At 47.3% G+C, this 71,129-nt stretch overlaps 2 protein-coding genes across 2 annotated transcripts; one reads left to right on the forward strand and one right to left on the reverse strand.

Moving 5' to 3' along the window:
• Window positions 1–3,604: 3,604 nt before the first annotated feature.
• Oxtr (oxytocin receptor) lies at window positions 3,605–17,969 on the forward strand. The gene is made up of 2 exons (XM_021165731.3): window positions 3,605–4,641; window positions 16,245–17,969. The coding sequence occupies exons 1-2, from the start codon at window positions 3,723–3,725 to the stop codon at window positions 16,490–16,492; spliced, it is 1,167 nt and encodes a 388-aa protein (XP_021021390.1). The 5' UTR covers window positions 3,605–3,722; the 3' UTR covers window positions 16,493–17,969.
• A 2,957-nt stretch (window positions 17,970–20,926) lies between these two features.
• On the reverse strand, window positions 20,927–34,147 carry Cav3 (caveolin 3). Its single transcript, XM_021165712.2, has 2 exons — window positions 33,767–34,147; window positions 20,927–21,661 (listed from the first exon to the last, which is right to left on the reverse strand). Exons 1-2 carry the CDS (start codon window positions 33,878–33,880, stop codon window positions 21,320–21,322), a joined length of 456 nt encoding a protein of 151 aa, XP_021021371.1. The 5' UTR covers window positions 33,881–34,147; the 3' UTR covers window positions 20,927–21,319.
• Between the last annotated feature and the right edge of the window lie 36,982 nt (window positions 34,148–71,129).

The following is a 71,129-nucleotide window of genomic DNA, read 5'->3' on the forward strand; positions in this document are numbered from 1 at the left end:
AAGCAGAGCCTCTCTTCTTTGCCTGCTTTCCACACATACTGAGAGATTAAACCAAGAGGCTGTGAGTGTCTGACTGACTCTTGTTCAGATGCAGGCCAAGTTAGAGAACTTGGGTTTTGCCTGGGCTGAGTGGTCCTTATGAAATCCACAAGGAGACAGAATCACTTGCTGCACAAGACTACACAGGTCAGGGCCTGTAGGGAAGGGGAGCCAGTGCTGGCGAGGTGGCTGAATAACGTGGCCCAGAAAGCCGCTCTCCTCAAGGGCTCTCCTCAAGGGGAAGAGCAGGCTGCCTTCCGAAAGCCCAACAGTCTTTTTCCCAGATGTCCTACTCAGGAGCTCACGAGGCTGATCCTTCCTCATCCAGCCACAGGGTGGAACAGGGATATTGGACCCACTGGAATAACGCCACACTCGTTGCACTTTAGAAAGAAAGGAGGGCCAAGAAGGCGGCCTAGTGGGCAAAGTGTGTTAGTAAGGTGAGGACCCAAGTTTAAATCCCCAGAGACTAGATAAAAGCCAGGCCTGTTAGCATCTTCCTGTCATTCCAGTGCGCCTGTGACTAGATGGGAGGCAGAGACAGGAGACTCTCCGGAGGATTCCAGGTCAGCTAGCCTGGCATACGCAGCAGCAGACGACAGTCGGTCTCAAACAAGGCAGAAATTTAAGACTCACCCTTGAGGCTGTGGCGTGGCCTCCCCATGTGGGACACAGCATATGCCTCCCCGCCCCGACACATACACAGAAAGAAAACCAGAATGATAGGAGGACCAGCCCCCTCATTTTACAGATGGGAAGCCTGGGGCCTCAGGTTAGGTCAGTCCTGACCTGAGTGTTCTGTAACCTTAGGCTGTCATGTGTGTGATGGTGATACTGTGACACAACCCCAGAGCGACACGATGATAGCCTTTGCCTCCCACTATTAACTAATCCCAAAGCCACCTTGGCTTGCTCTCATGTAGAACCTCAGAGCAGGGCCCTGGAGGACTCTGCCCCTAGAAGATCTTGGCACAGCACTATAATCGCAGATTCAGGAACCACTGCTCTTGGATCACTTAAGTCTCTCCACATAATTAGAAGAGGGAGAAATAAAATGTCAGGATAAAACATGCATCTAATCATGTTAGAGAGCCCTGTTCATTCCTCAGCCGTGGCCCTTTCTGTTCCTTTTGGTCCTTGGTCATTGTAAATCAGTTCAAAAAGTGATTTCAAAATAGGAAAGGACCACGAGGTGGAGAGGCAGTCCTTCACATTTAATCTTGATCTGGCGCCAGCTAGGATTTTAATTTTGAAGCATGGTAAGAAGGCAGAGGTGGCCTTTGGCCCACTGAGAAGCAGAATAACCTTAAACGCAGACAGAAGGACTGGGGGGTGGGGCGGGGATACAGGGTGTGTGTGTGTGTGTGTGTGTGAGAGAGAGAGAGAGAGAGAGAGAGAGAGAGAGAGAGAGAGAGAGAGAGAGAGAGAGATATTTCCATCATAAAGTACCTAAAATAAAGATTTCTCTCAAGGCTGGTGGGAGGGGCAGACATCATCTCCCATTTCTTCTTAAAGCGAATGTGAGCAAAGCCATTCCAAAGAATGAACTTAACCTGAGCTCTCTCTTTTTTTTTTAAAGGGTTGAATTCTTTTTTTTTAATTTTTAATATTTTTATTACATATTTTCCTCAATTACATTTCCAATGTTATCCCAAAAGTCCCCCATAGCGCCCCCCCACTTCCCTACCCACCCATTCCCATTCTTTTGGCCCTGGCATTCCCCTATATTGGGGCATATAAAGTTTGCAAGTCCAATGGGCCTCTCTTTCCATTGATAGCCGACTAGACCATCTTTTGATACATATGCAGCTAGAGACAAGAGCTCTGGGGTTCTGGTTAGTACATCATGTTGTTCCAACAATAGGGTTGCAGATCCCTTTAGCTCCTTGGGTACTTTCTCTAGCTTCTCCATTGGGAGCCCTGTGATACATCCAATAGCTGACTGTGAACATCCACTCCTGTGTTTGCTAGGCCCCGGCATCGTCTCACAAGAGACAGCTATATTTGGGTCCTTTCAGCAAAATCTTGCTAGTGTATGCAATGGTGTCAGCGTTTAGAAGCTGCTTATGGGATGGATCCCTGGATACGGCAGTCTCTAAATGGTCCATCCTTTCATCACAGCTACGAACTTTGTCTCTGCTGAGCTCTCTTTAAAAAAGATGTAAAGAAAAAAAAAAAAAAACCGAAAAGGTAAAGAAATGCGTCTTTATTACAATTTACTCAGGGAAAAACAAATGTCACTTTCCAAGGTTCCTATATCTCTGAGAAAGTCAAGAGCTAAACCGAGAAAGGAAGGAGTTAGGTGGGTTGTTTGAGAATTTTAAGCTACTATGAAATAAATCAGAGCGACTACCGGGTTAGCTGACCCGGCTCACTGGGATCGCCGCGGCCGGCTTGCTCTGCCCCCTAGCGGACATATGTGGTGCCGCAGCTCAGGGCTCCCGTTGTGGAAAAGCTTCAGACAGCGCCGCGCGCTGACGCGGTCCGCTCACAGCCTGGCTGGCGCTCTCCCCCTGCCTTCCTAAGGCATCCAGCCACCAGCAAAGCCGCAGGCTAGGAGTTTGCAAAGACGAAGAGATCTCTACCTCTGGTGGCACGGAGGGTGGCGCCAGCAGCTTTCCCAATCTGGGCGGAGAGTCCATGCATCTCTGAGGCCATCCACTGTGGTGCAACTTCCCCGGTGGCAAGGCAACTTTGGGCTAACCTGCAGTCTCGCTTCAAGTGGCTGGGTCCTGCGCACTGTGGCGACAGGATGCCTAGGACCTACCTGTAGGATCATCAGGTTCGGAGGGAAGGATCTGGCGCATTTCACGTCTCTGGTTCCCGGAGGTGCTCAGGGTGTACCGAGAGACTGAAAAGTGACAACTTGGATGAAGATGCAAAGCCCCTGACTGTCGGGGCTCCTGGGCTGGGGATTTCTGTGAAAGGCGTCCTCTGGGGTCGTTGGCATAGCAGCCTTGCGTTGCGCGGGGTGGGGGTGGGTGGGAGGTAAGGAGTGTGGCACTATGCTCGCAGGCGGGAGTCCCTCCGGAAGCAAGCGGTGTTGGGAAGTTGTGGGAGCCGGGGCTGAGTCTTGGAAGCAGGAGGTGAAGAAGGATGAGCTTTTGGGGGGACCCCAGGAAGATGTACCCGTAGTAAAGCTTTTTACTATGGGTACTGGCTTCGGGGATCCCTTAGGGGGTGGCTGTGCTGTGTCCTGATAGGAGAGATGTAGGTTTGGGGGTTCTCTGTGGGGAGAGGCTGCTGGGGGTGTGTGTCTTTGTTCTTGGGCAGAGTGGTTAATCGCAAGCTTCCTCTCTGCAGGCAGAGCGGCTGACTCTTTCCTGGGACCTAAGCGCAGGGGCATCTGCAGAAGCTCAAAGGAGGTACCTCAAACTAGGATTTCTAAGGTCACCACCGAGAAGTCACCACCACTGCGCAGCTCCATGGCTGGGCTGGTACACTGAGACTCAGGTAACTTCAGATTCCCAGGGAGGGGACACACACGCCCCACTCGCGTGTCCTAAGTGAAGCGCAACGGTCTTGTCACGGTTCTCCTGGTTTGTTTCAGGGAGAGGACAGGCAGGTCAGTGCCAGAGTGCTCCCATAGACACCTGGACCGACCGCCGGGCCCCGCCCCACGTGCCACGCTTTAAAGAGCCTCAAGGCCCAGTGCTCCCTCAGGGTCGCGGTCGCGGTTGGTCATGGAGGGCACGCCCGCAGCCAACTGGAGTATCGAGTTGGACCTCGGGAGTGGAGTGCCACCAGGGGCGGAGGGTAACCTCACGGCCGGGCCGCCACGACGCAACGAGGCCCTGGCGCGCGTGGAGGTGGCGGTCCTGTGTCTCATACTGTTCCTGGCTCTGAGTGGCAACGCGTGCGTGCTGCTGGCGCTGCGTACGACGCGCCACAAGCACTCGCGCCTCTTCTTTTTCATGAAGCACCTGAGCATCGCCGACCTGGTGGTGGCTGTGTTCCAGGTTCTCCCGCAGCTGCTGTGGGACATCACCTTCCGCTTCTACGGGCCCGACCTGCTGTGTCGTCTGGTCAAATACTTGCAGGTGGTGGGCATGTTCGCCTCCACCTACCTGCTGTTGCTGATGTCGCTCGACCGCTGCCTGGCCATCTGCCAGCCGCTGCGCTCACTGCGCCGCCGAACCGACCGCCTGGCGGTGCTGGCGACGTGGCTCGGCTGCCTGGTGGCCAGCGTGCCGCAGGTGCACATTTTCTCCCTGCGCGAAGTGGCGGACGGCGTCTTCGATTGCTGGGCGGTCTTCATCCAGCCCTGGGGACCCAAGGCCTACGTCACGTGGATCACACTCGCCGTCTACATTGTACCGGTCATCGTGCTGGCCGCCTGCTATGGTCTCATCAGCTTCAAGATCTGGCAGAATCTGCGACTCAAGACAGCAGCCGCGGCGGCAGCTGCCGAGGGGAGTGACGCAGCCGGTGGAGCTGGACGTGCGGCGTTGGCACGGGTCAGTAGTGTCAAGCTTATCTCTAAGGCCAAAATCCGCACAGTGAAGATGACCTTCATCATTGTTCTGGCCTTCATCGTGTGCTGGACGCCTTTCTTCTTCGTGCAGATGTGGAGCGTCTGGGACGTCAATGCGCCCAAAGAAGGTAGTGAGGGTGGAGAGGAAGAGGGTGGCAGGGCCAGGCCCTAGTTCCACTATCTCTGGACTCCCAGGGTTCTAGGGTCTTCCTGGTTCCACATCATCATCAGCCTCTGGTCCATAGACTTTGAGGAGGTCACTTCTCTGTGTCTCCTGGACTACAGCATAGAAATATCCACGAAAGTGCAAACTCTTGCCAGAAGGCAGGCAAGACCTCCAGCACAGGCCTGGGGCAACTTTCAGTGTGAAAATTCTTATTGAGGAGGGGGAAACTGAGGCAGGCGACTGTCTTTCCTACAGAGAGACAGAATGGAGGTGGGTTTTCATCCTGACCACAGGCTCAGGCTTCCTCTACTTTGAGTTTACTTTATGAGTTTAAGTCAGCCTGAGCACAGAAAGTCCGGATTGGATAGGGTCAACCTAAGAAAAGAACAGTTGGTCCCGTGAAAGCTGAATGGGTGTCCAGTGAAAGCTGAATAGGTCTTCTAAGGGACCTCTGGGGAGGTCAAGACAACTCCAGTGTGTCTCATGTGGCAGAAGTAAAGGAGAGGCAAGTAGGTTAGAGGACAGAGATAGGTCTGGGGTGACAAGGGAGGGAGCTAAGGGGACAGTGGTCAGCTTTGACTGGAGGCTGTGTGATTGTGATGCAGGAAGGAAGAGCCATCCTCCCTGGAGGACCAGTGAGGTTGTTGGATAGGATGGTGGCCTGCATGCATTAGAAGCCAGTGGGGGCTGAGGAAGGAGGAGGGGGCTGGGGACCAGAGAGCTGGGGAAAAGTGTAGGAGGAAGTGGTCTCCCCTCACAGACCAGCCAGAAAGGACTTGTCTGTTCTAACCCTAGATGGTGCAAAATTGTATTATGGATATAATCATCGCTGCTCCCAAAGCAAAAACCTCTGCTTGGGTAGCTAGGTTCTCAGTGCAGGGAACCTGAGTTTCGCCGCTCTTCTCTGTTCCCTTCTGGAAACCACAGATACCTGAATTCACTGAGCCATCTTGCCTTGCTCCACAATGGCCAGGACACCTGTCACTCGGTATTTACTGATAGCCTGTAAGTTGCTATGAGGCAAAGATTGCTATGAGGACTCTGTCCATTGTGTGATCTCTGGTCACACATTACAAAGGCCTTAAAAAGATCATTTCTCCTGGGTCACACAGCAAATTTGGCCAGAGTGACAGCTCAATCTGGGGCTTCCTGAACCAGGAAATGACGAGCCACGAGAGCTGTGTGAGGTACAAGGCTAAAATGGGAATTTTTAAATAAAGTTCCAGGCCTAGCTGCTTCCTCAGCAGGATTTAAGGGTCCTAGCCCCTGTGGTGTAGAGGGACTCTAATACCAATGGCGGCAGACCCCAGATGGGTGCCTCTTAGGGCAGGTCTGAGGGATACCCGCTGTATTGGTGACTTTTCCTGTCTCTGTGACAAAGGTCACTTAAGAAAGAAGGGTTTCTCTTGGCTTGCAGTTTGAGGGTACAGTCCGTCATGGTGGGAAGGGGTGATAGTAGGCGGCTGGTCACACTGAGGCCATTGGCAGAACGCAGACAGAGGTGAGTGTTGTTGCCCAGCTGGAGTTCTCCTTGTTCAGTCTAGGCTGCAGCCTACAGACAGTGGCACCCATATTCAGGTCGGGTCTTTCTCCCCTGTGTAAACCTCTCTGGAAATGTCACCATCACAGACATGTTCAGAGATGTATCTCCTAAGTGACTGGAAATCCTGCCAATCACTAGACCTGACCTCCAGCCCTGTCTCCTGTACTAACTGGGTCAGGGCCCCTTTGTTCCTCCCTGATTCTCTGTATCTAGCTCTTAGGATGAGGAAAGTTCCCTGTAGTGCCTGCAGTGCCTATGGTGGGGACACCATGGAGGGCCTTGTTCCTCAGTGACCTAGCCCAGTGGAAAGCTATGGAGAGGGTGGGCACAGGGACACTGGGCAGGTTTTTCCTTCTTGGCCCTGGAATACCCTCCAGCTTGATTCTGCAGGCTAAACATTGCGATCAGATGAGCAGTTTTCAACTACTTTGGCTCCTGGAGGAGGAAGGATGTGAGCATTTATGGAGCCGTCTATCTGGGTTCTGCCACAAGTGACTTTAGCTCTCCAACTCACAAAGGTTTGATGAATGTTGAGGACTAGTGAGTGAGGCTTGCTGCATGGCTTTCCCCATAGGACCGGCGTCCCAGAGCGCTGGGAGAAAGGAGGCCAAAGGTAGCAGGAAGCCTTGGATTTGGGGGCTTAGCCTGAAGCTGGAGAGGTTTTAGATTTGGGGAGCCAAGCCTACAGCCTGGGCCACAACAAACTTTTTGCAAAGCCTGGGCTGGGGCTGGGGCTGGGGCTGGGGCTGGGGCTGGGGCTGGGGCTGGGGCTGGGGCTGGGGCTGGGGCTGGGGCTGGGGCTGGGGCTGGGGCTGGGGCTGGGGCTGGGTGCTGCTTGATTTCACCCCACCACTTTGTTCTGGCAAGTTAGAAGGCGAGAGCACCCAAAGGCACCTCCCAGTGGCTGGGCTGTAAGGCTCCTAGACTTCTTTAGGCTCTGCTGACAGAGGTCCTCATGCACAGGAAGGAGCAAGTTCGCATCAGAGACTTGTTACCATCTGTAGGACTGGGGCCTCTCAGTAGCATCAGGGCTATTCCTGTCCGAGAAAGAGGGGTAGCAGCCGTGCTGGAGGGAGACCCCCTCTCTGGGTATCAGTTTGAGAAGGCAGACAAATGCTCACCTGTGTGTTCCTGGACTATCTCCAATTCTCATCAAACTCAGTAAGTAGATACGCTCAACCTGAACGGGAGGAGCCCGAAGGAGACAGACTCCATACTTCCTATCTCGGACATAGTTCTTAGACCCCATGTAACCTCCCACAGGAGAGGGACAGGCTGAATTGTCCCTCGCTGTGCTCCTCCCTCTGAGGGGAACCTCGGCATCAGGAATTCGGGCTCTTTTCTAAATGCTGCTTTGTGTGCCCTGTTGAAGATCTGCAGGAACAGAGGAGACACTTCCTCTCTGGCCTGATCATCCTGACATCAGGGTTTTTCTGAGCCTCTTTGTGTGTGCCCCACCCTATCATGCCCCTGCCTATGAGATGCTGCTCAGAACTCCAGGTTCCAAACCCCTAAAGCCTTGCATGTCTCTGCTGCCTTAACCATGCCCCCACCATCTCTCTCCTTTCTCTTCTCCATTGCTGCCTTGGCTAGAAGCATGACTTTCGGTCTCACTACTCTTGGTAGTTTGGAATAAATCACCTGTGATTTATGTGATTGTGTGTTCATTTTATACATGTGAGTGTCTGCATGTATGTGTGTGTGTTGGCACACGTCAGTGTATGCCCATGTATTCATGTGTGGGTATGGGTGCATGACTAAAGGTGTGTGTGTGTGTGTGTGTGTGTGTTTGTATTTATGTGGGTGTAGGCTTGTGGGTGAACCTCTGCACATGTATATTCATTTTGGTGTGTGTTTGTATGTATGTGTTGTATGTTCATGTGTGTTCATATGGGTGTTGTATAATTGTGTTTTCCTTTGCGCATGCATTTGCTTTCATGTTGGTCAGGTTCATGAGTGTGTATACATTGTGTGTTTGCTTGTATAGGTGTTCATTTGCATTTGGGCATACATGTGTGTACATGTGAATGTTGTGACTGCACTGTATTGTGTGGGTGTTGGTTCATTTGCATGTCATGTGTGTTTGTGTGTATGTTGGTGCATGTGGGATGCAGGGAACATTAGTGTGTCTGCATGTATTTTGTGTGTGTGTATGTGTGTGTGAGCTCTGCTCACGTGAGAGTGGATGCATGTATATGAATGGTTATGCATGTGTGTTTAGGTTCTCATGCACTTGTACACGTGTGCATGTGGAAACCCAAGGTCAATGTTACCAGTGACTCAGGTGTCTTCCACTTTGCTTTTGAGACATTGCCTCTCATTGGCCTGGAACTCACTGACTCAGGCCACTTGGCTCATGAGAGCCTCAGTTTCGATCTCTGTCTCCTCAACAGAGGGAGGGCGAGCCTGGACCACTGTGCTGGCTTCTCAACATGGGCGCTGTCGATCTAACTAGGTTCTCATGCTTGCAAGGCAAGCGCTTTCCCAGCTGAGTGGTCTCTTCGGCCTAATAACGGTGTCTGCTTTTGAAAAATATGAAGAAACTCTTATCAAATGCCAAGGCCATGGGGAGCCAGGTTGTGTGGGAGGACTGGTTTAGAGAGCAGTAATATGGTGGGCTAGGGCAGGGGTAGCAGCTAGCTGGCCTGAGGTGCTGAAAGCTACGAGTGCCTAGCTCTGGATTTGGAAGTGTCACAGCTAGACCATTAATGAGGGAGAGAAGAGGCCAGGTGTCCTCAGTGCCCTTTTCCTGGGCTGCTTGCTCTGGGGTTCTAGTCCCTGGGGAATAGCTTCGCTTGTCCTCTCAAGCAGTTCTTGGCCAGGAGATGGCGCTTCTGTGTCAGGCCTCTGCCCCCTTGGCCACACCTCACACCTGAACAATCAACCAAGCTGGTTTGTTCTCTCTCTACCCACTCCGCTCTCTGAGTGTGAACCTAATTTTCCCAGAGGGAACTGCATTTGATTCCAGTCACCAAGTTAGCAGGCCATGTCCTGCCATCTACCAGGGAGATTGTCTTTTTGCCTTTCCGATGTGGTGGAGGAGGAGGTGGCCGATTTATCAAGACTTCCTGTCTGCTAATTTCATGCTTCAATTCAGGTCAGTCCCTTATCGACCTCTTCTTATTTTCCAGTCTCTGCTTGCAGCCGGGGACACAGCATCAAATGGGACATAGTCTCCAGCCCAGGAGTATTAAAAAATAATGAGAACATGATGGGCTGACTCCACACTAGAAGTATTCATTTCCCATGTAATGTGAATGTTCGTCCGAGGCAGGCAGTGGCTGATTCTGTATCCCTGGGGGATGTGGAGGGACCAGGAGGGTTTCAGAGAGGAATCAATGTTTGAAAGGGTTTCTGAGGGCTGAGTAGGAGCTTGCTGTACAAAGAAGCAGGTACGCATTAAGAGTTGAAAGCAGCAGACAGTTACTTTAGTCTTTTTCTCCATTCTCTAGCCATATGAGCTGGGAGAGCTGGAAAGAATTTTAGTTGCACACAAATCACTGAGTTCCTGGTTAAAAGGATGATCTGACTGGCCACGTCCAGGGTGGAGCCCGAGAGCCTGCATCTTTGGCAAATGTGCACGTGATGCTCAGTGGTACCCATGAAGCTGGCCCACAGAAACACTCTGAGTAGAAGAGCTTGAGGATGTAGTCTGTGACCCGAGTCTGTCCCTTTCCTCTCACATGCTTCCATATGAACTCATGATATGGAGTATGGAGGAAGATCTGGCTTTTCTCCTGCAGCCCGACCCAATGGTGTCGCATGTTAGCCAGATGTGACCAGAGCCTGAGCAAAGGCTGTTTTAACTTCAGTAACCGAGATGCTTTCCACCCCAGCCTCAAAATGCATGGGGCTAGCACACCACAGAGAGTTTTAGAGCAATCGTAGTTGTAAAAGTTCAGTCTTTGCAAAGATGCATCCCTGTGGCATATCTTGAAACCCCATCTTTCTGTAAACATGCATTTAGAAGGAATAGTTTGAAAGGCTTGTCAGAGCCTCCTTGCTACCCCAGCACAAGTCCCCGTAGTAACAGGAGCTTCACCTTAGTTTTACATATTTTGGGGGAAGTCTTGCCCAGGCTTCTTGGCTAAGACTCTTATGCGGTGGCTAGTGGCTATGACTCAGAGAAGAGGAGCCATACGCCTTTGTTTGCACTGTGTGTGAATGCCTGGGTTGCCTCAGGAACAACACAGCCTTCGGGGCTGTGGCCAGCTGTCTGCCAGCTGTTCTGGGATATTTGGGCCCTCAATGCAGGGTACAGTGAGTGCCCGGAAGTACAAAAGGGGGAATTCTAGGGACTTGGGTAAAGCTGGTCTGGTGGGGATGGAATGCTTGGTGCTATCCCCCACAGCCTTCTACTTCTTCCCCGCTCCTCACCCCCCATGACTCATGCGCACAGGAGGCACTTTATCAGGCGCACAGCACCCCAGCACCTGGCTCTGGCTAGCACTGTGTCGTTTCTTTTGCCCATGCTCCTGCCTGGCAGTGGGAGCTCCCATTTGCAGGTGTCCCCATATCCCAGCCTCTCCTGCCTCTCCCGCAGATGCTGCCACTCTCAGTTCAGAGCAGAGCATTTCACTCAATGTGTGAATCCCTGTGCCCAGGAACTTGATGAGTCTACATGAGTCCTCAAGTGCCAGCTTAGACCTGCTGAGGATGAATTCATTGGATTCAGAGTGTGGATAGGTGTTTGATGTCCCCACCCCCAGGCAGCTTCTGGGCAAATGGCAAGTGGATGGCTCAGCATACCAACCCACTCATCTTCCCTTTCTGGCAGGGACCAGCCATGCCAGGTGGATATCCTTGGGCATCTGCCCAAGACCTCTACCCATAGGGAGGATGTGATTTTTATTTCAGGACAGTGGGAGACAGGATTCTATAGCTGACTTCTCTGGTGAGTCCCCTGAAGGATGGAGGTCTCACTGCTATAGAAACCCACCCTGCTGGGCTAATTACAGGGATGGCAGTGTAAGTTTTCCCAAGTGGATTCTTTTGAGTTTCTCTAGTGTATCCATCTGATCTCAGGACTCTGTTTTTCTTCTCTTCTCTTCTCTTCTCTTCTCTTCTCTTCTCTTCTCTTCTCTTCTCTTCTCTTCTCTTCTCTTCTCTTCTCTTCTCTTCTCTCTTTCTTCCTCCTTCACTCCCTCTTCTTTGATTCCCTTCCTTCCTTCCTTCCTTTCTTTCTTTCTTTCTTTCTTTCTTTCTTTCTTTCTTTCTTTCTTTCTTTCTTTCTTTCTTTCTTTCTTTTTTTCTTAGTGCTAAAGGAATTAAGGGCAGTTTATTTAACTCCTAATCAGGACTCTGTCCTTGGACTTAAATGAATGACAACAGTTGATCCTGTCTTTTATCCACAGTGACGGGAAGTCCTTACACTCTGTTTTTAAGATCCTCTCCATTTTCCCACTTTCCTATGTGGCCTTCAATGTCCAGAAGAGGAAAGCCACACTCAGAGGATAGATGTGTCTTGGAGAGGAATGGGGGGTGAGGGGGGGGGAACTCAGACCTGTGTGTTTAGGAAGAATCCTGTATTCCAGGCATCCCTCCTTGGAGTAGTTTCTCCTGGGCTCAGGTCTCCTTCGGTGTCTTGGCTCCCTTCCCAGGAAACTTTTGTGCATGCCTCCACTCTGGCTTCTCTATCTCTCCATTTCTGTCCTGAAGCCATGGTGGCCTTGTCTTCTGGGAAATGTGACACAAGGCTTACAAGGATCTTGCAATCTGGGATGTCCCTGCAAGGAAGACAGATGAAGGCTGGGTTCCTGGCCTTTGAGTATCCTCATTGAGCATTCATAAGAGGTGGCTACTCTTCTGTCCAGTGGGACAGCAAGACCCCCCCCCCACTGTGAGTGTTGAGCAGCCTGTGCTGGCAGTTGGAGAGTGAGCTCTGAGTCTGAAGGGCTGAGACTGTAGCCTCTCCTACTTGAAGAGATGGGACCACATCATCCTCTTCTTGAATGGCTGGGACTGCAGCATCCTCTTCCTGAAGGGGTGGGACTAAAGCATCTCATAGCCTGTTGCACTTGCCTAAAGGCATAGACTAGGCCAATTAATGCCCTTAGAAAGCAGATATGCCCAACCATTTAGTTTCTCTGGGCAACACTGGACAAAGACAAAAGATTGTCTCGGGCAACATGTTTAGGTTTCAAGAATGTCCAATCCATAACCCGCAGGTTTGGGGAACATACATATGTTTATTCTGTGTGACACTGAGACATGGTGTTGTCTTTGACAGAGTTCTTACTTGAGGACTGCACAGTCAAGCTTCAAAGATATAGTGTGATGTTTTAAGTAAGTTTACAACTTTATGTTGGCTTGCATTATGTCTTTCCTGGGCTGCATATAACCTGTGGGCTGTAGGCTGGATGTTCCTGCAAGCATTAGCCAACCAGTCTAAAAGTTGGGAAAGAAGATAAATACAGGCAGAATCTCAGTGTGGGAGAGCACCAAGGGATGATATAGCCTTGGACCTCCAGCCTGCAAGGCTGGTTAAACAGAAGGCAGATGGGGTAACTGTATGTGCTCAGAGCTGGTAAGTTGGCTTATGCCCTCCCTGAAGCAAATCAATGTAGGTCCGCCCAAATCTGCAGTGCAAGGTTAGACATTGCCAGGACACAGAGAAAGACAACACAAGCCAAAGGTCTCTGTATTCTTTTTCGGTTATTTGTTCTGTGGTGGAGCTAAGCCTCCATCTCAAAGTGCTTAAACCTACCAGACACTGACAAACTGGAGGAGATCGGCAGTTTCACTGTGCAAGCCTCAGGGTGTGGACCTTTTAAAGCTAGCACAAGTGTCTCCATGTCTGTTGGCCTTCTTGGCCACACTCTGGAAGCAGTCAGTGACAGACATAGCCACATGGCTGTGAAGCTTCCAGAAGCTCAGCCTGCCTGTTTCCCCGTGTAGGGAGGTAATGCTATTGGGGATTACAAAAGCAGCCTGCCAAGCAAGTGCATCTCTGCCAATGCAGCAGTGTTGGTGGCAATGAGGAGGCCATGCTTGCTGTCAAGGAATTTGAATTCTGAACCACCCTTGCCTGTCAGCCATGTCAGTCTCATAACAGTCCGGTGAGGAGCGCTTAGGAATCATGGATACAGAGACGTTGAGTAACTTCCCTGAGAACACACAGCTCCAAAATATATAGAGCCGCAGATCCTTGCCTAGATCTATGTGTCTTAGAAGCAAAGGTGCAAGTTGATTCTGCTGACTGAGGTGTGGGCGTGGCTTCGGCCTGGGCTGCCCTTAAGTGCACTTGCTCCTCCCCCAGCGCCCTAGAACCTACCCTTTAACACCGCCCCTCCTACAGACACTCCATCAAAGACTGCCTGACTTTCCCTAAGGATGACAAATACTTAGGCTTGTGGGGTTCGAGGTCTTGCTCACAGCTGTTCGACTCTGCCCCGGAAGTGCAAAAGCAGCCATCCACAGCCTGTGAATGAACATTCTAATAAAACTTTATTGACAAAAATAGAGTGCAGGCAGATTTTAGCCTATGAGCTGCAGTTTGCTGACTCTGGGTCTGTGCTTGGGGACTCTCCTGTCCTTGAGAAGGATAATGATCCACTGGAAATCCTGAAGTCCTTTCCTAAGCACTCAGAGCCTCTAGGGACTCTATATTTGTCATAGGAACAGGGATATTCTCTCTGTGGCCCCCTCTGCACTTGTTCAGCCAGCATGGGCCTTGGCTTTGGGGCTGAGATTTGCTAATGGGAACCTACTCAGACCAGGAGAATGAAAACCTATTTTCAAAAGGAACCAGCCTTATTGCTTTTAGATGGGAAGGGGCAGCGTGCGCCCTCCAGGAGGTCACTTTCCTTCTCTGTGAACTGGGGTGCAGACCACTCTGGGAACTGTGTCATCTGGGAGGGGACGATGTTGACATCAGCCTGCCCGCATCATCCCATGCCCCTCTGGGAACAGCACCATGACATGGGCTGACAATTTCCCCATGTTTCACTCATTCTAAATGCAAACCCCTGATGTCGGTCACCTAGGTAAACCACCAAGGTTATGCAGGGAGAGGATCCATACCCCAAATGCCCAGAACTAGAGATGTTTCTCTGGATTTTGGAATATTTGCATGAATGTAATAATCTGTCTTGGGGGTGGACCCGAGTCTAACCACAGAATTCCCACACGCTTCAGGGACACCTTGCCCATGTACACGCAGCCCAGAGGGAATTTTACTTGGGTTTTTTGGTGCGGGTGGGTTTTGACTGACATAGCACATGAGGTCTGGTGTGCCACTTTCTAGTTGGATAACCATGTCAGCATACAGAAACTTTCTAACTCGGGAGCACTTGGAATGCTGAGTTTTTTCACTGGGCGTGCTCAGCCTGTACTTTGTAATTGTACACAGCGGGACAGCCGGGTATAGTCTGGTGCCTGTGGGTCTGGCTCTGAGATTTCCTCTCTTATTTTATGTCCATCTTCTCTGGGGCTGACAGTTTGTTTCACTGGGTCTGGTCTTTATTGATTTTTGCCTCTTTTATGACCTTGAACATATTCTATTTTTAGCCTTGTGGGCAACTTTAACCTTCAGGCACCCCATCAGCATTTGTCTTCTCTTTACTCAGCCAAACCAAAAACAAATAGAAAATTCTCTCTAATAAGAATAAGGAATCCGATCATAGTGGCTTTTCCTCCTTGTTGTTCTCTATTTGTTACTGTGTTCATTTTGGGGATGAGATGTCCCTATTTGGACTTCTGACAACCTCATCTATCGAGGTTCATTTGTTTGTTTGTTTGTTTGTTTGTTTAGTCTACTGTAGCTTGCTTCTGTGCCAGTTGGCACACCAATAAATTATATCAATAGCTCTTAGACTTGGATGCCTTTCAGAACCCCAAGGGCCCTTTCCACCACGGCTAAGCATCTTCAGGGCCTTACAGCTTGCATTTCACCTGGGTTCTCAGGAGCTACCCTGCCTAGGGTTGGCACTTTGAGAACCACCCAGGCATCCCAGCTTCTGCTCTTCCATGGCTGCCAGGGACTTCACTGGCATGGCTGCCAGGGACTTCACTGTCACACCTCTGTTCTCTGCACCCAGACCCTGTCACCTCAGCCTCCGAGGGAAGATCTCCTCCCTGGGTTGAGATCTGACTTCTGGAGTGAGTTTCAAAAGTTTTTTTTTTTGTTGTTGTTGAAAGATAGAAAACCGGCAGGTTTGCTTGGCCCTGAGGCGAATCTCCCTTCACGAGGGACGGCCAGGCACAGATTCTTAGTCTCACTGTCATCTTCCTCCTGGGTAGATGAAGCTACCAACTTTCTTGGTAGAGAAGCCATCAAGAATCACCTCCTGTCAGAAGCAGTCTTCAGTCTTCAGTCTTAAGGCCAGTGAATGAAGCCTAGATTTTGCTTTTATTCCTCCTGCTTAACAGTACCTAGAAGTAAGTTTGTCTCTTCCTTCTGGTGCCCACAGAGCCTGGTTGGTGCCTGGCATGTATTGACAGTCATTACCTCTCACTGGGCACTCCTGTGTACCCAACACTCTTTGGTCCTTGCTGGCTTTCAGGCAGGTTGGAAATTCTTATTGTTCCGTGTAAAGATGAAGGGACTGAAGCGTCGGAGGCAGGCATGGCCATTGGATGTAGTGATTGGTACTGACTGGGCTATACAAATGAAGACTGACATCTCCTGCGCTCCCCCCAGACCCCCAGTCTTGTGTTCTTTGTTGTCCAAGCAGCAGGCACTCAAGCATTTGCTGAGTGAAGGATGAAGGAGCAAGTGGCCGTGATGCATACAGTACCTGAGAAGGACAGAGGCCTTCTGTGCCTGGGGAAGCTGGAGTTAAGAGCAAGGGCAAGGTAGCTTTTAGGGCTGTGCTGTGCCCTGATAAGATCAGGGATGGAACCCTGAACAAGGATGTGAGACAAAGACATACCATGCGTGGCTGGCAACCTTGTCTTGTGATCCAGCCAGTGGTATCTGGGATGACTGTTGCTAGGGCAACCATGGGCCGAGTCGGGAAGGTCTGGGATGACCCCAGAGTGACACCTGTTCTCTTTTCCTCCCGCCCCGTCCCGCCCCACAGCTTCTGCCTTCATCATTGCCATGCTCTTGGCCAGCCTCAACAGCTGCTGCAACCCGTGGATCTACATGCTCTTCACGGGCCATCTCTTCCATGAACTCGTGCAGCGCTTCCTCTGCTGCTCTGCTCGGTACCTGAAGGGCAGCCGGCCTGGAGAGACGAGCATCAGCAAGAAAAGCAACTCCTCCACCTTCGTCCTGAGTCGTCGCAGCTCGAGTCAGAGGAGCTATTCTCAACCATCCTCGGCATGAGCCATAGGCCTGGCCCACCAGGCCAGCTGCTGGGTGGTGTAGCCTCCAATCTTCCCCTCTGGTGGCTGTGCATGGAGCTGTATATGGTGCCTATTGATTGGTTTGCATCCCTCTTCTCCTTGGGTTGGTTAGATTGTGTGTCATATTCTGACTTGGGGTAGGGAAATGTCTCCATGGGAGATGACAGGGTCACTCAGCCATCAGAGGATCACCTAGACTCCCACCTATTTCTACTACCCTGACCCAAGTGTTCCTGGGCAGTGGGTAGATTCTCCTGCACTTCACTTCTGTCCCCTCCACCCCTTGTTTATCCTGGTATCTTGTGAAAGATGGCACGCCTAGGATTGGTGACCAGTTACCTGAGGAAGTCCAGTGGGATGAGACAAGGAGTGGGAAATGAGGCTGCAGACGCAGAGTGGTGCTAATTTCCTCCTGACCTGAGTTGTGTGGACAGATCTTAGCATCCTTAGGACATCCCAGAAAGCACTGGGAGCTGGAAACTGAGCCGTGAAGCCACCTGGCTCTGGAAGGAATGAGAACGAGGGCTGAAAGGTTGAAGATGTTGTTGCTTGACAAACATTTGGGAAGGAAAAGGAAATGAGAGCCACCCAGGACAGACGAAGGAGGAGAGCTGTCTGCACACACACTGATCCATGCATATATGATCCTAGGAGCGCTCACACACATGCAAGTAGTCTCTCTCTCTCTCTCTCTCTCTCTCTCTCTCTCTCTCTCTCTCTCTCTCTCTCTCTGCCCCCATCTCTTCCCAGAGCTGACAGATGAGTAGCAAGGTTAGTGCCAGATCAATGTACAGAGAATGTTTATATTTCCTTATACTGCTGGTGACCAATGGGAAGGTGAAGTAAGGAGCACCCACCCATAAAAGTCCCAGAATGAGTAAAGGAGGGCTAGGGCTAACAGAGAAAACAGAGCAAGCCCATGTCCTGAAGGCTGCAAATAGGCACTTGAGGAAAGTTAAGGAGACTAGATAAACGGGGCCACCTTGTGCTTGTGAATCAGAGACGTAATATTATTGGACAGATTTGATGTAATCCTCATCAAATTCCTAGCTGGCTTCTGCAGAAATTGATAAAGTGATCCTAAAATTCCCAAGGAGATGGGGATTGGGGTGCTTAAGATGCTTTTGGATTTGTGATGGGTGCACAATTCTGAGAACGTATTTAAAATTAATAGAGCAAACTCCAGCAGCTGAGGAGATGGCTCACTCAGAGAAGTAAGTGTGTGCTGAGTGAGTGCGAGGACCCAACTTCAGCACCCAGCATCCCATCCGTGTAGACGCCAGGCTCAGCACCCAGCATCCCATCCATGTAGACGCCAGGCTCAGTGAGCCTTAACCTCAGCCCTGGGATGAGGTGAGGGTGACAGATGATCCTGTCAGAGACTTGCAAGGCAGCCAGCCTAGCAGACTGATCAACTTCAAGTACAGCAAGAGACTCTATCTCAAGACAAACAACTCAGTAAATAAAAATAAGGTGGAAGCTGGGCGTGGTGGCACACGTCTTTAATCCCAGCACTCGGGAGGCAGAGGCAGGCAGATTTCTGAGTTCGAGGCCAGCCTGGTCTACAGAGTGAGTTCCAGGACAGCCAGGGCTATACAGAGAATCCCTGTCTCGAAAAACCAAAAAAAAAAAAAAAAAAAAAAAGGTGGAGAGTGACAGAAGAAAACACCGGAAGTCGACCTTTGGTCTCTACACGTACATATGGCTATACAGCATACACACACTTACATGCAAGCACACACACATACATATGCATACATGCATGCACACACACACTCTCACACACACACACACACACACACACGCACGTATGCACAAAACCACTAAACTATATACACTTGAAATGTGAAAAAAAGTTCAAGAGCCGAGTTCTGGGAAAACCACAATGACGGATGGACTTCTTGGCCTATCTTCCTCGAGTGCAGTTTCCCCTGTGACTCACCACCTCCGAGTGTCTGCAGGAGAGGCGGGCTCTGTTCTGGCCTGTGGAAGCAGTGAGCACCCCCATCTGGCTTTGCCGAAGGCCTGAGGGATGCTCCGCCACGGTGGCCTGTCTTCTTTAGAACAGCACTTCCCCAGGAGTCTTAAAGGTTTTGTTTATCAGATAAGCATGCTCTCAAATGTCCTCTCAGTCTTGAGGACAGGATATGAGTCTGTCTCAGAAATACCTTTGGCCATTAAATATAGGTCACAACTGAATAGTGGCTTTCTGCCTGTGTCTGGTCACTGTGCACTCTGGAGTCCCTTTGAAATACCCAGACTTAATTCTGGACTTACTGAAATATATCAAGGGCGCTTCCAAAAAGCCTAGAATCTGTAGATCCACTTTGTTAACCCCCCACCTCCCACACTTCTGAACACATTTTCTTCTGCTATGCTGCAGTATTTGCCCAAACCCATACATGTACCTGTATGCGCACACATGCACAAATTAATATGAAACAGTGCAGTTCAGTGTTCAGGAAGGAGGAAGCCATGTGCTACAGTGCCCATGTTCAACATCCACAACTTAGGGTGAGCTGGTTGACACCAGCTGGAGATAGGAGGCATTGTCATTTTTGGACCTAGGGACATTAACCATCATACATACAGTGTCACACCAGCTTGTCCCAGCTCTTTGAGAAGCTAGCACGATTCTGCTTTAGGCTTTCTGCCTATGTCCTAGACCATCCTGCTCGCCTGGGTGATGGCAGGCATGGCAGTAGCCTGTTAGCATCTGTGTCTTGCAGATGCTCTGATTCCCTGCTATCCACAGAGAAGTTCCTATCCTTAGGGCCAAAAGGTGTCACTAGGGGTCAAGGGAAGGAGTGACTCAGATATTCTGACCATGCACACAGTGTTCCGGAGAGCCCCAGAGGGCATAGAAACCTGCTCTTGTCAGTCTCCATGAAAGCTCTAGCTGGTACCTTGGGTCTTGTCCTGACACCCGTATCTGTGACATAAGTGACAGTTGACTTCACCAGCAACATTGTATTGGCACCATACTGTCCTAATCGCACAGGAAAAAATTTTTTTAATCATTTCTTTCAATTGTTATCTCCCCAACGAAAGCTGAGGATCTCTAGGGGTTCAAAACACCCCCTCCCAGTCCTGTGGCCTGTGTTCTCCTTCCTCAGATTCCGCACCTGACATCCCCAATGCCCCTTCCATTTTCCGGCCTGTTTACAATCCATGTGCAGGGTTGAAAGTTGTATTAAACTGGAGTGTGCTGAATGTTCTGGAATGTTTCGTTGTTCTGACCATGAAGAGTCAGTGTGCAAACTGTGAGAGTCACCTAGGCCCTGCCAGAAAAGAGTCTGCATTTAAAACTCTGTGGTCTCCTTTTGGGACAAATCTGAGCCATCACTTCAGAGAGCACAGGAGGATGTCAATGTAGGCTGCCAGCTGATGGTCCCGGCTTTCAGCATGTACCTTTGGTATTCAATTGCAATGAGATGCCCCTCAGCACACAGTGTGAACTCCTTGATAATGTGATTTCATGGACACTCATGTGGTGCCCAGTGTCCCCTGCGTCTGATGATTGACACAGCCAATTCTGAAATGCCTGCTTTACCAGCTGCTGCTCCATAAATGGTGCACTTAATAAACATTTTTTTTCTGTAGATTTCATTGCCTTTTTCCTCCGCCCTCCCAGAATGGTGGCATCTTATATTAGTTTCCTGGTAGGCTCTGGGATCACCTGCTGCTGATGACAGCTTCATGGGCTGTGGCGGGGGCAAGAGGGGGACCTGGTATTATTCTCTGGAGTCCTAGGTGTGCTCATTTGTTTGAGGAAAGACACAATGATCTTGAACCGAAACCCCTGATGGATTTGCCAACTGCACCACGTGCTGTGGTCTAGCTGGAAATTTGGAAACGTTTAGTATCACCTTGAAGGGACCAGGTTCCCAAGACAGAATGTAAGGAAAGCAATCTGAGCGCTGGGTTGCTGAGGTGTGCTGTGTATATTTCTGGAGTGGAAGTGGGTGTGGCAAGTTCACATTGTTACTGTTATTTTCGCAGCTAACTCAGATGTACATACCCTGAGCCTCCTGCACTCGTGACATTTTTTAGGGCTGATGGTGCGCGCATAAGCCAAGTGGCAAGGCCCAGTGTGTTCCCGTCTCAGTGTCTGAACCAGAGTGGGGATTCCTAGTGGCCTGAAGTTGGGGTCTATTTTCAGCAGTGCCCAGAGATGCTCACCTGCCCTCGGTACTCCTCGTCTGCCTCAGGGACAGCAGAAGTCATTTGAAAATAATCTCCTTGTATGGGAGATCCTGTTTATGCCCAGCAAGGGAGCAGACTCCTGAAGGAAACAAAACTTCGTTCTGGTTTTCAATTTGCCCAGAGGACCAACTGAATCTTCTGGGTTTCAGAACTAGAGGGGGACACACAACCACTGTACAGACGCAAACAAAGCATAGTGTTCCCTGGTGCAGCCAAAACCCTTTATTGCAGCACCTTCCTCAATGCCAGCAGTCACCACTTGCTCTCCCTAGCATGAGGAGACGAGTCACACCTCTAGAAGACTGGCTATTACAGTACATGTGAACGCAAAGCCTTGCGCTAGCTGCCTCTTAAGGAACCCTCCGCTCAGGCAGGGCCGCTGGGGTTCATGGGAGGCTGAGCGGAGCAGGGGTGCCCGTGTTTCCACACTGGGCTGTCTTTTCCTTCTGGCTCCTCAGGCACCAAGTATTCCCATCTTGAGGTGGAATTGAGAGGAACCTCAAAAGGATGAGCTCTCCAGCAGCCCATGTGGAGCAGAGCCAGGTATGCTCACCTGACCTTTGTTCCCCCTGCCCAGCCTTCCCCACAGCCCAGCCTCACTTTAGCCTTCCCTTCGCAGCACCACCTTAATGTTGCTGCAGACCTGGCCCAACGCAGCGAAGAGCGGGTTGCAGAAGGTGCGGATACACAGTGAGTAGATGTGGCTGATGCACTGGATCTCGATCAGGTAGCTCTTAATGCAGGGCACCACGGCCCAGATGTGGCAGAAGGAGATACAGGCGAACAGGAATCCCCAGAGCAGGGCCAGTGGAACACCCAGCAGTGTAGACAGCAGGCGGTAGCACCAGTACTTGGAGACGGTGAACGTGGTGAAGCTCACCTTCCATACACCGTCGAAGCTGTAGGTGCCCTCAGGCTCCGCAATCACGTCTTCAAAATCTACCTGCAGGAGCCAGAAGGGGACAGCTCAACTCACAGGATATGTGGGCTCAGAGGTAGGAGCTCTAGCCTGGACCAGGACCAGGCTCAATCCAGGCATCGTGACTACTCCACGGTCTTCCTGCTACCCTAACTGCGGTGGGATCCCAAGGCTATGCTGCATCCCTCAGCGAAGGTGATGACTCCCAGTGAGATCTACCCCTTGGTAGGCAGAAAAACCTATTTCAAGACAGAGTCCTAGTTCTTTATCTTTACACCCACCCAGAGCCGTGGGTCATGAATCACTGTAGCCCAGATTGCCTCCTTTATTTCAGCAACTTCCTGTATTTGACATAGTTTTCCTGTTTGTGCTTGGCTTTAAAGTCACTGCTGTGCTTTGGACTCTGAGTGGCTACTTACTGGCTGGATAACCCAAGCAGGTTATTGAGGTTTTTCTGGGTTGCATTTTTCTTGCCCTGTTTTGTAGGTGTTGTCAGAGGATTGAGTGAATTGAGACATGGAAATACTCAGAACCCTTAATGGCAGGGTTAGGAGTGGATAGATGCTGCTAGAGTTTGGATCTGAAATGTCCTCTAATAGAACAGTGCCTTGGTCCCCAGGGAGGCACTACTGGGAGACCAAAGGACCCTTTTTTAGGCATCTAGTGGAAGGTTGTTAGACCACATAGGTGCCTTCCTCTTTCTCTTTCACTTCCCTGCCATGAGGTGAATGCCTTCCTCCAACATGTGTTTTCAGCCACAATGAACTGTCTCATCATAGATTCAAAGCAATGGGGCCCTCTGTCATGGACTGAGACTTCCAAAACTGTGAGCCCAAAGCAACCTGCACTCTTCTTAAGTTGGATGTCTTGTGTACTTGATATACAGAAACTGACTGAACAGCTGTTGCTGGAGGGGGAGTCTGTAGTAGAGTACGTTCCTCAATAGAGAGCGAGCCACGCCTATAATGCCATCCCAGGGAGGCCTATACAGGAAGGTTGCTCTTAGTTTGATGAAAGCCTGCACCACATAGTGAGAGGCAGGTCAGTCTGTCTATAGTGTGAGATCCTGTCTCAAACAAACAAATGAACAAACAAGCAAGCCACCCACCAGGAACAAAAACCTAGAAAGCTAGAGTCCAAAGGAGAGCTTGCATGTCAGCACAGCTGCTGACCAGATGGGTGGGTTTGGCATGTCTTTTAACCTCGGTGCGATTTGTTCCCTCCTCTTTAAAATGGAATTGGTCAACCAAAGAGGTTAGGTATAGAGTAAGGGACTCGGGAGCGGGGGAAGGAAGGAACTCCTGAGGAAGAGGAAATAGAATATAGTTGTGGACTGGTGATGGGAGGGGACTGGAATGGGAAGATTAATGAGGGAATCATTAATCTTATTAGAGATAATGAGGGAAGAAGGGTAGGGTAAGGAAGGAAGTACGGGGAGGGGTAGCTAAAACTAAAGGGCTATTTGAAGGGTCATATAGAAACCTACTACAGTAGAAACTTATTAACATATGTACATATACGAAAGACATTCAAATGGAACCATCAAACAATGGGGGAAACAAATTCCAAATTAGACATCTCTTGTCACCAAATGAAACATCCAATGACTGGAATGGGTTACATCTAACTCAGTTGTTGGTCAAAGGGGGCTTAAGGGAACACCCATACAACTTAGGCTATTGCCAAGGCTATTGGTTGTGCTACACAAACTGATGGCAAGGCTGCCGCCTACCTAGAGCCCTCACCACTGCTGGGTATTGTTCACGACACTGGAAGCTACTCTGCATGCTACCAGAGGAGAAGGGTAAACTCCAATCCAATGACAAACTCTGTGATCTACTATGGTGACCTGTCGGCATACTATGCTGATGTCGTAGTGGCACAAAAGTTGTGGGAGTAACCAATTACTATCTGATTGGATTGAAGGTTCACTCCATGAAGTGGAGTTCATCTCTCCCACTACTCTGGGGGCCAAAACCTGAGACCAGAGGGAAAGCAATACTACTGTTCTGCTAGAGGAATTTAGTAATAAATTGACTCCTAACAGCATTCTGCTATACTATCGACCAGCAGTTCTACTCAGCCATCCTCAGAGACGCTTCTCCCTGCAGCAGATGGGAAGAAACACAGAGACACATAACTCAAAAATGTCCACAGTGAGGGACTTTGGAACACTCAGTCTTAAATGGGATGTCATTGTCAAATCCCTCCTCTAAGGGCTCAGAGAACTTTGCAGAAGAGGCGGGAAAAATTGTAAGAGCCCTAGGGGATGGAAGACACCAAGGAAACAAGGCCTTCTACACACAGCAGGACTGAGGCTCGTAAGAACTCATAGAGACTGTGGCACCATACATAGGGCCTATAGGGTCTAAGCCAGATGGGGTCCCAGTTCTGAGAGGAGAAGTAGACACAAGCCCCATCTCTAACCCATGAGCTATCTCCAAATGACAGCCACTGGCAAAGGAAATGTTAGTTCTCTCCAAGACAGCTTCAGGAGGTGTGTAAGTCACAGAAGGTCAGGTTCCATGGCCGGCAGTGGAGCACCACAGAAAATGAACTCATAGTTCTCCTGAAGGATTTATTTGTCTATTTTTTTAAACATTACAGGTCTTTTACTTATAGTGGTGAATTGTTGTATCAACTTTACATAAGCTAAGGTTATCTGAGAGGAAGGAGCCTCAATTAAGGAAATGCTTATATAAGATTGGGTTGTAGGCACACCTGTAAGGTACTTTCTTAATTAGTGATTGATGGGTGGAGAGGGCCCAACACATTTTGGGCGGTGCCATCCCTGGGCTCATGGTCCTGGGTTCTATAACAAAGCTGGCTGAGAAACCACGAGGAGCAAGTCAGTAAGCAGCCCTTCTCAAGGTCTCTGCATCAGCTCCTGCCCCCAGGTTCTAGCCCTGCTTGAGTTCCCACCCTGACTTCCTTTGATGATGAACAGTGATGTGGAAATATAAACCAAACAAACCCTTTCTTCCCCAACTTGCTTTTTGGTCATGGTGTTTCACTGCAGCAGTAGAAACCCTGACAAAGACACTTAGATAGTATGGTTTCCTACTTGGCATTTTTATGGGCCTCTTGTGTGCACACGTGCGTATGTCTGTGTCTGTATGTGCTTTTTGTGCCCTTGTGATTTTTTTCCTTGGCTCTTTTGGTGTGTGTGTGTGTGTGTTTTGCCCTATTCTGCTTTTCTTTAGTTGCCTGCTTATTTTCTAATGGTGGTGGTGGGGAGGTAGGAAGGATCTGGGAGGAGGTGGGAAAGGAAAAACTGATTAAAACATATTGTTTGAAAAAAATCTACTTTTAAGTAAAAAGAGAAAAATGCTAGAAAAAAGTGGTTAGCATTTTTTATTGGTATAAAGAGCAGAGATAATTTTTTTCTTCTATTTACTCATGACCCATGTATGTCTCACCATCTATTTTTTTATCTACCCATACATTATCAGTTCATCTCCCTTTCTATCCATTTATTTACCCATGTAGCTAGTCATATATTTTTCTAATAATTCATGCATTTGTCTAACCATCTATTTACCTACCCACTCATTCCTTCTTCTACCCATTTATCTACCCATCTATCAATCTTCAGTAAGATATCATCTATTCATTTTTCATCTATCTATCTATCTATCTATCTATCTATCTATCTATCTATCTATCTATCTATCATCTATTTATCATCTATCTGTTTATCTTTCATCTATATACCTATCATCTATCTATCATCTATTTGTCCACTGCTATCATCTATTTATCTAACTACCCATTTTCCTACCCATTCTCCCATCTTTGACCCATACCCATCTACCCACCCCTCTATCTCTTATCTATTCATTCATTTCCTGTTTGTCTATCCATATCCTCACCTACCTATTCTCCCCTCTTCTTCTCTATCCATTATTCATATGTTCATCCACAGAAACAAATACTTACTGAGCACCCAGTGCTCAGTACTCAATACCTGCCACATGGTAGGTACTCGTTAATGATAAGTACTTGTTCAAATGCTCTTAAAGTCTTATACAATATGTCCTGGAACTTCTGCTAACACTCTAGATGATGAATAGAAGAACTCTCCAGGGCACCTCCTCACACGGTGTGGACCTCTCAGTGACAGCTGACAATGGATGAATTCTTTCTTTCCTGCTTATGATGCTTGTCCCTTCTATGAGGATTTTTGTTGTTTTTTTTTTGTTTTTGAATTACCATTTCTTCTCAGAAATTATTGGCACCCAAACTTGAGTTATTTCCTGGGATCATCTTTGAGAGGTGAATGTGTGGCAACTGGTTTCTTTTCTTTGAAGCAGCAACATGCTGTTGGAGAGTGGGGCTGCGCAGGGAGGAGGTAGCTGCTCCCCTAAATTGAATCTGAGACCTGAGAGCACTCTGACCACAAATTCTGGCTCGGAGAGCCATTCATCAAAGCCATCCGTGAGAGTCACTCAGCAGGTCTAGGTGGCCCTGGAGTGCATCAAGCACATTGAATTCCTTTCCTCTCTAGCAGTGGGAGGGAGAAGGATTTTTCTTGGAGGGTTTGGGCTGAGAAAGTCTCAGAGTGACTTATGTAGCTGGAGGGTGGGGAGTGAAGATGGCACTCTTTCAGCCTGTGTCTTCTCTGACATAGTTATTTTGGGAGCAACAAGAAAGCCAGTTGTTTCATTGGCACAGGTCTGCACCGTCCCTGCAGTCACTGAGAAGGCTGGCAAGGTGCAGGACCATTGGGTTGCCTGGAAATGAGGTGGGAGGACAGCACCTACTCCTGCATCCAAAGTCTGCCTCCACCCAGAATTCCACACTATTCAGTCCTTGGTCATCCAGGGTTGGGATAATTCAGATAAGATATCTAGGAGTATAGGAGGTGGTGTGAGGCTTCCAGCGTCCACTTGGCTGATGAGCTACTGTGTGATTCAAGGTGCTATGCTTTTCCTCTAGCTATTTGTTGTGTTGAACTCTGCAGAGAGAGGATGGAGACATGGTTCTCAGCATAGCTTCAGTGTTGGTGTCTAAAGACAGGAGCAAAAACCTTAGCATGGCTGGATCCTGGTATCCTGGACTGCTGTCATGCTATGTAAAGGGTGGGCCATTCAGTCCCAGAAGGTCAGTACAGAAGCTGAATTGGTGTTAGAAATGGTCATAGCAACTCGATGCAGTCATGTATGACTACTGAATAATAATATTAATGGGGATTTATACTATATACTCTTTTCATTTCTCTGATAATTTTTACTATGATTTACAAAAGTATAACTGTTACAATAGACTGGAATAATCTCGGTCAGAGTGACCATTGCCCACACAGTCTGAAAAGCACTGATGCATAAAATTACGAATTAAAATGAGATGATGGCTGTAAAGACAGTTTAACAAGATGGATGAGGTTTCTTTCTTTTGTTAGAAACAATATTAGCAGATTTCTGTATGATCTGGGGTGACCATGGTAAAACTCATAATGCATTTGGACCCTTTAGATCATCTCTGCCTATACATCTTATACTAGTCGTTTCATAAGGTATATAAAGGCCAAGCATAGTGGAATTCAAGCTAGATAGACAGTAAAGCCTGTGACTCAACTCAAGAGGAGTCTGCATGCTTCTTGCCCAGGGTCACCACATGGGCCAGGTGCCTTGTCCAGCACTGCTTCTGGGATGGACCTGACTGAGCCAGTAAAGGAAGGGAAAAAAGACAAACACAGATAGACACAGACAGAAAGCTGGGATCAGGTGTTCTGGACTCTCTGATGGAGAAAACACAGTACCCCAGAAGCTTAGCATGTGTAGCATGCAGAGTTAAACAGAGAGGTGGGGCTGTTGCATACAGCTAAACAAGGAGGCAGGGTTTATGGTATAGAATAGACCAAGGAGGCAGATTTAGCTAATCTTTATAGGAGCAGTCCCTGTGGGTGAGCAGCCTTCAGGCTGGAAATGTCCAGGGGAAGAAAGCTATGTGGACATTTTCTACACATGTTAATCAACAACTACATACAGACCAGAAGAGGAGAGTTTGCCATTTACCTATGATTCCCCCCCCCCCATCCCCTGGGGAGTAGACTCCATGGGCTTGAGCCTATGTCAACAGTCAGTCAGAACTTCTAATCCAGGCTTTCTCCACTCCCTATAGCCAGGTATGCCAGCAGGAGCTGAATCTCAGAAGGAGGTGACCAGGTATTACTAGTAGTTTGGACAGAAAGTATCCTACAGGGCTACCTGGAGAACCCTTGCTGGAGCACAAAGGGACTTGCGTTTGTGTAAAGGACCAGGGAAGAAGCCCTGGAAAACAAGGCCACAGGAAGTGAGACTGGAACCTCCTAGCAGGGCCTCACTGTCTTCCCAGTGCATTTTGGCACTTAGCCTCTTGCTGGCTTCTTCCTGGCATCTCTCTTGCCCTCTCAGCTAGTGCCTTTGGTGAAGATGGCACTGGTAGGGTGGGGAGAGATGGAAATGACTTGGCTGGAGTCTGAGACCATGTACTCGCTTCTGGCTGCTGGCTAGCGAGTCTCCCCAAATAACCTTCAGTGAGTCACACCTCTTTGTATCTATGACCGTGGGTGGTCTTGTCCCATTTCAAGTCTGAGGTTGCCATGTGACTCATTTTAACCATCAGAATGTGACAGAGAAAGCATTGGGCCAGCTACAGACTAAGCACCAGGAAGTCCTGTCACCTTCTGCTTTAGGGACTCCTGGCAGAGTTACTGGTTTTTGAAATTTACTCTTATACCTTGCTCTAGAGTGGTACTAAGTGTGTTACAACCTCTCTCTAGAAACAGCCCTGAAACTCTGAGATGGAAGCTTAGCCATGCCAGCATCCCCACTGAGTCCTGTCCTCTGTCTCTACCTGTGTCCTAGAATAGCAGAATACCTTCTTGAATGATCTAGCCCAGAAGAGTCCCCAAGTGATGTCAGCCCTAGGCTACCATCTGACTGAAGCTGCAGGGGATGTCCCCAGAGACAGTAGAACCACTCAGCCAGCTCCACAAAGCCACAGAACTGCTGGGGGTAGGTGGGTGATGGGCTGCATGATAAAAGCATGTCACTGGGGAAGGCACCCTTGATCCCAGGTTCACTTCCTAGAGGCTGCAGGACTCGTTTGCTGATGTTCAGACCTGAAGGACAAGACCCTCTCTACTTTGGTTGCATAAAGACTTCTTATAATGACAAAACACATGAAACCACATTTTAGCAAGCTAAACCCCGCAAAGGAGACCACATTTTGAAAGGTCTGGACAAACATAGCATCACCAGGTGAGAATATCTCTATATTAATTCCATAGCCTGTGTGTGTTCATGGGTATGTGTGTATATGTGGGTACACATGCACATGTGTACAGGCATGTGCCCACACACATGTGCACATATGTGTGCATGGAGGTGTGGGGCCAACATTGAATTACTCAGTCACTTCTACACATTACTTTTCCAACACTGCCTCTCACCAAGCCTGGAACTCATCTATTCAGCTAGCCCAGTTAGTCTGCAAGGCTCAGGGATATTTTACCTCCCCCAGTCCCCGGGCTGGTGTTACAGTATACACCAGCCCTGCCTGGGTTTTTATATGGGTTCTGAGGGAGCTAAGCTCAGGTCCTTATGTGTGTGCAGAAAGCACTCTTCTGACTGAGCCGTCACCCCAGGGCCCACATAGCCGTTTTGAGAAGTAGTTTATGGAGGGAGATAAAGGAGCTTCCAGTAAGGATCAGATGAACTATGATTCGCTCTGCCTTGTCTGCCTGCCCTTTCTGCATTCTCACCGGCACACTTTCTTTTGGGTGTTCTGTGCTTTCTTCAAGGGACAGTTAGTTCTGTATTCTCCAGCAGCCAGAGTAGCGAAGAGGTTCTATTTGTGGTACCAACTCTAACTAGATGATGGGGCTTGGCTTCCTAGAAGAGTACTATGATCCATTAGTAATGCCTGCTGTGCACACAGGAAGGGGTGATGGTGGCACCTGCTCCTCACAGTTATCAACTCCATCCTGTATTCTTCCCAGAACTGTGAAAAGATTCCATATAATTGCTCATTCCACTTCCTGTTTTTAGAATGCCTGGTCCTCATTTCATCTCATTTTAAAAAGTGCACCTTGGGTATCATTTGGGCAGGAAGACAGCTCCTGATTTTCTCAGGCACAAGTCCCCTCTCGCCCCTAACCTCCAGGACACTTCCTCTGACACCCACTTATGGCATTTGGCACCTTCTCCTGCCCAGCTCTTTATTCTAGTCTCATCTGCAAGGCTCGGGCTCTCCCCAGGAAGAGGCATCAGGTCAGCTTTATTACTGCACAGCCATGTGTCACAGCTCCACCAAAGCTGGAAGCAGGACTTTAAGGATAGACTGCTGGCTGCTCTAAATGCATCTTGGCTTTGCTGACAAGCAGAAGGTGCCATTGGAAGACGGAGGGTGTTTTGTGGCAGGTGTACATGGGGAATCCATGAACTGAGAAGAGTTCAGGTACATCTGTCTGCTTCCCTTTCTGTGGAGCTGAAAGTTGCAGCTTCAGGAGCAAGGTCCCGTGTGTAAGCCAGGGAGGGAGGGACTTGGAGTCAGCCGCGAGCCTTCTCAGAAATGACTCCAGGGACTGGGGCAGGCTGGGGTTTCTAGGCTTGCCTGGGGGAGGGTGCTAGATTATCTCCACTCCGAGTCATCAGGAGGTGCCCTTGCATGGGGCACATGCACAAGTGAGCTCAGAGTCCCAAAGCCTGGTATGCAGTGGGCACACAGATCTTGGCATCCCCTCTAGGCAGCATGGTGCCGGTTATGCAGCTGGTCCTCAGTAACATGGGGCGGGGTTTTCATGCTAGTAGCAGGGTTGGGTGAGGAAGGAAATGAGGTAACCTCTTAACAGTTCCTGAGTGGCCATCTTTCAAGCCTCCACTCAGCCAGAGGCCTGGCCCGAGTGTCAGAGACTACTTTAGTGGGTATATGGGCTTCATTTTCACTGTGACTTTTACTGTCCAGGCCGGGTTCGAGAGCAGCACCTATAGGAAGTACCCCCTCCCTATGCTGGTGGCTCTGTCTCCTTCCTCCCTCGTGTTTTAATGCATGAAATCTGCAGCTGACTGCAGCGAGGTCCCTCGTCCCCACTCGGGTTTCTTTCTATACCAGGGACTCCTGCTCACAGAGGGAAAAGGATTTTTTCGAGACACTCAGCAAGCTTAGTGTCCTAGCTGGGGACCTGGGGACCGCAGCTGGTGCTTCCCGGATTCTGTCTTTGCTGTTCACCCCATCCCAGGAGGGCGCTGTTGACGTGTAAGAACACCCTGGCAAGGCGACCTAGCATGCTTCAGTGACTTCTGTGCCTTCGCCTTGACCTCTGTCTTATCTCTGTCTCTCACCTGACGCCTTCTGTCTCCTTTCTTTCCCAGGTGATGACAGACACCCAGGCAGTAGAAAGCTGTCTTGTTCTGAGAACCCACCCCTCCCCCAGCCGGTCAGCTCTCTGAAACTGTGTGGTATTTATGTCCCGATATTATCCTTCTTATGCGTTTCTAAATGTTTCATTTCTGGCTCATTAAAAAATGAAGGGAAGGAAATGCCAGAGAACTTCCTAAGGCAGAAAATGTCCAAACAATGCCAGCTAATTTCCTCTGAACATAATTAATTGTGCACCTTTTATTTAGTCTTTGGGAGATATTGGTATGGGGATCAGGGCTGCCAGAGGGGACACTTTTCTTCCTCAGAGAAGTGACAGAGAACTGGGCACTACAGTACTACCACTGCCTCTTTCTTGGGGTCCTAGGGTCTGGCTCCCTCTTGGATCAGTAGAACCTTGTCAGTTTCCTCTGCACTTGGTTCCCATCACAGCATCCCTAAGAAATTGTGTTGTCCTATGCTTCTTATCCCCAGCCCTGGTACCCAGCAAGGACTCAGTTTTCCAGTCTTCTGGATGTGAGGCTGTTTGAGGGCTCTGCTCAGCCCCAGGTAACCACACACTTCCTGGGAGTGGTGACTGTCTTATAAACCTTCAATTCATAACTGGGCATTTCTGCTGCCCAGGGATGCCTGGGGCTCATGTACCTGATGGAGGTGACTGGAACTGATGTCACATGGGGGAAATGAGGTTCAGAAGCTTAGGTGACATATCCAGTGTCTTTGCTTCTGGGTGGAGTCTGGAGTTGAAACCAGGCAGTTTGGCTGGACTACTCTATGGAAACCATGACTGCTGCAGGTCTCTAGTATTTTGGAGTTGGGAAATTTTGCTTTGTGTGTACCTCATGGAGTTCCATCGCCACCATTAGTGACCTATGTCAACACACAATGGTGTGAGTTAGGTCAGACCTGGTGAAGGGGTTCCAAGATGTGGAGCAGTTGACTATCTGGAGGAGTCAGGGAAGGCTTTTTAGAGGAGGTGACATTGGGTGGTGGCCTTGGAGTCTGAGTTGGGTAGAGTAAAGGTGTGCACTACTGCTCAGAATACAGGGGTATGCTCTGTGGGGGGGTGGCATTGGGAGTCACCAGGCAGAGCAAACAGGTGGCACCAGCTTGTGTCGGGTGTGGACAGGCATATGGAAGGTTGGGTTTTAGTCAGGTAGGAGGGGCAGTCTTGAAGGATGGCAGCTCTGGCTGTGCCTTTGAATGAAGTCTTGGTTGTGTTGCTAAAATCTGTGGCTCACATGATGCCACGTCTCTAAATTCTGTGTCACAATAATCACAGTATAAAAAGAGAGACGCAGTTCCACTGTGGAAAAACGTAAGAATGTCCGGCACAATCTGAACATGTGAATCAGTTTTCAATGTTAAATTTTATGAACCAAGTATGGAACATGTATTACTGAGGAAAATCTGGAGTCCACACAGTGGTGTGTCCTTGGTATAAGACATACAGAGTTCTAGAAACAGATGTGTATCCTTTTATGTGACTTAGGTGTTGAATGCTACAATTCTGGATACAGAATTAAGTGAAAACATAAAAATTAATTTCTTTTAAAAATTAGTGTGTGTGTGTATGTGTGTATGTGTGTGTGTGTGTGTGTGTGTGTGTGTGTGTGTGTGTACATGATGTGCTATGGTGCATGTGTGGAAGTCAGAGGCCTTGTGGGAGTCTGTTCTCTTTCTATCACATAGGTTCTGGGCTAGAACTCAGGGTTATTAGAATTGGCAGTGGGCATCATTTCTCACTGAGCCATCTTGTTGGCCTCATAAAAATCAATTTCAATCACTGGATTCTTTCTTCTTTTTTTTTTTAAGTAACTGCTAGAAAACTTTAAATTTCATAGCAGGTGGGTACTTCGGCCATCTCTATACTGTCTGCCTAGCTTTTCTGTAAGCTGGGCACGACTCTAGTCGAATCCTATAAAACTACACACGTAACACTAAGCCACAGTGACTGTCATGCTGAGAGCACAGTCCTCACAATTATATGCAGAGCTCAGCCGCTGGAAGGAGCGACTGCGGTGCTGTGGATGGTTTGACAGTGTGCAGGGTGACTGTATCGGGGCCACACTGCACCTGTAGTTCCACAGGCAGCTCTGGCCTGTGATTCCCAGTAACTAGCCTGGATGCCCAGCTACTCCGGGGACTCTGAGGCTGGTGGCTGGGACTTTGCTCTGATGGGGTTCCTCTGGCATTTAGTTTAGACAGAGATTGAGTGATGGGGACCCAAGGCACTTAAGTATTCTTTTCTGGGTGCCTGCTGAGAGGCCTTTGCCTAGTCCTGGCTACTAGGCCTTGGGTGAAGCAGGGAGCTAGGGAGGCAGGGACAGGAAGGATGGCCTATAAGGCCCATTCTGCTTGAGAGACAAATACTAGGCACTGCTGCGGGGCAGCTAGTGTCTCTTGGAGGGGCCACTGATGAAGCTGGCCTCAGATTAACCCCAAGCCCACTATGGAGACAGCCTAAGTGCTGCTGGCAAAGCAAAGCAACCACTTGGCCCAGGTTCTGTATCTTCCCAGTGACTCCTCTGGGGCCTGGGGCCAGAGCCAAGGGCAGGCACTTGGAGCTACTAGTAAGATGGCATTTTTGGTGTCTTCCCCTTAGCACCATTATGAAGGTGGTTAAAGTTTTCTTCTTGCCTTGCTAAGGCCTGTACAACTTTGCCTGTTTGCTGGGGTTTGAAGAAGACACTATCCAGGGGATTTTGGGGAGGCTGACTTCAAGTGTGTGAGGACCATGATGCCCCACTTGGGCACCGAGCCTACCTTCACAATGTCCTCATTGATGTTCTTGGGGTCGCGGTTCACCAAGTCTATCTCCTTGCAGTGAATGTCCTTGATGATCCGAGCTTCCAGATCCGTGTGCTCTTCGGTCATCATTGTGAGGCTGGGGCTCCTTCAGGAGGAGATCAGAGCCTTGTGGCTGGTATCGTTGGTAGTCCTGGGGGCAGAAAGACCAAGCTTAGGGTCTCCAGACTGGTGCCACTGCCGGCTAAATAGGCCCCACCCAGCATGCCGGCTGACAGCTGTCCTGCATAACTTCAGCCGGCCTCTAGTTAAAGCTGCTGGTGGCACGCCTCCAAGCTAAAATTAAGACTGGATGGCAGAACGCTCCTTAAAGGGGGCTGTGCAGGCCATTGGCCTCACGCGAGAGGAGACCTGGCATTCCCTGCCAGCCACCAGGGCCTGGCCTTCCCGGTACTCTGTGGAGGCGGGCTGAGCAAACCCCTTGGAGTCCCTGGAATTTGCTGCTCCGTACTTAGGCTCCTCCCAGGAGCAGCTGCCCAAGAAGGGAGGTGGGCTCGGTCCCAGCTCTGTCTCTTGCTAGCTCCTGAGTGACCTTGGCACATGTCTCTTCTCTGGGCCACCATGACCCTATCTGTGACTAGAGATACTATAAGGACCAGAAAATAACCAATCAAGACTCTTCCCACCCTGGAGGAGAGGAGGCTGGCTTTGTTAGGAGTCTATCGGAACTGGAAATGTCTGCTAGATTCTCCTTACATTGGTGATTTGCTGTGGTAGTTAATCACTGTGTGTAAACGTTTTAAAATTCCATTTATTTATTTATTTGTGTGCAAGTGAGCAGTGCACAGCATATATACATGGGCTCAGAGGACAACCCAAGGGAATCTGTTTTCTCCTTCTGCCACGTGGATCTTGGCGATTGAGCTAAGGCCATCGGGCTAGGTGGCAGGCACCTTGACTTGATGAGCCACCTCAGCAGACCCACTTGGTGAACAGGTCTTCATGCTTGCATGGCAAGCACTTTATAGACGGAGCCATATTCCCACTCCCAGTTCATCTCGACTGTCAGGTTAATTGGACTGAGACACCTAGGAGATTAGGAGAGCACACCTCTGGAGCTGCCTGGGAGGGTGTTTCTGCAGATGAAGCCACTGATGGATTCACAACTGGAGTGGAGGATCTGGAGGTGCTGGAGGGTGGAATGCAGGCTCGAGAGGAGGAAGTCAGTTACTGGGAGCTGCATGTCTCTGAAGGGCAAACCTAGACCTGGTTCCTGACTCTGTTTCCTGGCTTCTGTGCTGTGAGCTGCTCTGCCCTGATATGGATTTGCCATGGATGTGGAGATGCTTTCTCCTGCATTCCTCTAACCCTGACACCCACAACAAACTTGCTTTTTTGTGCCCTGGAAGGAAGAATTTACATCACAGCACAGGTGGGGCCGCCAAGTAGTGCAGGTTTATTTTTAGCGCCCTAAGTGCTGAAAGGCTGAGTGCATCCTGCAGAGTCTGTCTCCAGTGCCTGGGGTTTGTAAGTCTTGTTCTACCATCTCAACCTATCTTGCTTACCTCTGGAGAGGTCCAGGTGGTCCCTTTCCTAGAACAGATAGAGGCTTTCTTAGCCATTCTTACCCACAATCCAACCTGTTACAGGGAAACCAGGACTCTCTGTATAGAGGTGTAAATGCCTGTAGAGTTGTGAAGTTTACTAGAGAAAGGGCATCAGTGTCTTTTACATGCTCCTCAGGGTGGCTTTGAAAGACAGCTGGACCAGCTTTATTGTAGGTCCAGTTATAAGCCTCCCCTTTACCTTGTCCATGTTATTGTAGCAGGCTCTTCCACCCTAACAGTTGTTTTAAGTTTAACAGAATTCAGTGAGCAAAAGTTAACCTTTTCTACTGGAAGCTGTCTTTATTCACAGTGACACCAAAGGGACAAAGACCTTGCTCTGCTCTCCTGTGCCTTGGAGCAGGTCTGTGGTTTCCCCTGCAAGTGTGTGTGCGCGTGTGTGTGTGTTGGGCTTAGTATGAGACAATAAGAAGAAGCCATGGCAAGGGTGGGGTAGGGTTGCTCCATCCTTGATGTATCAGGCCGTGCCATGTTGGCACCTTGACATGGCTCTAGTTCCAGCTTTCAGAATGTACCCAGGCAGTCCATCAGCTAGGGGGGTGTCCCTTTCTCCACTTCCTAAGTCCATATTACAATTTAGCTCTTTTTTGAAACTCCAGCGTATGATGGATAACAATGTTGAATCCTGGAGGCCAAGGTCTATGTATCTGTTAACCTACCCACCTACACACTCACTCAGGGTTTCAGTTTTGTCCCTGACTCAAGGGTTGGGGTTAGGACAGTGACCAGAAAGTGGTGGACTCTTCTGCAATGTGGCAAGTGATCTAAGATATGGTTTATAGACAAGCCCACAGGACGAGATACTTTCCCTGACGCCCATAGGGAAGTCTTCTTGGGAGATGGATGCAGTTAGGCGTTGGAGGACAAGTAAGAGTCAATCACAGAAAACCCTTTAAATAGACCAACCGTGGCTTCACAGGGGTGTGAACTGGCATGTTGAGAAGCATGGAGTGACTGGATAACGGGGTGGGTGGGTAGGTGACACGAGATTGTATCCTCAGTGTGAAGCATCCCAGGTGTCATGCAGAAGAACACTCGTTGTTATCTAGAGATGGATTATGGCTTGGATGTGAAGCAGCTCCTGCAAAGGCCATGACGTAGTTCCCAGTTGATGGCTCTATTGAGAGGTGTTAGGGCATGAGGTTTCTAGCTCAGTCAGTGTGCTCATCCCTTGATGGATTCATAAGCTACCAAGTAATGAAGCTTTGCTGGAGGAAGTAGACTCCCGGGGGCATGTTACAGTAAATCTCCAACCCAAATAAGCCCGCGCAAGGAAAACACAGCTCAGTTAGTATGAATACAAGCTGCGTGCCTAGATTGGGCTGATCTACCGCTACACTACTATATTCCCCAGCTATGAGATTCTTTATAACTTGCTGTTTTCTCCAGGCCATGTGCTTCTGCTCCATTTCCTTCCACCTCCTCCTCTTCAGTCTTCCCTTCTCTCTCTCTTTTCCCACTCCTCTCTCTCCTTCGTTCCCTAAAACCTATTTGCTCCACCTCTCTTCCATTGCCCAATCACCAGTTCTGGCCTCTCTTTTACCAGTTAAAATGGGGAGAAGGTTCACTTAAAGTCATTCTTAGGGAAGAGGAATTAGCACCAAAATACAAACAGCACCAGGGCGATCCACAAGAAGGGCATGCTTTTGAAAGGTACATCACAGCCCATGACCTAACCTTCCACTCTTCCTGCTTCCTGGCTGCCGGGAGATGAGGGGTACTGCTCCTCTGAGCTCTTCTGTTGGATAGTCTGTCTCATTATATGCAGGCCCAGAGGCAATGCAGTCAAGCCACCATGGATTGAATCTAAAAGAGCAAAATACATTTTCCTTCCCTTAGAATGTGCCCCTCCGTCATTTGTCACAGGATTGAACATGGACTAACATGAAGTGTTGGAAAACCACTGACAGCATTGTGGTGGCAGAGGAGTATTATCAGGTTTGTGTGTGAGGAAGGCCACTGGTGCTCACACCTAAGGTAGATGGGAACTAGGTGACGTTTGAGGTAAGAAGTGTGGTCAGAAAGCCGGAGGGGGACTGAGGTTGTGGCTCAATTGTTAGAAACACTGGCTCCTGCTGAGGGTGGTGGCACACGTCTTTAATCCCAGCACTTGGGAGGCAGAGGCAGGCAGATTTCTGAGTTTGAGGCCAGCCTGGTCTGCAAAGTGAGTTCCAGGACAGCCAGGGCTATACAGAGAAACCCTGTCTCGAAAAAACAAACAAACAAACAAACAAAAAGAAAGAAAGAAAGAAAGACAGAAAGAAAAAAAGAAAGAAAAAAAGAAAGAAAGAAAAGAAAACCTGGGCTCTGTTCGCATCACGACATAAATCTGAGCACAGTGGCTTAGCCTGCAACTTCAGCACTTAGGGGTAGGTGGGTGGAGATGTGAGGATCAGGAGGTCAAGGCCATCTTTGCTATGCAGAAAAAAGAAATTGAGGCCAGCCTGGATTGCAAGGGTTACAAGAGTCCCTCTCCCCCTCTCCCTCCCCCTCCCCTTCCCCTCCCCCTTCCCCTCCCCTCTCTCTCTGTATATATGTATATATGTGTATACGTATATATATGTATATATATTTATATATAAATAAAATAGTAAAGCTGGAAGCAGCAAGGCTTTGTCTACATCTAGAAATAAAGATACAGAAATCATGTGGCTTCTACAATATAGGGCTCTCCTCACCCCCACCCCTGCTTACTGCAGGCGTTAGTTTAAGACTGCTTTGGTCACTTTGTGAACCAGACATCTGAATCAGCAATATCTGTTCTGCTCATCTCAAAGCTACCTCACATATATAGATGGACACTTTTCCTCCAACCATCACATCTGAGTCTAGATAAGAAGGAGGAGGGGCAAGGGAAGACATTTGACATTAGAGTAGTCCCATTAGAAGCCCTCCACCCTGCAACAGTTTTTATTTATGTTTTATGTCTGTTATTGCTGATCCCTCTTGGCCACACAGGATAAGACTGCATATTTGTAGCTTACCACATTGTCACCTCTCTAAAAACAAATGTTAGGTAACTACAAAAACTGCCTATACCCCTTAGGAGTTACTGGGGTCTTGCTCCTGCTCCTGCATAGTCTTGGCTGTGGGAGCAAGAACTTGGACTTTGGAGATAGATTGCCATATCCTTATGAGCAGGTCACTGTCCCCAAACTCACTGGTGTCATGTCTACATGAATACCCTCTCTTCCTACCATCAGAGAGACTGAAAAGGCTTAAATCACTTTCCAAATAAGACATTGAAGTCTCTAGTGACACCAACAGAAATCTACTACAGAGACAGGTAGAAGTGATTGGGTCAGACTCGGCTTGGAGCCTTGTTCAGGTTCCACACTTGACTGTGTATCTTGGGTATCATCACCATATGTAATAGCGAGTATAGTGAATGGGGCTTGAGACATGTCTTAGGAGAGACAGGGTAGTTTGAGGCTGGAAAAGAGATGGCTAAAAGGGAGGGAGCCAAAGATCTTTTGTCAAGTTACTGAAACTTTACAAATGCATCCAAACCATGACCCACAGCTTATATGTGGTCCAGGAGAACCAGGAATGTGGACAAAATCTAAACTTAATTAAAACATCATAAGATTGTTTTATGGGGTTTCCTTTTATAACTTGACTGCACAGTAACAAAGTATGAGCTTTCAAGAGGTCAATGTCGTGTCTCATTGTTCAAAGTTTGGACAGAACTGGAAGATGTGGTATGTTCTGGGATTAATAGTGGTAGACTCTGATTTGCCTAAGTCTAGTGTCTGACTTCCAACAGACTGCTGGATGGTGACAGCTGGGAGGCCCACTGTCGAGGTACCAAGAAGAACTACATTCAGACACGTAGCAGGCTGCTTGGGAAGGAAGAAGCCTGCCTTGTCCAGAGGCATGAAGGTGATGAACTGAGGAAGGGCCCAGGGAAAGAAGAGAAGAGGGGTAAGTGAGCTATTGAGCTAGTTAACAAATATTTCAGGGGGGCTGATTACATAATTTGCCAAGTCCATATCACAACAAAACTGAAGAGCCCCTCTGAAAGAAGAATCAGAACCAGGAAGACAGTGGAACTAACCTGGAGGCCTGTGCAGCCTGTGGATGGTGGCATCTGGGCTGTAGAAGGGAAGGAGACCTCTCAAGTGGGAAATGGAATGGACCAAAGCCCCCAAGGCCTGGCCTCTACCGGCTTACATCAGTCAGGAAGACCTTATATCCCAAAGGTTCTATAACCTTCCCAGTGCCACTAGCGAGGGACCAAACATTCCAACATTAGTCCGTAGAGGACACTTCATTCCAACCATGACAAGGCATCATCTAAGAATATGGCATGTAGTTGCCCACATAGAAGGCTGGGTCTAGTGAGGCTTCGCAAGCCCATGGTATTACAGCAGCTGGTACTAAAATAAGCCCCTTTAGTATCAACTTGTTCTGGTTATTTGTATCATTAAGGACAGAAAATGCTCACAGACGTCCCAGCCTCCCACCCAGGGCAGGGTCACTCTCTGTATTAGTCATTTTTCTTGTTGCTATGACAAAACACTCAACTTAAGGAAGGTTGGGCTTGCTTTGGCTCTCTGTGTGACAGTGCAGTCCATCATTGCAGGTTAGACATGGCAGCTGGAGCAGGAGACAGCTGGCTACATTGTGTCCACAGTCAGGATACAGAGAGGAATGGATGCTGGTGCTCAGCTCAGTTTCTCTGATTTACCCAATGCAAGACCCACCCTCATGGGATGGAATCACCAACATTTAGGATGGGTCTTCCCACCTCAAGTAAGCCAATCTATAAATTCCTTCTCAGGCATACCCAGACCCTTATTTATCTCCTAGGTGATTCTAGCTCTTACAGGGCTGGCAATCAGTGTTAACTAGCCCACTCTTCTTTCATCAAATGTATCCATGAGATGGCTTCACCTTTCCCTTCGTTTCTCACACCAGAACTTTTTCTTCAGCTTCAAGGACTAATTGTGAAACACGTCGTTTAGAAGGCACCGTGCAGGAGTCAGCTGCTGGGACGGGAGAGCTCTGTGGGCAAGCTTACTGTTCTCTCTCAGAGTGAGACTAGCTTCCATGTCTAAGCAGTTAGAAGAGCAGTGCTCGGGCTGGAGAGATGGCTCAGTGGGTAAGAGCACCAACTACTCTTTTGAAGGTCCTGAGTTCGCATCCCAGCAACCACATGGTGGCTCACAACCACCTGTAATTAGATCTGTCACCCTCTTCTGGTGTGTCTGAAGTCAGCTACAATGTACCTACATATAATGATAATTAAATCTTAAAAAGACGAAGAAGAAGTGGAGAGTTTGGGGAAGTGATCAGAGCCCTCCTGAATTGAATTAATGTTTTTATTTTCAAAGCAGGATCAGGAGACCCAACAGACTCCAAAAATCCTATTCAATGCTCATTCCTTCTCCCATGGGTGGAAGAAAAAAAAAGAAGAAGAAGAGCAGTGCTCTTTAATTTAGAACATCAGCAATGCATGGGGAGATAAAACTGAGAAATTTTCTTGGAGAACATAGTGACTGATCCAGGGCCCATAATTGTCCCTAGACTGTGCAGCCAGATGTCCCCCTATTCTGGCCTGGAGAAAGCTTCATGCTGTTGTAGCCTCCCCCAGCCTTGAGTAGGCTGGCTTTGACCTTGCTGCCACTGAGAATGAGGCCACCTGGGGTGGAACCTTCCGACTTAGATGGCTCTATTTTTCTGTCACCTGCTGCTGCTCTTCTCCAAGACACTGCTACCTGCTGAGAGGCCCTTGAAATATTCTGGAGACAGCATCCAGATCACCTACAGGCTCGCAACAAGCATCAAGAATGGATTGGCGGGGGATGGGCCTCCCCCCTTTATAAGCACAGACTCTTAGTAAAGTTGGGGACCTTGAACAGAAATGTGTCTTGGTCTCCATTATTTCTTTCACCGTTTCCTTCCATACATCTCCGGCCTCCCACTCAGAAATCCAGTTAGTGTGGCTGCAGGTGGCTACAGGTGGCTTGCATGCTGTTGTCATGTAGGGCGAGGACAACAGGAAAAAGCTGCCTATCTCTTCTCCTGTCTCTATCTACTCAGATCACCCAAAGGATCTTAAGGTCTGCTTCAAAAAGTCAGCATCAATGTCCTCCAGCCAAACTATAAGCAGGGGCTATGCAGGGAGTCCTACAGAGCCAAGAACCACCATTCATACCGCAGTCCTTGTTCTGAGGTAGGCAGGAACTCCTGTGTGGAAGGAAACATTCCCTGGACCACTCTCTCCTTCAGCTTACTTTGACTTCATGCTGGCATTTGTTCTCAGCTCTGCGGGTGAGAAACCAAAATGAATAATGCATTACTTCAACAAATAATGGGGCTGAAAAGATATCCCTGTAGAATGCTTGTCTACCATATGCGAAGCCATTGGTTCCATTACAGGTAGTACATAAATCAGGCATGGTGGAGCCTGACTGCCATTCCAGCACCCAGGAGGAGATGGGAGGAGGACCAGAAGTTAAAGTCTCATCTTCTTTGAGATCCTGTCTCTAAAAGAAAGAACAAAAGAAAAAAAGATAATCAACAAAAAAGTCCTGGATGTGGTATAGAGGAGGCATTGAGCATAATGTGGACCCCAACTTGGCAGGCAAGAGAGAGAGAGAGAGAGAGAGAGAGAGAGAGAGAGAGAGAGAGAGAGAGAGAGAGAGAGAGAGAGATAGATAGATAGATTTTGGAACCCTCTATAAACACAGAGAGGTGCAGTCATTGGAGGGTTGGAGGGTGCCTTAGGATTCAGGCAGGCATGGCTCCAGCCTGGGGAACCTCATGTGTTCTCTCTCTCTCTCTCTCTCTGATGGAAAGGATTGGACCAAGGCCCTCCTGCCTAAGCAGTCTACTATTGAGCTATACCCCCATCTCTCTTTCACTTACGTCATGACAGGGTGTCACTAAGTTGTCAGGCTAGCTTTAAACTCTCTCTGCAGTTGAGGTAACCCTTGAACTTTCAGTCCCTGCTTCAGCCTCCTGAGTAGAGGGATCACAGTTCTGCCTTTCTTGAGACTGGTTACCTCACAGTCCTTTAGAGAATAAGAGGGCCTTGGAGGAATTCCTAGATCTCTGAAGAAAGTCCTGAGGTCCCAATGAGCCAGCAGGAGGCTGCTTTCCCTCAGCTTTGGACTTCAGCTTCTTGGGCTCCTGGAAAAGAACGGGGATTGAGGGAGGGAGGGGAGAAGAGCAGAGAATGGAGAGAACCATGTGTGTTCCAGGGTTTCTTTGTTTCCTGGGCTTTGTAAGGAACATAGCTAGGAATAGTCGTGTGTCAAGGGCTGGAGCTGCAAACCCCAGAACCTGTGAAGGAGATCTTATTGGAAAGGGGATTTTACACTAGAACAGTCAACAGGGTGAGTTCTACTTCCAAATGACTGACATTTAAAATAATAATCCTCTTATTAATTATTTGAGAATGTCATACATCTATACAATGTATAATCATATTCATTATCTATACCCACACTTCCCTTTGTAATCCCTCCAAGATCTCCCTCCCCTGACCTTTTACCTCTTCCCAACTTTGTGTCTCCTCTTCCTTCTCCTCCTTCCTCCTTCCTCTTCTCCCTCCTTCTCTTCCGTCTCCTCCTCCACCAATTTGTGCTGTCCATATGTCCAGTGGGTGTGGTCATCCACTGGAGTGTGATTGGCCTACAAGAGGCCGCACTCTTAATGAAAACTGCCTCCTCCTTCCCCAGAAGCCATCAACTGTCAATAGCTCTTGAGCTAAAGGTGGGAGTTCACAAGCTCTGCCCCTTCTATCCTGGAAAGTTGACTGACTTGACATTGCACTGCTCTTATGCAGGAATTGGGAGGTGCTCTAAGCTTGAGAGTGCAATGGACTTTAACACAGAGCAGGCACACACAGAGACCTTTATGCGAGTGTTAGGATTTTGTTGCCACAAGCAGTGGAGTCTCCAGTAGTGGAGAGTCCCCTCCCTGGTATCTTCAAAACCATAATGGCCCTGTCTATACTCCACCTCTGCCTTCACACCTTGTTAACTATGAGGTGTAGAATGCCTGTTCTGGGGCTCTCAATCCTTGGAATTAAGCAAGCCGGAAACTGCTTTGGGGATCTAGGGAAGAGTTAGCTTCCTCACTTCCTGAAGCTTCTGGAAGCTTCTTACGTTCCTTGCTTCATAGCACCCCCTACCATCACCAAAGTGCACTGAGCTCTAAATCAAGGTCTATGAACAGATGCCTGCCTGCCTTCCCTCTGTCCTTCTTCTTCTTGCCTAGGTCCACAGCTAATGGTATCTGAGGGTTCCCAGTTTTTTTTTTTTTTTGCCTACTGGCTTGTAAGCTTCTCCTCACCCATGGCTTCTAGCTCTGGAGGGATTTCTGTGCTTCTCAATGGGCTGCTTTCCCAGACTGTCATGACACTGCTGACCTCAGCCAAGCAGAGCCTATCGGTTGGCCAAAGGTATATATGGCTGTGGACTCTCCCTCTCCCTACATGATTTTATGGGTGGATGAAGAGCCATGGGGCTTCCTGCAGGGAGGCTCTTTCCTAGTTCCAGAGCCATGTGAGTCAAGCAGGGTGGGTACCTGGAGCTCACCCACAGATGTCTGGTGACATCTAGACCTTGAGGGCTTGGGTTTCTGAGAGAATCTTGATTTTGAGCTTCAGTCTTGCTCCAGTGAAAAAGAATGGGCAGTGGCAGGAATGGGGTGAGATCCATGCAGTTTGCAGTCATCCATGAAGGCCAGTGGAGGAAACAGGCTAGGTGCAAAAAAACAAAAACAAAAACAAAAAAACAAAAGCAAACAAAACACAAACAAACAAACAAACAACAGCAACACCCTGCCTGGCTAGCGCTGGCTTTTGATAGACCTGGAGCCAAGAACCTCTGTTTTGTCTTTTGAGTTGAGGAAAGCCACTGGGCATTCTCAGTTTTAGTGGGGGAGCAATAAAGTGGTTGGGAATGTGAGCCCTACTGGGTATGTAGGCTGGGAGGTGCTGATGGGCTCAACCTGAGAGGAGGAGAGGTTGCATGGTACCATGTAGGTTGTGGAGAACCCCAAAGTCCAGGCCACACATTTGGTCAGGGCACTAGTCAGGGTTCTCTAGAGGAAGAGAAATTAGAGAATGAATGTTTGTCTATCTCTCTCTCTCTCTCTCTCTCTCTCTCTCTCTCTCTCTCTCTCTCTCTCTTTCTATTTATCTATCTATTACCCACACCTATCATCCAACATCAATCGATACCTAGCTATCTAAATCTATCTAGATAAATCTGTCTAAATAAGTAAGTAAGTAAATAAATAAATAAACAAATAAGGTTTATTAAAATGACTTACAGGCTATCCAAGCATGGCCAGTCCAGCTCATCCAACAATGGCTGACTACAAACAGAAGGTCAAAGAATTCAGGAGTTGTTCATTCTGTGAAGCTGAAAGTCTTGGCTGGTCTTAAGTATATGCCAGAATCTCAAAGAAGGGTCTAATACCAGTGAAGGAATGGACTTGCCATCAAGAGTGAGAGCAAGCAGGCAAAGAGAGCAAGCCTCTTCTTCCACTCCCTTTGTGTAGGCAGTGTAGGCAGCCAGCAGAAGGTGTGGCCAGATTAAAGTTGAGTGAGTCTTCTCACTCCAAAAAATCTGGATTAAAAGTGTATCTTCTCCCTCAAAATATCTGCAATAGAAGTAGGTCTTCCTACTTCAAATGATTTAATTAGAAAGAAATACTCCACAAGTGTATCCAGTTGCTTGTGTATTAGTTAATTTTAGATGAAGTCAAGTTGGCAATAAAGAATAGCCATTATAGTCAGTTACAACAGAATGACTGGGTGAGAACTCAAGCAGCTTTCAAAATCCCCTTCACCTTCATGATTGCAGCCTTAGAAGCCTGTGTGGTAGTTATAGGGGTGAAGGTTGAAGCTAGAGGTCAGATGCTCCCTGGGGAACTGGGTGGGTAGGGATTAGCAGAGATCCACTTACGGAGTGATAGCCTAGCCGCACATAATGCAAGTCCTCTCAAGAGCTCCTCATTACCGTCATAAAGCTTCATGTATCTCAACATGGCTGCTGTCACCGATATGGGACAAGGAACCGAGTCTAGCATCAAAGTGACCCTCACTGGGGATATGTCCTGAGAAATGTACTGTGTCATTATACAATTCTTCCAATGTGCAAGCATCATACATAGCACTTAAATAGACATTGAAGGTCCAGTCTACCTCACACCAGTGACATGTACAGCTTACTATCCTTCTGATCTGTCATTGATAGAAGTAACATGTGATACATGATTGTATCTCTCTTGAGAAGCCACCCTGGTAGTTGGTAACAGGAAGGACAGGACTCTGAGGAGTGGCCACCATTAAGATTAGATGTGCTGGGTCAGCTACTGCTCAGAATCCAAAGGGAGTAAAATGTCCCAACAACCGTGGTGAGCTTGGTAAACAGTAGCTAACACTGAGACTTGCCTCAAAGTAAACAGCATGCTAGGCTATATAGGAAAGGACTATCAGAAGTTTAATAATGTGTTTTTAAAAATGGGACTTTGATCATCTCCAGAAAAAAATCCCTGAGATACCAACTGGGATCATTAAAAAGGCCATGAGGGAGAGCGATTCATCAGGCTGTGTTTGTCTTGTGAATGTGGTGCTGATGCCAGATAATTACAAAGTTCTTATTGCAGTGGGGCTTTTGTAGCTCGTGACGGGATGAGCTCTGATGCACGAGCGCTTTGATTTACCCCGACATACAGAGAGATCACAGTGATATTTCACTCCAACCTAAGGAGCTGACACAAGATTGTGAGGAGAAATTTGACTATTGCCCATGTACAGATTGTTTTCTATTGTATATTTATGGGTCATAGTGAGCAAACATTCGTGTGTGTGTGTGTGTGTGTGTGTGTGTTTGCAGGTGCCCATGTGTGCTCATGCAGAACCCAGAGGTTGATATCAGGTGTTTTCCTCTGTCACTTTCTACCCTTTTGGAGATATGGTCTCTTACTGAGGCAAGGGCTTGCCATTTTGGCTAGATTGGCTAGCCAGTGATCTCTGAGCTCCTCCTGTCTCTGCCTTCCCAGCAGTTGGCGTACAGGCATATGTACCACAGCACCTTGCTTTTATGGGTGCTATGGATGTTGGGTCCTCATGCTTGTACAACAGGAACTTTATCCAGTGAGCCCTCTTTGTAGTCTCTCATGATAGGATTTGCATCTTCTCACGTGTGTGTGTGTATGTGTGTGTGTGTGTGTGTGTGTGTGTGTGTGTAGGGCAGAGAGAGTGACACTGGATATCTTCCTCAGTCATTCCTCACTTAACTTTGGAGGTAACAGGCTCTCTCAATATCTTAGTCAATGTCCTATTTCTGCAGAGAGATGCTATGACCATGGCAACTCTTATATATAGAAAATTAACTGGGGCTGGCTTGCATTTCAGAGGTTTAGGCCATTGTCATCATGGCAGGAAGCATGGCAGCATGCAGGCAGACATGGTGCTGGAGAACAACCTTGAGAATTCAACATCCCAGATGCACAGGCAGCAGGCCTGGTTCGGATATTTGAAACCCAAAAGCTCAGTGCCACATTTCCTTCTACAAGGCCACACCTCCTAATCTGTGTCACATAGTCCTAATGACAAAGTATTCATATATATAAGCCTAATGGGGACATTCTTATTCAAATCACCACAGTCACTGAACCTAGAAGTCCCTATGCTGGGATTATGTGCACACACTGCCACGGACAGCTTTTATGTGGATGCTGGGGATCAAACTCAGGCCCACATGTTTTCAGGAAAAGCACCTGACTTACTGAGCCATCTCCTCAGCTCCCAAGCATTCATTTTGTAGTCAGGGAAATGGGTGTTGTTTTGGAAGGCATCTATTTTTTATCTGTTCAGTATAAAAGGCAATGTGGCCCATTGGTTGTTTCAGGTAAGTCCAGATGGCTAGGGAGCTCGTTTGCAGAGATGTGGGAGAGAGACGAAGTATTAGGAACCTGCCCCTGGGCAGAAATTGGAAGTGTCCTAGTTACTATTCCACTGATGTGAAGAGACACCAAGAAAACTGTTATAAAAGTAAATGTTTAGTTAGGGGTTTGTTTAGAGTTTTAGGGGATTACTTCATGATCATCATGTTGGGGAGCAGGCATGGCACTGAAGCAGCAGCTGAGAGATTTACATCATAATCCTCAGGCACAAGGCTTGGTGGGGGGGGCGGGGAGAAGGGAGGGGATGGGCCTTTGAAATCTCAAAGACCAATCCCAGTGACACACCTTCTCTAACAAGGGCACATCTCCTAGTCCTTCCCAAACTGTTCCACTTGCTAGGGAACAATCACTCAAAATAAAATAAATAAATAGATAAATAAGGAGCCTTTGGGGTCTATTCCTATTCAAACCACCAGAAGGGGAAATAGATTTAGAACTGTGCTTCTTAGGTTTTGTCAGCTTGACACAAACTGGAGTCGCCTGGCAGAAGCCATTCAGGAAAGGCTGTGGCCAGCAAGTGAACTTTCTGGTGGCTCACCATTTTGCATCACTGTGATGGTTGTGCCCTGAAGAGACATGAGCCCAGGGACTTGGCCCAAAGGTTGCTTCTCACTGCTGCTATGCCTTTCCTTGCTTGCCATTGCTGTATTTCTCATATATCTGACATGGCATGGAAAGACCCTCACTGCCTGTGGTTTCCTGGGTATTAAACCAGCTTATTGCGCAGATTTCCTGCAGAATCATGTGAAGATGTACTTTCATGCAAAAATGCTGTTTAGATGAATTGATGATTTCATGATTCCTGATAATGATTTTATAGAACTCCTGATTTGATTCAAGTCATTTTAAGCTATCCCCATGACCTGTGGAATAAGAAAGCTACAAAAGAGTTCTGTGAACCTTCATATGTCAAAAGCATGAAAATTGCACTAGGAGGAGAAATAGACTTGAGACAGATTCATGATCTAAAGAAAGCATTCTAGGTCAGGTCCAGGGATAAGGCCACAGGTGTGCACAATGACAATGTAAGGCCATAAACATGTAAAACTATTGCTTTGAAGTTAAAATGAGCATATGGAATGAAAGAGAGATAAAATGTCTGCTTTAAACTTATAATCAACAGATTACTCCCTCTTCTGTAACACCTTATTTGTTTTTGAATGAGGTAGTCTTTCTTCTTACATAGAGATTTGTCCTAGAAGATATAAGAAGGCAAAGAGAAAAGTACAAAGGTGTGGGTTGTTGGGGCCTGCACAACCCACCAACTGCATGCATATATGTGTATATGTATATACATGTATATAAGTGTATACATGTATATACACATATATAAGTATATGCGTGCATATGTGTATATGTGTATACGTGTGTACTGACTGGTTTTGTGTGTCAACGTGACACAAGCTGGAGTTACCACAGAGAAAGGAGCCTCCCTTGAGAAAATGTCTCCATGAGATCCAGCTGTAAGGCATTTTCTCAATTAGTGATCAAGGGTGGTAGAGTCTATTGCGGGTGGTGCCATCCCTAGGCTGGTAGTCCTGGATTCTATAAGAAATTAAGCCAGGGGAAACAAGCCAGTAAGCAGCATTCCTTCATGGCCTCTGCATCAGCTCCTGCCTCCAGTTTCTTGCCCTGTGTGAGGTCCTGTCCTGACTTCTTTTGGTGATGAACAGCAATGTGTGAAGTGTAAGCTGAATAAACCCTTTTGTCCCCAACTTGCTTCTTGGTCATGATGTTTTGTGCAGGAATGTAAACCCTAAGACAGCATGTATATGTGTATATGTATATATGTAAGCTTGTGGGTTGTTGGAGTCAGCTCATTGGAGCTTCTCTCCATTCACCAAACATGCATGTATGTGTGTGTGTGTATGTGTGTGTGTGTGTGTGTATGAATGTATGCAGATACATGTATATGAATGTATGCAAATATGTGTGTATGTGTGTGTGCATATATGCACATATAAAATTGATGAAACTTACTTGTTGGAGCCCCCTTTGCTTCATCCAGTGTGTGTGTGTGTGTGATTTTCTTTCTTACTGGCCCCCTAAGAGTTTATAGAATTCAGAATTTCTCACTAGTCACAGAGTGCTGGCTCAAGTAATTACGTTTCTTTTTCTAATCACCTGCTGCTATCAGCAGGAGAAAATTGCTAGAAGCAATTAGCTCCTGTCCTAGAGTAAAAGAGAGTACAGAATTTCTTGCCAGTTACAAGCAGTGCTAGTCTTGGGCTGTCAAAGCCACCAACTCTGGCTCCTTCCCCGCCCCCACTCCCTTTTCCCTCTTGGTTGCCTGCTGTGATCAATGGAGGCCCTGGATTGCTAGGAACTACCAGCTTTTGGCCCCACCTCAGTTTATTTCTGGTGTCAAAACCAGTCTTTGATAGTGACCTCTATCAGATTGTCCCAGAGGCTTGTCTGTATGACATTTTCTTGATTGTTGGCTGATACGGGAGGGCCCATCCCACTGTGGACACAGGTCCTGGAAGGTACATGATGGGTAGCTAAATGTTAATGCAAAAACAAGTCAGCAGGCAGCTTTCCTCCATGGTTCCTGCTTCTGTCCCTTTTAGAGTTCCTGCCCTGAATCCCCTCAGCAGTGGACTGTGGTCGGGTTATAGAAACCAATAAATCCTTTCCTTAAAAGTTGCTTTTGGCCATGGTGTTTACCACAGCAATAGAAAGAAATTCGATACAAGAGCTGAGGGCAGAGAGACATTGATGTGAAAGGAAGAAGGCTTTGCACACTGAGTGAGATGGGAAATGGAGTGGGCCGAGATGGTCGAGTGGGTGGGTTTAAATAACACAGCATAGGAATAAGACTGTCTCTTTCTTCATAAAGCCAGGCTAACTGGGGAATAAATGAGCCTACAAGATCTTCAAGGTTTCTGACACTGTGTACCGAGGAATTATCTGTACTGGCCTTTCAGACCAAGAGACTCCTGCCACAAACTGACAGATGGCAAACAGTGAGAAGTTCTGAGCAGTCAGAGTTGAGCTTTCTGGAGAACAGGGTCTGCCTGGTCCTCAGTTGGGCACTATAGGGACCCAGGGAGAGAGTACATGCAGGCAACAGCTCACAGAGGTAGCCTGAAAAATCTGTGAGGCTGAGGAAAAACCAGAAATCATGGGAATAGTACAGCATCCATGTGAACTACTGAGCTGGGGACATCAGTGCCACTGGGCTTGTTTCCCATGATGCTTCAGCGCTCAGGGCTCTTGCCTGCCCACTGCTCTGGGGAAGCTCGATGGTTATTTCTATGCACAGATGGTGAGATATGTCAGAGAAGAACTGAGAGTAGGAACTGCTCCCAGCTGGACTCTGAATGCTCTTCAAGGACATTGATGACCACCACGTTTAGGTTAAACCCACAACATCCCAGTACTTGTGGTTTTTAAGAGATACCATGTAAACAGTGTTGTATAAGGTAATGTTCATCCTGTATCTTCTGCACACCTAGTGTGACTTCAGGCAAGTTCCCTGCTCTCATAGTACCTCAGCCTCTTCTTCTGTACACAGGATAGCCATTTCCTAGCTCATAGGGTTGAGTGAGTAAACCCATAGCTTATTGTGTATAAAGTATACAATGTCTGACCCATGGCAACAGCTAGATATGATGATGATGATGATGGTGGTGGTGGTGGTGGTGGTAGTGATGGTGACAGTGTCGATAATAATAACAAACAAGAGCAGAGGGAATGGTAATTATGGTAGGCACTCTATGTCCACGTTTACTGGGCCTTAAAAAGTGGATGCTACCGAGGTTCTGAGAAATGCAATAACATGGCTGAGATCACATAGCTGCTGAGGGGTGCTGCTGGGATGGCTCTCAGTCACGCCACTGATCTCACAGCCCTAGGGTGGTCCTGAAAAGGGTCAGGATAACCAGTGGCTTGCAACTGACGATGGCTATAGTAGGTAGTGGCAAGTCTGGAAGCCCTATCTGAGCTTCAAGGGCTGCAACCTTAAGGCATCTGAAGCTCTAGCAGAGACTAGAACCTTGGGGAGCAGGCTCTGGTGTGTGTGGGGGTGGAGGGGCAGGGCAGCAGCAGTGCTGGCCCACAGGTGGCTGACATGAAGTCTTAACCTATCACAGAAACAACTAAACCTTGCATCCTCCAGGTTAGCTGATGCTAAAGTGGTTTTGAACCAGGTTCCCCCATAAGAATTCTCAGAAGTTTAACACAGAGGTCAGAGTCAGGAGAAGAGCTGGTATCTAACAAGACCAGTAATGCCAGAGGGGTGTGTAGTATGTAGTACTGTTGCCATCACACACATCCACACACAAGGGCTCCGAGAATTGGCCTGCATGGTGGTTTAAACTCTTGGGAAGTTGATTAGTTGATCCCCAGTTGTTGGTGGTGTTTGAGGAGGCTTAGGGGCTGTGACAAAGTATGTCACCAGGGGTGGGTTTTGAGAGTTTACATCTTCCTATTTGCAGTTCAAGATGTGTGAGACCTTGGCTTCCTGCTGCTGCTACTCTGGCTTCGTGACAGCATCATAGACTCTAATCTTCTGGGACCGTAAGCCCTAATGAATTCTTCCTTCTATAAGCTGCCTTGGTTGTGGTGTTTTATCACAACCACAGAAATGCAACCAGCACAACCTGCCTGCAGTCCCTCTGTAGGCTGTGGAAGAGCTTGCTTGCTTGAAGTCAAGCCCTGTGTTCTTCCCACCTCTCTTGAGTTAGCAGGAGATCCCCCCAGCTCAGATTAATCTGTGGCTCCAAGCAACGTGGAAGCAGGTCCTGTAAGATGGAGGGCTATAGTGTCATATGCTGCTATAATCTTTGGCAAGGAGCCTGGGACCTTTAGCAGGAGAGGGAACTGGGGCCTAGGACTCAGGAGGTTGAAAGCATAAACCTTCCTCCTCTCTCCCAGAGGGGTAGGGGTGGGCATGTGGCTCCCTTGTCAGAGGTTTGACTCCCAGTCAGTCTCAATCCCTCTATTGCTCTGACAGAAGCACACAGCCTGGGTAACTTACTCACACAGCAGAAACTGGTTTTGCTCATGCCTGTGAGTGCTGGCAAGGGCTGGAGCTGCAGGTCAGGGCTGTTTCTGATGAGGGTGGACTTCAGGCAGAATGGCGACAGGGAGGGAAGTTGACAGAGTCGGGGAGTATGTGAAGGAGACAGAGGGGAGCTGCACTGAGCTGCTGACGCCACTGTTTGTCACAGCACTACCCATAACACTAGCTACAGGACAAATCAGGAGTCCAACAGAGGAAAGGATGACGGAAGGAGCTTTAAATTCACAATGGGACCCTTCTCAACCATAATAAGGAGCGAAGTTATGTTGTTTGTAGGAAAAACGGATGCAATTAGAGGTAAATGGATTAAGTCAGTCTCAGAAAACAAATATTGTGTTTTATTCTCTCATTCACGGGTCCTAGACTTCATAGATCCATAAAAGCATATATGTACTGATGCCTGGCTGGGGAACAGAGATGGCTGATGGAAGGGGGGAGTAAGGAGATGGGAGAATCTGCTCCAAATACATTAATGTATGTGCATTATAATGGCTTTGCATCTAAACTTTGTTTAACTATAATTAAACCCCATGTCCTTACCAATCTTAATAATAATTTTTAGGAAATCCTATTCTGATGATGTTAATGACATTGGTTTGTTAATGAGGGCAGGACAGTTGTTTCTGTCTAGGTTTCACTTTCTAGCCCAGCGGCCTGGTAGTGTATGTAGCTTCTGCGCTGTGAACTTTAGGAAGCTCTAGGCCAGGAAGCAGTGTTTTACTTACAAATGGCAGGAACTCAAACTGGCTGGAGAAACAAACAGGTGGTATAGAGATCTTAGCATGTGGTTTAGGGACCTGAAGAGTCCTAGGTGACCAGGCTTTAGGCACCCATGGATCAAGGAATGACAGCAGGGCATTCTGTTTCAGACAGGCTCTCTCTCCATTTCTCTACATGATGTGAAGGTGCTTACCACGTGCTTATCAATTGCAGAGGGAAGAGAACACATCTCCCAGCCCAGTGTCTTACAGCAAGGTATAAGACAGCCCTGGCCACATCCTGGTTCACAGCCCTGGTTCACATGCTTCCCAGTGACTGAGAACAAGGAAGAAGCAGAGGTCAGTCCCTTGTAATCCACACAACCAGTGCCCCACCAGGAGGTTGATTATAACAAGAGATGGAGAAAAAGCAACAGGCAACCCAGTGGGCGCATCCAGACTCAGGTTTCTGGCAAGATGGGCTAGTGGCTGGAGTCTGGGTGACAGACATGTTCAAGGCCATGTAATTCTTATCTGTAGGTGGGCCACCTTGTTTGGAAAAACACCAGCCAGGGTAGGGTAGGGGAGAGGTTGGCTCGAGTGGAAGGAAAGACTTCTAAGGCAAGTCAGAAAGGCCCAGTGTGGACCTGGAGAGGCTCAGCTTGATGAATTAAATTGGAAGGCACACACTTGCCAACCACACAGCAGAAAGTATTTATTTTTTTTGCTTCAATCACTCTTCTGAGAAATAAAGATGAATGGAGTTTCTTCTAAGCCCGGCCTCTGGGCTTAGAAGGCAAGCACTATATTTTCAAGGCTGAATTTGAGCAAGGAGTGCGTTTACCATGGGTAGGACCCAGTTTAATCACAAAGCTGGGTGACCTGACTCCCAGTTTGCCTCATCTTATGGATCAGGAAGTGAGGGTCAGTGAGGTCAAGGGTCACCGGGTTAACAGGCGATTTGGCGTTTGCAAACTTACTTCTGAGATCTAGTAGTTTAATAAGGTTATGTGTTGGCGGAGGGTGGGTTGAGGGGATGGGACAGTTTGGGAGCTCTGACTCTTCTGTTTCTTGTCTCCCTCCCTATCAACCAGAATGGCTCTTCTCTGTGCTTCACTAGGCATTACACTTATTTTAAGAACACTTTTAAAGAAAGGTTCCAACCTTGGAGATCAAGGCAGTAAAGAGCATCCACAGGAGGTGAGACCTGGGCACTCACAGGTATACATGGTTGATGGTTTGTATATTCTTGCACCAGGGAGTGGCAACATTTGGAGGGGTGGCCTTGTTGGAATAGGTGTGACCTGGTTGGAGAAGGTGTGTCACTGTGGGTGTGGGCATAAGATCCTTACCCTAGGTGCCTGGAAGTCAATCTTCCACTAGCAGCCTTTGGATGAAGATGTAGAACTCTCAGCTCCTCCTGCACCATGCCTGCCTGGATACTGCCATGCTCCCACCTTGATGATAGTGGACTGAACCTCTGAACCTGTAAGCCAGCCCCAGTTAAATGTTTTTTATAAGACTTGCCTTGGTCATGGTGTCTATTCACAGCAGTAAAACCCGAACTAAGACAGAAGTTGGTACCAGGGACTGGGATATTGCTGTGATAGGCTTGACCATGCTTTTGTTTGGAAAAATGTGGATTTCAGGACTTTGAATTTGTAAAGTGGTGGAATGCTTTAAATGGGACTTAATGGACCGTCCTAGTAGGAATATGGAAGACTTGCTGAGAGTAATTGCAGACCAGGCTCAAGAGGTTTCAGAGAAGAAGAATTTCAGAATGTGGCATAAAGACTGCTTTTGTGGTGTTTTGGTGAAGAATGTGGCTACTTTTTGCCCATGTCTGAAAAGTTTGCCTGAGGCTAAGATGAAGAGTCTCAGATTAATTGCATTGACAAAGGAAGTTTCAAAAAAAAAATCCCAGCAGAGACTTTGTTCTCTGGTTAAGTCTTGTGAAGAGGAGTTTGAACAAGCATAGCAAGCTTAGAAAGGAAAAATATAAAATATATGGTTCGAGTATTAAAGGGGTACCAGGATGTGAAATGGAGCAAAATCCTGTGTTCTAGGAGATAACAGATTAAGGGAGTAGGACCTTGTGGCAAGATTCTACCCAGCTAAATGTAGATCCAGGCATGGTGGTACACACCTTTAATCTCAGGAGACAGGCATGCTGATCTCTGTGTTTAAGGTCAGTCTACAGAGCAAGATCCAGGATAGCCAATCTTAGGTAGTGAAGGAGTTGGAGAACAGAAAGCTGGTGATAATGTAATAGAACAAGGGGGCTATGTTCCAGCTCCTGTAAGCAGCAGCAGTTTCAGCCATGTGGCTCTGGCTTTAGAGTGAATAATAGAAGGGACTACTTGGACAATCCATGCTGGTTAGCTGGAGCTAAGAAATTAGCGGTGACTAAGAAGAGGCCAGTGTCACTGAAGTGAAATCTTCTGGGAATTGTTTTTTGTGAGCATATAGGAGCTGCGTTCCAGAGATAGCCAAGGTTGTACCTCCTGCTGCAGCTGTACTTGGTAATGGGAAAGAGTCACTAAGGTGGTACTGGTTTTGAAAGCATGAAGGGGTTATGAAGAGCAGCTGAGGCTTGGCAATATGAGAGGCCATGGAAAGCCATTGGTGAAGGTGCAGCCTCAGTTGTAGTTGATGGCCCAGGACTGAAGGGGTCATGCAAAAGATTTGAGGCTTGGCACCATGAAGAGAGCCTATGAAAGACTATTGGTGAAGCCTAGTTGGAGTGTGTATTAGTTAGGGTTTTACTGCTGTGAACAGACACTATGACCAAGGCAAGTCTTATAAAAAAAACAACATTTAATTGGGGCTGGCTTACAGGTTCAGAGGTTCAGTCCATTATCATCAAGGTGGGAGCATGGCAGTATCCAGGCAGGCATGGTGCAGGAGGAGCTGAGAGTTCTATGTCTTCATCCAAAGGCTGCTAGTGGAAGACTGACTTCCAGGCAACTAGGGTAGGGTCTTATACCCACACCCATAGTGACACACCCATTCCAACCAGGCCACACCTATTCCAACAAGGCCACACCTTCAGATGGTGCCACTCCCTGGTCCAAGGATATACAAACCATCACAGAGTGGAACACCCCAGTGTATTGGAGATGTCAGTGCCATGGGATGATCACCAAGAACAGCAGCCATTAGTGGAGTGAATCAACCTGAGCATAGAATGCTACAGAGGACAGAGCTGGAGAAGTGATGTCAGCCCTTAGAAGCCCAGAAGATCAAGTGGAATCACAGACACTGAAACAAGAAGCTGTAACATTGAAATTGCCTTGGAGACTCAAAGATGTTAAAGATGCCAGAGCCATGGGATGTATGCTGAGGAAAGCTGCTAACAGGGAGTGGAACCAGCCCAGGAGAAAGCAGTTTGTTGCAGTCAACAGAGATGAAAAAGGAGCAGAGATCTGAAGACCACTTTGACATCAGCCATGGAGATGCAGAGTTTGGAGTTTGCCCAGCTGGTTTCCTGTCTTTCTCTGGGGATTACAGTTAAGTGATTGGATGAATCTCAGAAGAGACCTTGAACTTTGGACTTTTAACACTGTTGAGACTGCTATAGACTATGAGGACTTTAAAAGTTGGACTAAATGCATTTTGCATTATGCAATGTTTAAGTATGGCCCCCCATAGACTCATGTGTTTGAACAAGTCTATGGGGACCAGGGAGTGGAATGTCATGGTTTGTATATTCTTGCACCAGGGAGTGGCAACATTTGGAGGGGTGGCCTTGTTGGAATAGGTGTGACCTGGTTGGAGAAGGTGTGTCACTGTGGGTGTGGGCATAAGATCCTCACCCTGGGTGCCTGGTAGTCAGTCTTCCACTAGCAGCCTTTGGATGAAGACATAGAACTCTCAGCTCCTCCTGCACCATGCCTGCCTGGATACTGCCATGCTCCCACCTTGATGATAATGGACTGAACCTCTGAACCTGTAAGCCAGCCCCAATTAAATGATGGTTTTTTATAAGACTTGCCTTGGTCATGGTGTCTGCTCACAGCAGTAAAATCCTAACTAAGACAATGGTGAACCCATCAGGCCCGGTGACCTGACACATTTGACAGTATCAGATACTGCAGTGCCCTGGCATGCCAAGGGGCATAGATGACTGACTGCCTGAAGCTGGCTTTCACATCTCATACTGGAGGCATTCTCTTATCCCTGAAGCCTGCTTTGGGGAGACATTGCCCCATGTAACCACTGGCTGATTGGAATTGGTGTGTAAATACCTTTGCCTCCTAAGTATGTGGTGTTTAATGCTGCCACCTTGAGGTCTCCATTAGCATTACACTCTAGACTTCAGCAACCAATGACAGGATAACCCATGGTTGGCAATGTCCTTTTCCTGCATCCATTCCCTCCCTGATGCTAATTTTCTTTGTACCTTTCATACAATCAACATATTCTGAAGTAGTCTCAGAATCTTCCCAGAACTCAAACTCAGAACCCCCCTATATCTTAGGACCTGACCACTGAGTCACCTCTATATGCTCTATTTTGACAGCAGGGACACTGCCACCTGCCCTGTCTGTCTTGGAGGCTTGGGTCATTTATTCCTGGGCAGCCCTGCTCCAAGGCCATGCCAAGTTCCTGTGGCAGTGTAGTAATGTGGCATTAGCTGTGTATCTAAGTGGTAACTGTCATCTAGAAGCATCAGGGGACATTTGGCTGTATCTAGGACCTGAGGCCGTTCTTGGTATCTGGATTGTACAAAATATCTTACTGCTGAACATTCTGGATGTACAAGAGGGCCTCTGCCACAAACACAGATACGGCTATGAAGTCATTAGCATGAAGGTGAGACCTCTGGCCAGATAAAGAAAACCAGTCTCCCCAGTTTGGCTCATTGGCAGGAGTCTCATGCCCAAGGACACACTACCTAGAGAAGAAACAGCCAGGAGACTCATCCAATGACATACTACGGGGAAGCCTAAATGAGGACCATTTCATGTTGAGGACATTTTACCTTCTTCCAGGTGGCCTGTAGCTAGAAGGACTCAGAGGGACACTGTCAGAAACCAAGGACTCAAGCATCGACTTTTCAGACTGGAGGATAAACCTCATGGGCTTACAAAGCATAAGGAGTGTCTTAGGGTTTTACCGCTGTGAACAGACACGATGGCCAGGGCAAGTCTTATAAAAAAATAACCGCAACATTTAATTGGGGCTAGCTTACAGGTTCAGAGGTTCAGTCCATTATCATTAAGGTGGGAGCACGGCAGCATCCAGGCAGGCATGGGGCAGGCCAAGCTGAGAGTTGAGAGTTCTATGTCTTCTTTTTTTTTTAATTTTTAATATTTTTATTACATATTTTCCTCAATTACATTTCCAATGCTATCCCAAAAGTCCCCCATAGCGCCCCCCACTTCCCTACCCACCCATTCCCATTCTTTTGGCCCTGGCATTCCCCTATATTGGGGCATATAAAGTTTGCAAGTCCAATGGGTCTCTCTTTCCATTGATGGCCGACTAGGCCATCTTTCGATACATATGCCGCTAGAGACAAGAGCTCCGGGGTTCTGGTTAGTACATCATGTTGTTCCAACAATAGGGTTGCAGATCCCTTTAGCTCCTTGGGTACTTTCTCTAGCTTCTCCATTGGGAGCCCTGTGATACATCCAATAGCTGACTGTGAACATCCACTCCTGTGTTTGCTAGGCCCCGGCATAGTCTCACAAGAGACAGCTATATTTGGGTCCTTTCAGCAAAATCTTGCTAGTGTATGCAATGGTGTCAGCGTTTAGAAGCTGATTATGGGATGGATCCCTGGATACAGCAGTCTCTAAATGGTCCATCCTTTCATCACAGCTACGAACTTTGTCTCTGTAACTCCTTCCCTGGGTGTTTTCTTCCCAATTCTAAGAAGGGGCACAGTGTCCACACTTTGGTCTTCATTCTTCTTGAGTTTCATGCGTTTAGCAAATTGTATCTTATATCTTGGGTATCCTAAGTTTTGGGCTAATATCCACTTATCAGTGAATACATATTGTGTGAGTTCTTTTGTGATTGTGTTACTTCACTCAAGATGATGCCCTCCAGGTCCATCCATTTGGCTAGGAATTTCATAAATTCATTCTTTTTAATAGCTGAGTAGTACTCCATTGTGTAAATGTACCATAATTTCTGTATCCATTCCTCTATTGAGGGACATCTGGGTTCTTTCCAGCTTCTGGCTATTATAAATAGGGCTGCTATGAACATAGTGGAGCATGTGTCCTTTTTACCGGTTGGGACATCTTCTGGATATATGCCCAGGAGAGGTATTGCTGGATCCTCCGGTAGTACTATGTCCAATTTTCTGAGGAAGCGCCAGACTGATTTCCAGAGTGGTTGTACAAGCTTGCAATCCCACCAACAATGGAGGAGCGTTCCTCTTTCTCCACATCCTCGCCAGCATCTGCTGTCACCTGAATTTTTGATCTTAGCCATTCTGACTGGTGTGAGGTGGAATCTCAGGGTTGTTTTGATTTGCATTTCCCTGATGATTAAGGATGTTGAACATTTTTTCAGGTGCTTCTCTGCCATTCGGTATTCCTCAGGTGAGAATTCTTTGTTCAGTTCTGAGCCCCATTTTTTAATGGGGTTATTTGACTTTCTGGAGTCCACCTTCTTGAGTTCTTTATATATATTGGATATTAGTCCCTTATCTGATTTAGGATAGGTGAAGATCCTTTCCCAATCTGTTGGTGGTTTTTTTGTCTTATTGATGGTGTCTTTAGCCTTGCAGAAGCTTTGTAGTTTCATGAGGTCCCACTTGTCAATTCTCGATCTTACAGCACAAGCCATTACTGTTCTATTCAGGAATTTTTCCCCTGTGCCCATATCTTCAAGGCTTTTCCCCACTTTCTCCTCTATAAGTTTCAGTGTCTCTGGTTTTATGTGAAGTTCCTTGATCCACTTAGACTTGACCTTAGTACAAGGAGATAGGAATGGATCGATTCGCATTCTTCTACTTGTTAACAACCAGTTGTGCCAGCACCATTTGTTGAAAATGCTGTCTTTCTTCCACTGGATGTTTTTAGCTCCCTTGTCGAAGATCAAGTGACCGTAGGTGTGAGGGTTCATTTCTGGGTCTTCAATTCTATTCCATTGGTCTATTTGTCTGTCACTATACCAGTACCATGCAGTTTTTATCACAATTGCTCTGTAGTAGAGCTTTAGGTCCGGCATGGTGATTCCACCAAAGGTTCTTTTATCCTTGAGAAGAGTTTTTGCTATCCTAGGTTTTTTGTTATTCCAGATGAATTTGCAGATTGCACTTTCTAATTCGTTGAAGAATTGATTTGGAATTTTGATGGGGATTGCATTGAATCTGTAGATTGCTTTTGGCAAGATAGCCATTTTTACAATGTTGATCCTGCCAATCCATGAGCATGGGAGATCTTTCCATCTTCTGAGATCTTCTATAATTTCTTTCTTCAGAGAGTTGAAGTTTTTATTATACAGATCTTTCACTTCCTTAGTTAGAGTCACGCCAAGATATTTTATATTATTTGTGACTATTGAGAAGGGTGTTGTTTCCCTAATTTCTTTCTCAGCCTGTTTATTCTTTGTGTAGAGAAAGGCCATTGATTTGTTTGAGTTAATTTTATATCCAGCTACTTCACCGAAGCTGTTTATCAGGCTTAGGAGTTCTCTGGTGGAATTTTTAGGGTCACTTATATATACTATCATATCATCTGCAAAGAGTGATATTTTGACTTCATCTTTTCCAATTTGTATCCCTTTGATCTCCTTTTGTTGTCGAATTGCTCTGGCTAGGACTTCAAGTACAATGTTGAATAGGTATGGAGAAAGTGGACAGCCTTGTCTAGTCCCTGATTTTAGAGGGATTGCTTCAAGCTTCTCACCATTTACTTTGATGTTGGCTACTGGTTTGCTGTAGATTGCTTTTATCATGTTTAGGTATGGGCCTTGAATTCCTGATCTTTCCAAGACTTTTATCATGAATGGGTGTTGGATCTTGTCAAATGCTTTTTCCGCATCTAACGAGATGACCATGTGGTTTTTGTCTTTGAGTTTGTTTATATACTGGATTACGTTGATGGATTTCCATATATTGAACCATCCCTGCATCCCTGGGATGAAACCTACTTGGTCAGGATGGATGATTGTTTTGATGTGTTCTTGGATTCGGTTAGCAAGAACTTTATTGAGGATTTTTGCATCAGTATTCATAAGGGATATTGGTCTGAAGTTTTCTATCTTTGTTGGGTCTTTTTGTGGTTTAGGTATCAGAGTAATTGTGGCTTCATAGAATGAGTTGGGTAAAGTACCTTCTGTTTCTATTTTGTGGAATAGTTTGTGAAGAACTGGGATTAGATCTTCTTTGAAGGTCTGATAGAACTCTGCACTAAACCCATCTGGTCCTGGGCTTTTTTTAGTTGGGAGACTATTAATGACTGCTTCTATTTCTTTGGGGGATATAGGGCTGTTTAGATCATTAACCTGATCTTGATTCAACTTTGGTACCTGGTATCTGTCTAGGAACTTCTCCATTTCATCCAGGTTCTCCAGTTTTGTTGAGTATAGCCTTTGGTAGAAGGATCTGATGGTGTTTTGGATGTCTTCAGGATCTGTTGTTATGTCTCCTTTTTCATTTCTGATTTTGTTAATTAGGATGCTTTCCCTGTGCCCTCTAGTGAGTCTGGCTAAGGGTTTATCTATCTTGTTGATTTTCTCAAAGAACCAGCTCCTTGATTGGTTGATTCTTTGAATAGTTTTTCTTGTTTCCACTTGGTTGATTTTGCCCCTGAGTTTGATTATTTCCTGCCGTCTACTCCTCTTAGGTGAATTTGCTTCCTTTTGTTCTAGTGCTTTTAGGTGTGTTGTCAAGCTGCTAATGTGTGCTCTCTCTAGTTTCCTTTTGGACGCACTCAGAGCTATGAGTTTTCCTCTTAGAAATGCTTTCATTGCGTCCCATAAGTTTGGGTATGTTGTGGCTTCATTTTCATTGAACTCTAAAAAGTCCTTAATTTCTTTCTTTATTCCTTCCTTGACCAAGGTATCATTGAGAAGAGTGTTGTTCAGTTTCCACGTGAAGGTTGGCTTTCTATTATTTATTTTGTTATTGAAGATCAGCCTTAGTCCATGGTGATCTGATAGGATGCATGGGACAATTTCAATATTTTTGTATCTGTTGAGGCCTGTTTTGTGACCAATTATGTGGTCAATTTTGGAGAAGGTACCATGAGGTGCTGAGAAGAAGGTATATCCTTTTGTTTTAGGATAGAATGTTCTGTAGATATCTGCCAGATCCATTTGATTCATAATTTCTGTTAGTTTCACTGTGTCCCTGTTTAGTGTCTGTTTCCATGATCTGTCCATTGGTGAAAGTGGTGTGTTGAAGTCTCCCACTATTATTGTATGAGGTGCAATGTGTGCTTTGAGCTTTACTAAAGTTTCTTTAATGAATGTGGCTGCCTTTGTATTTGGAGCATAGATATTCAGGATTGATAGTTCCTCTTGGAGGATTTTACCTTTGATGAGTATGAAGTATCCCTCCCTGTCTTTTTTGATGACTTTGGGTTGGAAGTCAATCTTATCAGATATTAGAATGGCTACTCCAGCTTGTTTCTTCATACCATTTGCTTGGAAAATTGTTTTCCAGCCTTTCATTCTGAGGTAGTGTCTATCTTTTTCTCTGAGATGAGTTTCCTGTAAGCAGCAAAATGTTGGGTCTTGTTTGTGTAGCCAGTTTGTTAGTCTATGTCTTTTTATCGGGGAGTTGAGTCCATTGATATTAAGAGATATTAAGAAAAAGTATTTGTTGTTTCCTGTTATTTTTGTTGTTAAAGTTGGCATTCTGTTCTTGTGGCTGTCTTCTTTTAGGTTTGTTGAGGGATTACCTTCTTGTTGTTTCTAGGGCGTGGTTCCTGTCCTTGTATTGGTTTTTTTCTGTTATTATCCTTTGAAGGGCTGGATTCGTGGAGAGATAATGTGTGAATTTGGTTTTGTCGTGGAATACTTTGGTTTCTCCATCTATGTTAATTGAGAGTTTGGCTGGGTATAGTAGCCTGGGCTGGAATTTGTGTTCTTTTAGTGTCTGTATAACATCCGTCCAGGATCTTCTGGCTCTCATAGTCTCTGGTGAAAAATCTGGTGTAATTCTGATAGGCTTGCCTTTATATGTTACTTGGCCTTTTTCTCTTACTGCTTTTAGTATTCTATCTTTATTTAGAGCATTTGTTGCTCTGTTTATTATGTGTCGGGAGGTATTTCTTTTCTGGTCCAGTCTATTTGGAGTTCTGTAGGCTTCTTGTATGTTCATGGGCATCTCTTTCTTTAGATTTGGGAAGTTTTCTTCTATAATTTTGTTGAAGATGTTTGCTGGTCCTTTGAGTTGAAAATCTTCATTCTCATCCACTCCTATTATCCGTAGGTTTGGTCTTCTCATTGTGTCCTGTATTTCTTGGATGTTTTGAGTTAGGATCTTTTTGCATTTTACATTTTCCTTGATTGTTGTGCCGATGTTCTCTATGGAATCTTCTGCACCCGAGATTCTCTCTTCCATCTCTTGTATTCTGTTGCTGATGCTGGTATCTATGGTTCCAGATTTCTTTCCTAGGGTTTCTATCTCCAGTGTTGCCTCATTTTGGGTTTTCTTTATTGTGTCTACTTCCCTTTTTAGGTCTAGTATGGTTTTGTTCATTTCCATCATCTGTTTGGATGTGTTTTCCTGTTTTTCATTAAGGACTTCTACCTGTTTGATTATGTTATCCTGTTTTTCTTTAAGGATTTGTAACTCTTTAGCAGTGTTCTCCTGCAATTCTTTAAGGGATTTTTGTGCTTCCTCTTTACTGTCTTCTACCTGTTTACCAGCGTTCCTTTGTATTTCTTTAAGTGTGTTATTAAAGTCCTTCTTGAAGTCCTCTACCATCATCAGGAGATATGCTTTTAGATCCGTGTCTAGCTTTTCCGGTGTGTTGGGGTGCCCTGGACTGGGCGAAGTGGGAGTTCTGGGTTCTGATGATGGTGAGTGGTCTTGGTTTCTGTTAGTAAGATTATTACGTTTACCTTTCGCCATCTGGTAATCTCTGGGGTTAGTTGTTGTCGTTGTCACTGTTTAAAGATTGGAGCAGAAGCTGTGTTCCACTCACCAGCAGTCTCAAAATCCTGTGGCTGGGGTCGTGGGTAGCTGGCGGTACCCCGGTGCTGGTCCAGCCGGAAGAGGCCTGTGGTCCTACTCAGGCCGGTTTTCTGCTTCCCTAACTAATGGAGTCTCAGGTCCCGCGCGCAATTGGATTGGAGCAGAAGCTGTGTTCCACTCTCCAGAAGTCTTAAGATCCTGTGGCGGGTGTTGTGGGTAGCTGGCGAGTGTCAGCCGACCCTGCGCCCTAGCTTCCCCAGTGCTTTTCTGACCGGAAGAGGCTTGTGGCCCTATGTAGGCCGGATTTCTGCCTCCCCAACCAGAGCAGTCTCGGGTCCCGCGTGATTGGACTGGAGCAGAAGCTGTGTTCCACTCACCAGCAGTCTCAAAATCCTGTGGCGGGGGTCGTGGGTAGCTGGCGGGTGTCAGCAGACCCTGTGCTCTAGCTCCCCTGGTGTTGATCCGGCCGGATGGGGCCTGTGGCCCTACTCAGGCCGGTTTCTGCTTCCCTAACTAATGCAGTCTCAGGTCCCGCGCGCAATTGGATTGGAGCAGAAGCTGTGTTCCACTCACCAGAAGTCTTAAGATCCTGTGGCGGGTGTTGTGGGTAGCTGGCGAGTGTCAGCCGACCCTGTGCCCTAGCTTCCCAGGTGCTTTTCTGACCGGAAGAGGCTTGTGGGAGTTCTATGTCTTCATCCAAAGGCTGCTAGTGGAAGACTGACTTTCAGGCAACTAGGGTGAGAGTATTAAGCCCACACCCACAGTGACACACCTACTCTAACCAGGTCACACCTATTCCAACAAGGCCACACCTCCAAATGGTGCCACTCCCTGGTCCAAGAACATATAAACCATCACAGAGTGGAAACAATATTCTTGCTGGCAAGTGAGACAGAGATGGAGCAGCAGCAGCCGGACTGGTCTAGCCCGAGCTCCATACACTAAGCACTGCTACTGTTTGTGTGTATGTGTTTTTTAAAATAGATCTGTAGTGACTTTGTCCATGAATGTAGCCCTAGATAGAAGGACCTGAGCACTGAGTCTGTACACGGAGTCAAGACACAGAGCTGGATTGCCCGTCTGTAGAACTGGGATTTTAATGTTACTTGATAGCAAACTGATGTTGGTCTTGGTAATAGGGACTTGGGTCACCAAGAGCAGTGCTGTCTCATGCCCAAGTCTCCTTTGGGCTCAGAGACTCTGGAAAGTCAGAATCCTGTCATAAGAGTCCAGTCTAAGGTGGAAGGGTGTGTGTCTTGGCAGGGCGGGTGGGAGAGAGATGAGACAGGGGAGATGAGGACTCCGGTAGTCTGTGCTTAAGGCCAGCAACCAGGAACATGCAGCAGACAAATTTTGCCTCCTTGTTATCAGATTCTACAGAAACAGAGAATTTAGGAAGTTTCTTGGCCTGCAAGGAATTCATTCTTTGACTGCCTGAGGCCTTTACCACATGGAACATTCAGAGTCTTGAGACAGTTTCATTCCCCGTTTTCTATTGAAAGGCCAGATGACAGGAAAAGTGAGAGGTCATCTGTCACTTTCAGAAACAGAACACACCACAACCCTTGGGGAATAGCTTTAGGCTTGGGGTCTCACGTCCCAGGTTAGAATAGAGGCCCTACTACTTTGGGGCTATATGAAATGCAAAGCTCGTCTGGGAAGTGCTGCCGCCACATCTAAGCCATTGAGAGCAGTGGTTTGAGGCCCAGACTCAAGAGCTTGGCACTGGGCCTTAAATCTCAAAACTTTTGTCATTTAGCAAGGGCTGTTAGACTTTCTGTCACCAGGTAGGATCACTTAAAGGAAGAAAAGCTTATTTTGGGTCATGGTTTCAGAGTTCATCACGCCTGCGAGGGTGTGGAGGAGTAGAGTGGCACCTATCATAGTGGACAGGAAGCGGAGGGGGAAGAAGGGACTGGGGGCCAAACAAAGCCTTCAAAGTACAAGCCTAGGGGTATACTTCTGACTAAGACCACCCCTAAAGTTTCCAGATCCTCTTAAAATAGTATCTCCAACCAGAGACTAAGAAAAAATTCAATACATGAACTCATGAGGGACATTTCATGTTCAAATTGTAGCAGCTATACAAGCATTCCTTTATTTAAAAGAAGATCAAACTGGGCATTTAACTGTCAAACCTATTATGTGTTGTCACTTATTTGACGGAAGGCTGAGGTGTTCAGAGGGAACATGTCAGGGTGGATGCTAAGGCAGAGGGTTGCGGGGCCACTGCTCAGTCTTCTTAGATGGATCCAGGAGGAGCATTTGGGAAGCTGGGGACAGCCTTTAGAGTTAGGGCTTAGGTGTCCTTCTCTGTCTGGGTTTCTGTTGATCTATGACCTCTCTAAAGCCATCTAAAGAGCGAATGAGGTCAAAGGAGTCCTTGATATGCCTAGGGAAGTCCGAAACTTGATACCGGGGCTGCTTTGCTGAACCATCTCACAGTGTTGAATGAATGGGCAGCCTGCTCACATTGTAGGCCCAGCTCTGTGGGCTGGCCCGTGTTCTCTAAATCCACATGCTAAAGCTCTCTCAGTGTGTTGAGACTGGGGAGGAGGGAATTGAGATTCAACGAGGCTTATTTCACTAGGATCAGGGTCTTCCTATGAAGAGACACACATCATTCCCCAGCTCCCTTTGTTACTGAACTTGGAGTCACAGTCTGAATCCCCAGAAGCCAGATTCAGGTACCTGTTCTCTATAAAGCAATTAAAATAGACATATTGAGAATAAAAAGCAGTAAAATAAGAGATTTATTTGGTGTGGACACACTGAGAAGAAGTACAGGGCCACTGACCTCAAGTCCATCTTTGGAGGCTGGGGATATGCTTATCTGAGTAGTCCTGGTCAAGGTGTGGTTCTGCCCACCACACACTCATCTTTGTCTGGGATTTAGTCTGACAGGGTATGGGACCCTGTGGGATCTTTTTCTGGATGACAAGTTCCCCTTTGACTGATTCCAGGATTTTTCTCTTTCCTTCTTCCAGCAGGAGACTCCAGGGAAAACTTCATTTTCTTGGGATGCATTGTTTTAAAAGTCCGATAGGTGAGAGGCACAAGTGTCTCTTTGAAATCTCTTCCTTCCCAAGCTGAGTATGGTGTGGCACAATCCCAGCAGCTGGGAGGTAGAGGCAGGGGGATCTCTATGAGTTTGAGGCCAGCCTGGTCTACCATGTAGGTTTCAGGTCAACCTTGGCTATATAGTAAGACTCTCCAGAAAAATATCATCGCTGCTGGGCTGGATAGACTTTCTCTCAGCAGTTTTAGCCCAAATGAATCCGGGATATAGAATACCTGTATGTGATAGGCTGGGCAGTGGGGGCTTACAAGATGACTAGTAGTAAGAAAGTGGGGAGGGAGGGAAGGAGAAAGGGAAGGAGACACACACATACACACACATACACACACACATACACACACATGCACACACATACACATACATACACACACATGCCCACACATACATATACACAGAAACATACACATACACACACATGCACACACACAAGCACACACACATACATACACACATGCACATGCATGCACACGTAAACACACACACACACACACACACACACACACACACACGCTCAGAGGGAGGGTATTCCCCAGCTTCAGAATATTTGGTGAGGAAAGCAGGGCTGGAAACCACCTCTCTCCACTGTCCCAGAGCTCCACATCACCCAAACATTGTTTGTCCTTGTACAAGCATTGGTGATGTGTCCGTCACTCTAAATCTTTCCTTTTGCATTACTCATATTAAAGTGTTTTCTAGTGCTGGTCGTGAGGGTGCAGACCCGTACTCCTCACACCTCTGCAGCCAGCTTTGGTTAATTTCATAGCATTCAGGTATCACTTGCTCACTCCCATTTCTTGGTAGCTGGTGATGACACATCTTTCTTTTCTATGACATTTTACTAATTTCATTGTTTCCCCCTGAGGGACTTTTCTCCTCCTACTGTTTGCATGCTGCCCGAAGGTTTTAATTGTTCACCTAAGCTCTTTAGACAGAGATGCGCTCTGACTCCTGTTCCTATTTGCTGATGGATGTGTTTCTTCCTGTCTCCCCCCTCAAGTCTGCTCTCGAATCATCCTGTGTACCTCTAACTTATGAAACTTGATAAGTTCATGGTGTTGCTAGCAGCTGAGCGCTTGGGATACTGAAGGTTTAATTTGCAATGAAATGAATTGGCTTAAGCTTCCGTTGACTCTCTAGGCAGGAATGAGTTTTTTGTGTTTCCTGTCGCCAGCCCACTGCCAAGTGTGCAGTTTGGCATTCATTCCTCCTTTGCCCTGACTCCCCTTTTCCTTTCTATCCTGACTGAAGGGTTAGCTGAAGAGGAACCCTAAGATGTATGCTTCAGGCCAACAGGAAGACTGGCAGTGCCATCACTGGTCACTGCAAGAGAAATGGCCCTTGGGTCTAGATTCCCTTCACTTACTGGGACATTCTCCACTTGCCAAGATACACTCTTGGGTCCCCTGAGGGACAGCTAGAATCAACTGTGCACAACTTCCATTTGTGCCAAGGAACCAACCGAGTCCCACAAATAGTTTGCAAAATACCTGCTCCCTGATTCTATCTCTTGTTATCTTGTCAGTTTCCGTTTCCTCTCACACAGAAATGTCAGTGCTAGAACAGAAAGAGTCCAAGACTTGGAGTCTGTGGGCATGGGCTTAGAGGGCCTCTAGTGTCTCTGGATTATGAAAGCTGAAAAAATGGCTTAATGGGCAAAACACTTGCCACACTAGTATGGGGACCCGAGTTCCAGACAAAAATCCATGGTGGTGGTCCCTTCTTGCCCTCAACCTATCTCGCCACTGGCAGGGAAAGAGGTTTCTCTCCTTCAGCTTCTTATAGCACCAAGGCAGGGCTCTAAACTGGACAATCCCAAGGAAGGACCTGACTAGCCTGGATTGGATCAGAGTTTGGGTTGAGACAATGGAGGCCTGTGATCAGCCAAATTAGAGTCACATGCTTATTCTTTAACCAATGTGCCAGGAGGAGGCAGGGGAAGATCTGTTGGTGCATCTCAGAAATGCCCACAGTTCATCTCTTGCTACTCATCAATATCTTCAGGAAGTTGGATTAGAGCTTCCAGGAAGAATTGTAAGGTGAGATTTGTTTCTTGGAAAGCATTTTTCTTTGTTTCTGAATCACCTCATTTATCCCAGCAGGACGGGATGTGGCAGTGAGTTTTGGGCCTTTACTAAACTTGTTTTATTTGAACCACAGCAGTGGCAGAGCTCAACCATAAATGTTCTGTCTCAAACCTCAAACCCCTGGGAAGACTGATAGACCACGGGGAAGAAGCATGGCCTTGTGGCATTAAAAACATACCTCTGGTACTGCCAAGCTCCACAATCTGGTACCTGCAAGAAAGCTCATGAGCTCACGGAGCCTGTTTCTCCGAATCTAGGAATCTCTCTGTCTCTGTCAGTCTCTCTGTCTCTGTGTCTCTCTGTCTCTGTCTCTGTCTCTGTCTCTCTCTCTCTCTCTGTCTGTCTCTCTCTCTCTCTCAATGTTTGGAGTCATTAGAGCTGGATCTTTGACTTCTTTTGGACACTGTGGTGGACATAGCATTCTGTCATGGTTTGATGCATCATCCTCTACCTCTAGACCCTGAGTCCATCTCAGATTTAGAAGATAGTTACCATGGTGTGCTTAGAACTGAGGATATGGTCTATGTCTAAGATCTGGACCAATCAGGAAGAGTTGTCATTCTCTGTTAATAATGTTAGTCATAAGAAGCTGAAGGGGAGAAGCCATCCTCCCGGTTGATGGCAAGGAGGGAGAGTCCTTTGGGGGAAGAGGGAGAGGGGGGAGGGGGGAGGGAGAGGAAGAGGGAGAGGGGGGAGGGGGAAGGAAAGGGAGGGGGAGGGGGGAAGGGGAGGGGAGGGGGAAAGGTAGGGGGATGGGGGAGGGGAGGGGAAAGGGGAGGGGGGAGGGGAAAGGGGAGGGAGAGAGAGAGAGGGAAAAGGGGAGGGGGAGAGAGAGGGAGAGGACGTGGAGAGAGAGAAAGAGAAAGCACCTGCCCTGCTAACATAACTCCAGCATGAGCTACACCCCTAATCCACACCCTTTCTTTCCTTTCACTCATCACTTGTATATTGTAAAAGTCATCTCTACCATTTCATCTCTACTAGGAGATGAAAGAATCTGGAGAGTCTGCAGCTCTCGCAGTGCTTCTTGTCACAACAAAATATCATGCTGTAAGGTGGTTATGGCAGCCACAGCTGTCGTCGCAGCCCTTGGGAGGATTAGACGGGTAGAAAAATAAGCAGAAAGAAATCAGCATCACCTACTTTATCTCTGTGGTTGGATTTCAAGTCTTCATAACTCATCCCAACTAAAAATTGCCACTCTGAGCTGAATCGAAAGGCTGATAAGTAACTGCTCTACAATCTTTTCTGAGCTTGGTGCATACTTTCAGAAGTGCATCTGTTGAGAGGGTAATATTTTGGTTTTGCCTCTTAGGCTTAGTAACTCCTCGGTCCCCAGTTGTCTTGTCAGTGAGATGGAGATAAACCACCTTGCCCAACAGACTGAGGCAAGAACAAATATGGGTGAGGATATTAATGATCTGCTATAGTTTCATTTTTTGTTCTGAGGCCATGTGGCCAAATAGCCTAACAAAAAGCAACTTTGGGGGAAAATGGTTTGTTTGTTTGTCTTACAATTTCAGATTATAGTTTGTTATTGTGGGGATTGTGAAATTACTGTGTGGCCATGACGATAATATTGTTCTTTGTCATAATAAATTTTTGAGGCTAATGGCTGAATGTAGAGTCAAACTTCTGGATTCAGATTTTTGGTGTGAAACCTATTAACAACATGACCTGTAGCGCTATCATCTTTGGTGTGTGAGAAGGCTCAAGGGAGAGAACCCACATGACATGTGCGTGTGCGTGTGCAGTGTGTGTGTGTGTGTGTGTGTGTGTGTGGTCAGACTTAGCAGCAGTCACTTTTGTTTGCTGAGCCATTGTCAGTTCT

Source organism: Mus caroli, unplaced genomic scaffold (genome assembly GCF_978045245.1).
Source record: "Mus caroli unplaced genomic scaffold, Mus_caroli_1 scaffold_7, whole genome shotgun sequence".
In the NCBI taxonomy this organism is placed as follows: Eukaryota; Metazoa; Chordata; class Mammalia; order Rodentia; family Muridae; genus Mus; species Mus caroli.

Coding starts and splice junctions, on each gene's coding strand:
- Cav3 (XM_021165712.2), bottom strand. CDS start 33,880: ATGATGACCGAAGAGCACACGGATCTGGAAGCTCGGATCATCAAGGAC. Junction 21,662..33,766: donor TCAATGAGGACATTGTGAAG/GTAGGCTCGGTG, acceptor TGGCTCCTGCAG/GTAGATTTTGAAGACGTGAT.
- Oxtr (XM_021165731.3), top strand. CDS start 3,723: ATGGAGGGCACGCCCGCAGCCAACTGGAGTATCGAGTTGGACCTCGGG. Junction 4,642..16,244: donor CGTCAATGCGCCCAAAGAAG/GTAGTGAGGGTG, acceptor CCCGCCCCACAG/CTTCTGCCTTCATCATTGCC.